This window comes from Pongo abelii, chromosome 11 (assembly GCF_028885655.2).
Source record: "Pongo abelii isolate AG06213 chromosome 11, NHGRI_mPonAbe1-v2.0_pri, whole genome shotgun sequence".
Taxonomy (NCBI): Eukaryota; Metazoa; Chordata; class Mammalia; order Primates; family Hominidae; genus Pongo; species Pongo abelii.
The window spans coordinates 66,456,066-66,528,154 of NC_071996.2; the positions used below are offsets into that span (position 1 = coordinate 66,456,066).

The 72,089-nt window shown below is 37.3% G+C and overlaps 1 long non-coding RNA gene across 1 annotated transcript; it reads left to right on the forward strand.

The window, feature by feature from the left end:
• Nucleotides 1-18,231: 18,231 nt before the first annotated feature.
• LOC129057878 (uncharacterized) lies at nucleotides 18,232-48,923 on the forward strand. Its single transcript, XR_008522657.2, has 3 exons — nucleotides 18,232-18,349; nucleotides 46,818-47,031; nucleotides 48,805-48,923. It is a non-coding gene; the product is annotated as an uncharacterized LOC129057878 (long non-coding RNA).
• Nucleotides 48,924-72,089: the final 23,166 nt, after the last annotated feature.

Below are 72,089 nucleotides of genomic sequence, written 5' to 3' on the forward strand. Positions count from 1 at the left end.
TGGTTTTAACTACTTTTGGTCTTTGATGATGGTGATGTACAGATGGGTTTTTGGTGTGGATGTCCTTTCTGTTAGTTTTCCTTCTAACAGACAGGACCCTCAGCTGCAGGTCTGTTGGAGTACCTGGCCGGCCGTGTGAGGTGTCAGTCTGCCCCTGCTGGGGGGTGCCTCCCAGTTAGGCTGCTCGGGGGTCAGGGGTCAGGGACCCACTTGAGGAGGCAGTCAGCCCGTTCTCAGATCTCCAGCTGCGTGCTGGGAGAACCACTGCCCTCCTCACAGCTGTCAGACAGGGACATTTAAGTCTGCAGAGGTTACTGCTGTCTTTTTGTTTGTCTGTGTCCTGCCCCCAGAGGTGGAGCCTACAGAGGCAGGCAGGCCTCCTTGAGCTGTGGTGGGCTCCACCCAGTTCAAGCTTCCAGGCTGCTTTGTTTACCTAAGCGAGCCTGGGCAATGGCGGGCGCCCCTCCCCCAGCCTCGCTGCCGACTTGCTGTTTGATCTCAGATTGCTGTGCTAGCAATCAGCGAGACTCCGTGGGCATAGGACCCTCTGAGCCAGGTGCGGGCTATACTCTCCTGGGGCACCGTTTCCTAAGCCCGTCGGAAAAGCACAGTATTCGGGTGGGAGTGGCCCGATTTTCCAGGTGCCGTCTGTCACCCCTGGAAGGGGAACTCCCTGACCCCTTGCGCTTCCCGAGTGAGGCAATGCCTCGCCCCTGCTTCGGCTGGCGCACAGTGCGCTCACCCACTGACCTGCGCCCACTGTCTGGCACTCCCTAGTGAGATGAACACGGTACCTCAGATGGAAATGCAGAAATCACCTGTCTTCTGCGTCGCTCGTGCTGGGAGCTGTAGACCGGAGCTGTTCCTATTCGGCCATCTTCGACTTGACATTATTAACTTATAATGGGTTTATCAGGATGTAACTCCGTCTTAAGTTAAAAAGCATCTCTATAATAACCCCAAACCACAATCAAAATAAACAACTGAATCTGTTTTGATATGCCTTGCTTGTAGGGACTCATTCTAGTTTCTTCAGAAAGTCCTTTCTGATCCTACTAATTCAATCTGTTCCCTCTGATTCTCTATGACATGTTATTTAAAACACTTCTATAGCTTTAGGCTCATTGGGGCTTATACTATAGATATTTATATACTTATCTAAACATCCCTACCATAATGAAAACCTTAAAAGGGCAAATAGCACATTTTAATCATCATGATGCCCATAAAATGATCTAACCCAGTTCTTATACAGAGCAGGCACTTTATAAATATTTATTGAAATGAATTGAATTAAAATCAAAATGAAATGAGCACCACATTGTATAGCTTTTAAGCTTTACATTTGAGTGCTAACTGAATTGTGAGAGGTGTTGTTATGAAATTAAGCATAAATTAGTTTTATAACATTTTTTCATGCACAAATAACATAAAACTTTTAGAATATTTTCTGGAAGTCATTGCAGTATATAATGTCTAATTTATTTCCACAAACATATGTTTGTTAAACATTCACAATTTGAATTACGGCTTTGTTTCTTTGCTTTTCGCTAAATTGCCTTTTAAGTTTTGACAATACTGATCAACAAAATAGCTGACAAACTTCTGAAATATTGGAACTGTCTTTTCTCTAATCTAGTTATGGTTTATAACTCAAAGGTGAGTACTGAGTATTTTAGTGTTTGTTTTGCATTAATTTCATCAACCAAATCAAAAATGTTTGTTGAACATCTCATATACACCATGAACTGTTCCAGGGATGGGGAATTTACTGAGAATGAGAATTAGTTGTTCTCCTAGTCAAGCTGTTCCTAGGGTTGTAGGGGTACAGATGCAAAAGCAATGGGACCATTGATTAACAGCAAAAAGGAAGAACACCTTAATGAGCCTGTGGATGTCAGGAAAATCTTTCTGAAGGAGATGACTTCTGAGTTATCCTAGATTTAGTAAGAGTTAGTCAGGCCAAGGTCATGTTGGAGAAAGGAGGAGAGCTTTTGGGCAGAGGGTACAAGAGCAGCAAATGCCTGGTTTATGGGTAGAATTAGATATTCGAAGTTGATGAATTATAAAATGTGTGGCAGAGAGTGCTTGGAAAAGTGGCTGGAGAAGTGGGGAGAAGCCACATTAAAATGGGATCTGTAGGTCAGCTGGAGGAGCTTTGATGCTTGTCACTGAAGTGTGTCAAGCAGAAGAGTGCCATATTTAAGTGTTCATTTTAGCTGGAGCATTCCCATGCCCAGAAAAGAGAAGATAACGGCCTGTGTTTGGGCAGCTGTACCAATGGTAGAGAGGAAGGCATAGATTGAGATAAAATAAATAGGGCTTGGTGGCTAATTGGCACAGAAGCACAAGGGTATGTAAAAGAATTAAGCTTCAAGCAGACTATAATTACTTCACTTGTAGATTTGTTAAAGGAATGAGTCATGGCTGGAACACTGGCTGGGACTCTCAGCATACAGGTGTAGATAAAACCAGAAACACAGAGAGCTCACCTAGGGAGAATATATAGAGTAAGATTAGCAGTGGGCCAAAAATGGCATCCTGATGAATATCATCAATTAGAGAACAGTATCAAAGAGAGAAGTCCTCCAAGGAGAGGGAAATTAATGCCAGAGATATAAAAGGAGCTTCATGATGATGTGGTATTATGAAAAACAAAGGGATAAGTGTTTCTAGAATGATTGAATAGTCAAGTGTTAGATATTTTTGGTATTGCAGGAGAATAAGAACCAAAACAACAGCTTGGGCAACATAGTGAGACCTCACCTCTACACAAAATAAAAACATTTGCTAGGTGTGGTGGCTTGTGCCTGTGGTCCTAATTACTTGGGAGGCTGAGGTGGGAAGATCGCTTAAGCCCAGGAGTTCGAGAATGCAGAGCTATGATTGTGCCACTGCCCTCCAGCCTGGGTCACACAGTGAGACTACGTCTTAAAAAAAAAAAATCAGAAGAAGAAAGACAAGGAGAAAGAAAAGAGGAAGAGGAAGAAAAGAGGGAAGAGAAGATAAGGAGAAATTCCAATTTGAGTTTTTTTTCTTTTTCTGTGCAAGACAATTCTGTCAAGTGCTTTAGATGCATCACCCCAAACAACCTTATGAAACAAGTACTTTTACGATAAAATTTCATGACACTTTAATTCGTATATTAATGAAGGGCAGTTGGCTTTCAGCCCCAGGAATTCCCAGCCAGTTGGCTGCTCTGCCTCACTAGTTGTTCCATAAACTTCATAATAACAAAACTCTAGGGTGCCTTGGTTGACTTTTTGGATGCCACTTACAGAGTTATGACAGCATTTGTTACATTACTCCCATTTTACAGATGAGAAAACTATAGAGAGATTAGATGATTTGTGTTGGTACAGTCATGAGAATATCAAAGGGGCATTATTTTGGCCAGAACCCACTACCTCCACTAATCAACCAACTCTAAATTAGCATATTAAAAGACACAGTGCTTCCTATTTAAATGTAGCTTCAAAAGCCCTTTTGCACAGATATTCTGAAATTGCCACTGGTCACAGGGACTGTGTTAATTAGCATATAACAGTATCATGAACTTGAGAATACTTTACATTCCATAAATACCGAATTAATTATTCTTTAAATATCCTACTTAATCTGATTCTCTTTCTAGTGCTGTGTATTCCCTAAATGCAAATGGGTAAGTTTTTCTTTTTGATTCCTCTTAGATTTTGTACTGAGAAATAGGAGAACTTCACAACATCAGCATTAGAATTCCCCAGAAACTCTGTATCAGTTCAGCTTTCCTCCTAGGCAGAAAAAGGTGACCTATTTGTTAAGTCTATTGTTCATTTTTATACATGTTACACTAATTAACATTGAAAAAGCCCCACCTCCCTCCTTATAACCCTGATAAGAACTAGATATTAAAATAACATAGGTCATCTATAGTCAATGAGCAGCTTCAGGAGAAAAATTATGCCATTGATATCCGAGATATTTCAAAAGGGAAGATATGCTGAAGTTTCTGTAAACTATCCACAATTTCAAATTAATAGTTCAATAGTACTATAATGCTACATTTTTGTAAGAAGCCTTATAAGCAAGCACATGAAAAGGAGATATTCATATACTCAACTGCCCTTCATGAGATCAGATGTCACGTCTTTTATACTAGACACACTTGAGTGGAAAATCCCTACATTGGAAGCCTGCGGAGGAGGGAACACTTCGCTATTTTTCATGAGACAATTTTATCTTCACTATGAACTGACAGGGTAGATAAACTGACTATGGGGTTTTCTAGAGCACGCTTCTTTGAGAATAGGACTGATTCCCTGGAAATAATACCAAAGGAAGGAATGTAAGAAATATTTTACAAAATTCCTATTTTTAAATTTTCAGTCTGTAGAAATTGTGCATGCAATATACTTAATAGTATGTCTATTAGAGAATGGAATAAGTGTGCTGCTTAGTTCCTCAAGTAAGGAAAAAAAGTTATAATTAGATGTCATCACTATCAATTTAATTAGTTTTTTTAAAAGGGGGTTGGTCCACCTCACCTGTTGGAAGCAGACATCAAGTCATGCCATGGAACTTGGCCATGCTGAACTTTTGATTGTGTATGTTCCTCCCAAGAAGGGGGATTTCAACTGTCTGATCTTTAGAAACAAAAGAAACTCCATCAGAAATCAGAGCAGTAATAACTGATTTGATATTATTTTCAGAGAAAAAAAATAAAATAGTCTTTGTTGAAAAGCCTACTGAATGATTTCTAGCATCTCTGAATTGTTCACTTTACATTTTTGTAAAGTGAGGTCTTTACATTCAGGTCTAGAATGCAAGAGGGACTATCATCTTTTCACTGATGAAGATTCCTAAAACACCATGATCGATGCTCAAACCAAGCTTTGCACAAAGTGGCTTCTCTAGATTTGTAAACAAAATTTCCTTTTATAATGAAAAAAATAAGAAATGTAATGATAGATGACCCCTAAAGTTTATTGATATGTGGTTCAAGAAATAGATACTCATGTTATCTAAATGTAGATTGAGACATAGCTTGGGAGAATCTGGAATTTTCTCCAATATGTCCAAGATTTCTTTCGGCATTTAAAGTAACAATAAAATGGCTTTTAATAGTTTTAAAAAATTTTAAATCTACATTTGTGAAGGTTTCTCCTTTTTTAAATGATCAGTTATATATTTTCTTAGTATTTAGAGCCTGCTATTTTCAATAAATTCAGACCTAAGTGTGTCGTCTTAATTTGGTTCACTTCAATTCAGCACCTGCCAGCTGACCATTGGCTATGATCTGGGATCTATGCTAGAAACAAGAGCATTGAGCCATTGGCCAGCCTTCCCCCTGTTTAGAACAGGAGAGAGAAAACTGTGCTTACCCCATAACACAAGTTCTATTTGAAATAAAGTGCTTTTGGAGCATAGGAGAAGAGACAAATGTCTCTGCTTGTGTTTGACCTGGGCTTAAAATGATGAATAAGATTTGTATCCAATCCTTTGGCCATTCTTCTCCCACCATGCCTTCCCCTGTTCATTCTCTTTGCAGCCAAATTCCATTTTATTAGTAAATGTCAGATTATGCTCTTTTTCTGCTTACATCCCTGATGATTTTCCTTTGCTCTTAGAATAAGATCCAGTGTTTTCTCCATGGCAGGCAAAGCCCTCCAGGATCTGGCTTTGGCCTTACCATCCTCATCTCCCCTTGCTTCTGACTCTGTTCTAACCAGACTGGTCTTTTTGTTCCTCATGGTTGAAGCCCAAATCCACAGACTCTGATATCTACTGTTTCCAGTGTATAGAAAGCCTTTTCTCCCATCTTTTAATAGCTCATGCTTTTTCTTCATTCAACTATCAATATAAATATCACCTTTCCAGAGAGGCCTTCCTGAACCTCATTACATAAAGCACTGTCTATAATATCACACTGTTTTATTTTCTTTTGTTTTCTACTATTATCTTGTTAAAAGAAAAACCTTAGACACATTAAATTTAACAGATGAATTGGGCAAGGAACAACAATTCGTGAATTGGGCAACCCCCAAACCAGAATAGATTGAAACAGACTCCACGCTGCTGCGTGGTTGAAAATTTGTGGGCAGAAAAAGGAAAGTGAAGTACAGAAAACAGAAGTGAGGTACAGAAGTGAAGTACAGAAACAGCCAGATTGGTTACAGCTTGACTTTTGACTTATTTGATCATGGTTTGAATAGTTGGCTGCTTGTGATTGGCTGAAACTCAGTGATGGAAACAAGGTAGTTTACAGTCTGTTTACACATCTGGTAAGGTTACAGTTCACTATGTAAAGAGAAACTGGGCCAAATTTAAAATATGTAAGGAGGCAGCTTTAGGCTAAATTTAATGTAACAATCTGAATATACTGTACTTCTTTAATGGTCTGGGTTAGAACAGCCACCCTGAATGTCCATGGATTGCACCTGGGTGAGTGAAGGCACCCTGTTTGTCCAGTTCACTATGGTACTGCCAGCTCAAGAACAGGGACTGGTACATCCTAGGAGCTCAGTAATCCTTGTCGAATGAGTGAGTAATGATCACTAGATTTTCAGATTCTTTGTCCAGGTTAAATAATAAATGAAGAATCTGGTTGAGTTTTATCTTTGTACAAGTGAATATGCCAATTTATATTTCGGTGTAGTTTTACCAACTTAATGATCTGTTTTTAAAAGAAGGCCAAACCTAATATAAGAAAAGAAAAGATGCAGGAAGTGTTCATGGCATCTATTCCTTGGAGTCCTTAGCCAATGCTGTTAGCCTTTCCTGGCACTGAATTCACAAATGTAAGAAAAATTAAAAATAAATTACCTCTTCCCCTTTTTATGGTTTCAACAGTACCACTGTCTTTGAGTGTTCCCCAAAGAGGGTACATGGGGTCAGTTTGCACATAACTAGCAAGGTTGAAACACTATTTCTGTTTTGTTGCAATCTTTCCTTTATGAGAAGGCTAACATTCCAATATTATTAAAAATGCAAACCAATAAGACATAAAATGGCTTGCTTATTGCTAACATTTATGCAAAACCACTTAAAATGTTAAAAATATTAATCTCCTACCCTATGTAGCAATTAATGCTGCACAGACAACGACAATTGTTTTTTTCCACTAGAAAATCACCAGCAATCCACATTCTCCTCTTCTACTTAATTAATACAACTATATATATCCTTCAAAGTCACAGGAAACTGGTGTAATTGCTTTTGTAAATTCAACTAGTCTCCAATGAAGAGCAGATTGCTAAATTAAATGCAAGCAATTTGAAGCTTAAAAAATCAGAAATATAGACATTCTTGCCTCTGTATAGTGTGAGGTGATATAGAGGTCAGCGAAAGAAAGGAGAAAGCAAGAGTTCCTGGATTTGCCTTTGATTCTCTGTTATTAGGAACATTTTAAAGACCACTTTTCAAGCAGAAATCATGTTATATAAAATAATTATAATCAGCCATAGCATTGATGACAACATAGATGTGTGCTGAATTGATTTGGAATCAAAAATTGTGTGTGTATATATGTGTAGAATAATCTTAGCAATTCTGAAAAGCAGAAGACAATAAGGATAGCAGAAACAAAGTAGAAAAGAAAATTCTTATTTTTTACTTATTTAATTTCCTCTAAAGAAGATAAAAGAGAAGAAAATGGGGAAGGGAGAAAGGAGAGAGGTGGAAAGACAGAGATCAAAGATGAGATGTACACAGAGGATCCTCATTATTTATGGATTCTGTATTTGAAAATTTGCCTATTCACTAATATTTATTTATATCCCTCAAATCAATACTTATGATGCATTCAAAGTCTTTGCAGATATGCACATGTGCAGAACAATGAAAAAGTTGAGTTGTCCGACATACGCATTCCCAGCTGAGGCCAAACAAAGTGATGCCCTGCCTTCTTGTTCCAGCTCTCATACTGTCACCAAGTGTCCTAGTCATTGTATATTTAGTGCTTCAGTTTTTGCACTTTTGTACTTTTTCTTGGTGATTTCTGTGTTTAAAATGACTCCCAAACATACTGATGAAGTGGTGTATTGTGTTCTTAAGTGCAAGAAAGCTGTGATGTGTCTTACGGAGGAAGTACATGTGCTAGCTAAGCTTCATTCAGGCATGACTTACAATAATGTTGGCTGTGAGTTAAACATTAGTAAATTGACAACATATGTTAAATAACATGGCTTTAAAGAGAAACACACATGAAACAAGGTTACACACTGATAGGATGATGAAAATGTAACCAGAGACTTGCAGGAACCTAACTCTATATGTCTCCTAAGAGCAATGATTCAGTATTTGTTAATTCCATTTTGCAGGGACTTTATAGAACATAAAGACTTTATACAATGGAATGTGTGGGGTGTGTGTGTATGTGTGTGTGTGTGTGTGTGTGTGACACAAGGCAGAAAGAAAAAGAGATAAAATGGGAAAGTTATCTCATGTCTTGATTAAGTGTGGATCACTTATCTAGAGGAAAGATTAAAGTGATCAAATAAGAAATAAAATGATTCGAAGAGCAAGTGGAAGTTAGTTTAGAGTGGAAAAAGGGTCACAGAAGACAAGGACTAAGAAGAAACTTCAAGAGCTTAACTTTCCTTTGTTATGCAGATGAGGGATGTGGGAATTGGCATAATAGTCAAAGCAAGGCTCTGGAGCCCAATTCAAATGGTTCTCACCTTCTTAACTTCCCTGGGTCTCATTTCATCATCTCTAAAATGGGAAAAATAATATGTCACACAAGACTGTAGGGAGAATTAAATAAAATAATAAATCAAAGATTATAGAGAGGTGTGCAGCATGTATTCAAGCACTAAATAAATAATTTGATTATGATTAAATGGATAACCGACTTACATTTGCTCAGAAACTTGCAGTACCCATGTCCCCTTATCCTCTGATTAGTGGGTTTTTGTTGTTGTTGTTGTTGTTGTTGCACCATTCTGGGGCCCTGAAGGTACCAGTTGGGTTGACTCACTTCTAGATGCCATCATGATAGTTGGCATGGGAAAGCTTATATTCCCAACATATGCCTTTGTACCATAGACTATGTAGTTGAAGAAAAATGCAAGCAGGTGGTTAAGAGAAAGATAGATAATTGCATCAGTTTTATTATAAAAGAAAATAGTTTCCAAAGAACAGAAGTAAGAAATCATGCTGTCTTGTATCCATCCACTACCCAATCATCTGGGTTCATAAAATAGAATTGACTTTGATTCCCACTATGAAAATAAAGCAAACTTGTGTAAGAAGGAGGAGGTTTTATTCATACACCCCTTTTTAATGAAAAGAAAGAGAAATAACTGCACCTTGAAGTCTCAGTTTCTTCATGTCTAAATAAGAATAATAATATCTACTTTTAAAAATAATGTTAAAATCCTAGAATTCATTTATCATAGAACATTCTACCAAATTTGGAAATAGAAGCCTAAAAGGTAAATTTTGTTAGGATTTAAGGTAATTTATTTGATCTCACTTTTCACTATTAAGAAAGCCATTGAATGAAATAAAATTACCGTGCATTACTGTGATAGTTAATTTTGGATCAACTTGAATGGGCCATGGAGTACCCAGATGTTTGGTTAAACATTATTCTGAGTGTAACTGTGAGAGTGTTTCTGGGTGAGAGTAACATTTGAACCAGCAGACTGAGTAAAGCACATTGCCCTCCCCAATGTGAGTGGGCTTCATCCAATCCACTGAAGCCCTGAATAGAAGAAAAGGACAGATTAAGGAGACTGTGCTTCCTTTCTGCCTGTCTTTGGGCTGAGACATTGGTCTTCTCTTGTTTTCAGATTTGGACTCGGATAAAAGCTTTACCATCAGCTCTCCTGCTTCTCAGGCCTTTGGACTTGATTTGGAACTGCACAATCAGCACTCCTGTGTCTCAGGCTTTCACGCTCAGACTGGAACTACATCATTTGATTGGCTGGGTCTCTTTCTTTCCAACCATAGATCTTGGGACTCCACAGCCTCCATAGCCACACAAGCTAGTTCATTACAACAAATCTCTCCCTCTCTCTGTCTCTTTCTCTCTGTATAGATAGATCTTCTATTGCATCTATTTCTCTGGAGAACCCTGACTGGGTAATACATTACCTTTTATATCACATCTTCACAGACGTACATAGAAATTCTGTGCAATGTGTTATGAATAATAATAATAATAATAAATAATTATAATAAATAATAATAAACTATTATTTCACATGTCATAGGAAACAATTCAGGATACAGCTGCTATTTTAATACATTTAGCTGATCCTTTTTTTTTATTAAGATGAGTGACTGGTACAGAGCTGGTAAATGAAATCTACAGATTGTATAACTTTGTAGTTCCAGATTAGAACAGATAATGTCGATGAACACTTCAAAGAATTTTGCTTTTTGTCCCACTTCTCTCAAAGGGATTCTGGCAAAAGTTCATATTTTCATCTAGAGAAGCACACCATTTTAAAAACATATTTATCTTAAACCCATTCAATTACCTGCCTACATTTGTATTAAGTACAAATTTTCATACAGTTCTTGCTGTGTCCTGTGATATAACTCCTCATAACAGATTCATTGAAAAATGTGACTTTAAATTAAAAATCAAATAATGGTACATTTTTAGCCATTTCTACTGTCTTTGATACAGGTATATTTTTATGAATAGGACTTATACTTATTTCTTCACAACTAAGAATAGTATTTGTTAGTGTCAATTTAAAAAAGTATTCCATCAAATAAAATAGTGTGGTTGCTGCTGTTTTTTCATTTTAAAGTTGTGCAAATTGGAACATATGATCATGAGAGGAGACAGGACTATACTTCAATTAATTGTCCCAAGTGCATACTATTTATTATATATTTGAAAGCTAATGAACTCTGAGCTGTAAAAATTCACCTCATTGAATTTCAAAAATATTACAAATAGGTAAGGAAACTAAATAAATCATCAGATTTACTCAATCTAAATATTTATTTTTATCCATTTCTAGAGTGAGATGAAAGCATTTCCCATCATCAGAGTGTAGGATTAATGTATGAGAAGACCATTAAACTCCCATCACTTAAACATAATAACTGCCTCATGTGTCTATATGATGTTTCAAAGCTATTTTTAAGCCATTTAAGCTTTTCAATTTATACTAAACATCCACCCAGAGATTTCCTGTGAAATTTAGTGCAATATTTTAAGTGATTGGTGCAACTTGATTTTAAATAAATTTTAGAGTAAAAGTAATTTCTAAAATACAACTTACATAATTTTCCTCAATGCATCACTGGCTCTGAATAGTGGCTTTCTAGTTTAAATCATTAAAAATCTTTTAGAGTCCCCATGCAGCTATACTTTGTATAGATCTACTGTAAATTTTAAGGAGTTAATTGGTACAAAAATGACAAAATAACATGTAGTATACTTCCATATTTCTGGTTACCCAAAATAATTTAGAAGAGCCAATATTTCACAAAATGTGTGGGAACAATAGGTAAAGAAACAGAAAAATTTCAAATAAGAATTAAAATGATTTTTGTTTCCTGATAAAATGTTTGATCTGTGAAGAGTACTATTGCCTAGAATATTATTTTGTGAATTAGTGTGTCCTGGGACCTGGAGGCCTGTGACAGGGAACTTTGGAATTTCACCTGGAAGGAGTGGATGACAATTGGGAATGATTGGCTGACTCATCAATGAAGACAGACAGCTGAGGTAGGATACAAAAGAGCTATTGATGGCTTTTGTCTATGTCAGACAGAAGCCTAAGGGAAGGGTGACTGCTCTCGCCTAGTGTCATGGATGTCACATGATAGAAAGTTTTATGTTTGTTTCTGACATTAGGCAAACAAAAACCTTTTGAGGGCTGAATTAGGCTTTTGTTTTGAGCCTGCAAGCTGCTACTCATTCCTATTGATGAGTACTGATCTGATTTCAGCCTTTTCATTTTTATGGCGTTAACTGTGTGGGGAATGTGTGTTGAAGGCCGGACACAGGACCACCGACCCCATCTCCCTTGAGTTCACATATCTTTTGGAATTTTCTTTTCTTTTCTTTTTTTGTTTCGTTTCAGGAGAGGGGGCTGTCTCAGGAGCTTCGCAATCTCTTTGCTTAAATGAACAATATGAGTTAGGCCTTCTGAAATCAGTTTAGCAAAAGACCCTTTTTTCTTTTCCCTGTGGAAAAGGATACAACACTATCAACACAATTCAGCTTTGCTTGTCGGGGTCTGTGCAAATTGTGAGGAAAAGAGTGCTTTGAGGGAGCCTTTCTGTTCCCTTTGGTCCCTATGATCTGTACTCACTGGAGGTTCTGAAGTTCAATATATGATGACTTGGCAGGAAAAGATAAATCCGTTTTTTAAAGGCATGGTAAGGATTGCATTCTTGTTGAGGGAGTCATATACTGGAAAAACTGAAGTCATTTTTAAAGCCCTTGATTATGGCAGACTTTTAAATATATACATTCACTTTGAATTAAAAGAATCCAGGGAAATGAGAATAATTTCTGCTTTCAGTGGCCAGACTTTGAAGTGGAGAAATGTGGAAGTAAAAGCAAATAGCATAACCTGTTTTAACCAAAAGGAGTCTAGCAAGAAACAATCAATTAAAGAACAGTCTGATTATCTGCGACATCAATGTATGAAAATCTGTTAGACGCCAGATTGTGTCTCAAGACACATATGATGAACTGAACAAAATGACCTGCTAATAGCTTTTACGGGTAATAAATGCATCATGTTATTGGTAATTCTGCAGATGGTAAATTAAGCTAATATCGAAGCTGAAACAAGCTACTTGTTAAATGTAGTTCAAAATGATTTTCTCTGTTATTCAAAAACTGTATTACGCTTAAAAGAAAGATGATTATGCCTTATATTTCTAAGCATCTTAAATGGATAACCATTCCCATTCTGCTATGAAATCATTTTAATTTTTAAATCCTTTGGAGAGAGCATGCCTGAAATAAATCTAAGCTGAGAAACGCTATGTTTATTTAGATTATGAGCAGGAACTAAAATGTAAAACCTGTGCTGAAATTGAAGTGTGACTCTACTGCATACAATGCACATTAGATAATATTTGCAGTCAGCATTTGGAACACTGACCTGGTGAATTTGAACATTTGAGCACAATGCACATTAACAAATGGTGAAGGGATGGATATGCCAATCATATTATTGACTCTCTTGGACAGTCTGATGTACCCAAAGAACATTTTAGCTTCAATTTTATTGTTACAAAATCAAAAGTAGATAGCAACACAATTCTAGGAAGGAAGGGGAAGTTGAAAAAGAGGAGTCAGGACAACAGCCCAAGAGAAAACTCCAATAGGAAATGAAAGGCTGTGACTACCCGTGATATACAAGGGGAAACTCAAGAATGAAAGGAAAAATTAACTCTGCCGATGGATAGGTCAGATCACTGCATCCCAAAATAAGCCCTTCTCATCTTCAAGGTGGCTATTGTTAACCTGACATTGTACATGTCATATAAGGAAGCCCATTAATTTGTATTAACCAGGAATAACATCAGTTATAAATGCATATTTTTTTTTTGAAGTGCAATTTCAGGTATGCGAATAGGAAATCTTCAATGATGGGTTTATTTTCAAATAAATGTAATTTAAGATGTATGCATGTTTTCAGATATATGTGTTTTCATATATATTTACACAAATGCATTCATGTATATAAATATGCAGACATATGTATACATATTGTAATTTTATGAACTGCTAATACTATTGCAATTCTAGGAAGCTGCAATAGCTTGTTTGGAGTAAAAGAAACATTTTTTCTTTCCTTTAAAAAAGATTATATATGTCCAGTGGAATCATATTTCTAGCTTAGAAAGTGTTCAGGATCTAGAGTCTTTAAAAATTGAATGTATTTTAATTCCAAATTTATCTATTACCTGAGACATCTTGAAGAAAATCAGTTTAAGGTCTTAAATTTCCAGTATTTTACTGATAAAAATTTAGCTATTCATTAACTCTATGTTATGACTTTAAAAACAGTGACAGTAATTCTATTTTTTAGCAGTAATAAAAGGGTAAAATATCACCTTGTTAGAACAACAGATGTTTATTATCCATTAACATCTACTAATTCACTGCAGAACCAGAAATTTATAATAGGACTAATTCTAGGCCAAATTATGAAGCTGGGAATCATTACAATCAGCAGTCCTTCAAATTCCCCTAAGAAATCTTTTTCACAAAGATTCATAACGTCTTCTCTAGCTCTTTTTAAGGCCCCTTGTCTTTACCTAGGGTCTCCCATTGCCATTCCTCACCTCTACCAACGTTTCCCGTTAACTCAACCCAAGCACTATGATAAAGGCACGAATAAGATATTTATTACCTCAGCAGTTTCTAGAATGTTTTCAGCTTAAAATACCAACAAATACAACTGAAAGTGGGCTAATTCATAAAGACATTTATTATTTTACATAGCAAAATGTCCAAAGGAGGACTGCTCCAGGTTTAGTTCAACACCAGCAACTGTTCCCCCGAACTCTGGCATCCTCAATATATTGACCTAACCTTTTAGGCTCCGTTTCCAAGATGGCAACCACAGTTCTTTGTATGACTTGAAGATGACAATATACGAAAGCCAAAAAAAAGAAAAAAAAAACAAGAAACTATCTCATGTACTTTTTTAAGAGTAAGGAAAAACTTTTGAGAAGTTACTCAGCTGATTTTGTCTTAGTTGTCATAGCAAAAAATGCACCACATACCCACGCCAAAACCCATCACTTCGTAATGGGAATCAAATCACCACTACTGGCTCCAACCAATCATGACCCATGCTGGAAACAGAGGAGCTAGAGTTTCACATCCATTTTTGTGATATTGGCTGGGGGATGGTGACAAGGGATGGCAAGGAAAATTCACAGAATATAAGAGAGAAGGAAAGCTGGTTAAACACAAATTAAGTTGGGAATTTCACTTGGCTGCTAGCAACAGTTACTTTAAAAAAGATAATTTACTTCTCTACCACATAAAAGAAGTGTAAAAAGTGAATAAAAAGGAGTGTAAAAGAAAGCATTCCAGGGCTAGAATAGTTACTCGGGGGCATCTTCAGGAACAGAGGCTCCTTCAATTTTCCTCAAATACTATCTTTATCATGTGACTTCCACCCTCAGAAATAACTCATGAGATCCAAAATGGCTGCCAGAACTACACTTATCTTATGTGCATTTTCAGCGGGAAATAGGATTGAGGATGGAAATGGAAAAAAAAAAAAGGCTTAAAATTTCTATTTATAACATTTTTGACCAGAACTTAATCTCATGAACTTACCTTATTGCAATGAAGGGTAGGAGATGTAGCATTTTAGCTGAGTTCATTGACTTTCCCGAATAAAATATAGAATTATTTTACAAGAACAGAAGGGAAGAATGGAAATTAGTTAATTCCCAATACAATAGGCCATAGGTTATTACAAAACATATGCTGTTCACCAAAACAGTTTCAATATTAACATCAATTATACAATATAGTTACATATATGTGTTTTATAGCTTGTTATAGAATTAAATCATGTTTTAATAGTGTGTCAAGATGTAATTCTTTCCTACTTTTTCTTTGCTAAGTGCTTCTCACTATCTGGAAATATTCTGAGAAGCTGGGAAGCATCAGATTTAATATATATTTGTGATTCCATGAGGCAAAATAGAAATTCTGTCAATTCTTACTGTGTTAAGACTGGGCAGGGGTGCTGATGGAGTTGATACATTGTAAGGTGGGAGGCAGCACCAAAAACTAGAGGAACTCTTTGACATTTCTCCCTACAAAACATGTCTAGTCAAGGCTTTTATGAGAGGATAACTCTGTAGTCAACTCTAACAAAAAAGAGAAAGCCAAGAAAATAGTGAAACTGTAGTCATGATTTGAGGTTTCTATTTCTTAGTAAGATCAGGCACACATAAGAATTTGGCAATTTTCATTAGAAAAATGTAGTGAACGTGCCATGTAGTGTATGTTGGACTCCTTACATGAGCAACCCTTTTTCCTGGATCATGGGGCATTATTAAATACTCCAGAGTAAACCAAACCTAGATTGCCCACTGAACTCTGTAAAGAAATGTAGACAAGCTCTGTCAATACATGTAGATATCCAACAAGTTTTATTTCTCTGATTGATAACATAATAGAAGTGTTTGTTTTTATTTGTGTTTCTGATAATCAACTCTTTGGTGTGTCAATTTACTTACATCATTGTATCTGCTCGTGGATATTAATTTTTCCAGTTAGCCACAAAAGAAAAGTTATGCATAAATTGATATTTTATTTTGAAAAATTATATCATTTGCTCAAAATACTTCTGTCAGGCACACTTGGAAGATAAAAAATTAGCTGCAAAACTTTAGTAAACTTTCAAGACAACAAATTAATGGGCTGAATCCATTCATAAACCATTGGAGCATGTAAGAAGTCAACATGTGGAGAAAAGGAATTATTACAAGGTGAGTAAAGAAAGCACACTTTGGTATAGATAATTCTATGAACATAATATCCTTCTAAGACTTCTGTAAAAGCTTAATGGCCCTGACCTAGATCAACACTATGGCTCTTTTTTCCTGTCCCTTTTTGAGATCTATGTACAATCCATGTTTATTCTATTTACATTTTTTAGTTTTGTGAGATGGAAAGGAATATAATCTGACAGCCAGAGAACTGTGTAGTTCACAGTAGACCTTGATTCTGCTTCTAGCTTCTCTATTCATACTGGAGATTCTATTCCAATTTTGATTCAGAATTCCCTTACAGATGCAATGGAGCTATAATGTTTTTCCATATAAATTCAAACACCACAATGCCATTCCTGTTTTCAGTGACAGTGCTAATAACTGTTCAGGTAATGGTACTATATTTAGTAGTATTTCCTTATAACACGGTTTGTTAAACATCAGAGTTCAGTCGGAGAAACATCCACTGCTTTACTTTTTTCCAGTAGGATTTCATTACTGACATTATTAGAGGCATCTCATTATACATTGGTTTCATTTATAAGACAGGTTGACGTAGAATCTAAAGGCTACATATGGTTATATAGGAGAAACCACGTTATTAGTAAATCATTTATCACTAAAGTGAAAGTAATTACAAGACATCTTACTAATCATTCTAATATTTATGAGATATTGCTTATAAATTATTAGCAATGAATATTGAATTAATGATCTTTTGACAAAAATGTAAAAAACTTTCTGACTTCTGTCTCTTTCTTCCAACATTTTGAGATTTCGCTGTCACTAACTGATGTGGAGGCAACCTATTTACACTGATTCAAACCTGTTGACATTTAAGTGTTAAAAAAGCACTATCTAAGCAGTAGAAAGAATATAGGAATGACATTCACAAATATTTCCAGCTGTCAACAAGTCAGGTTTCTTACTAACTGTGAGCTCTTGAAGTATTGTGTTCTTTCAACAGAGTGAGAAATACTGTTACCTCAGGTTCTTTTTTTTTGTAACCATATACTTGTCTCTATTAATTAGCAAAATATGTGAGTCTTTCCATTTCTCCCATCTTAGTGTGCATGATTCTCCCTTTAAACAATAGCAGAAAATAATTTTCCATGCGTTCAACAGATAGATGGAATAGGTGATCATTCACATGAAAACCAAGGATACCACCTCCCATAAGAAAGAATTTAATTAAAGATCTATTTTTAGTAAGTAGGTAAGTAGTAGCAAAAACTGTAAAATATTCCTACTCTAACAGTCATGGAAAAAAGATAAAACAGGAGTATCTCTTTCCTTTTATCTTCCTAAGGAAAATATAACCTCTCATTTGTGCATTGAATAAAGAGACCCTCACTGACATCTCAGTAGGACATCTAACCCTGTGAGTGTCCACTCTGTTGCTGAGATGAATAGGGCTGTCTCTTTCCATCTCCTGGCTTCTCCTTGTCTAAGAATATATAAAGGCAGAAAAGGCAGAAAATGCAGGGGAGTTAATACCACACCCTTTCTCCTTCTAAGAACTAACTTCACTGAGAAAGGAGTCCCTACCCACCTGTCATGCTGGGAAAGGATGTTAATACTTGCTAAAAATAAAATTGTGGGATATAGTAATAAAGCACAGTGAGCTAGCTAGCCTGACCTCTGGTCCTAGCTCCATCACTTACCAATGCATAAACTTAGCAAATTACTGGATTTCCTTGTGTCTCCATTTTCTCCTCTGTAGAATGAGGATTATGATAGCACCTACTCTACTGGTTACTGTGGGAATTAAAGAATTTAGCATTTAGAACAATGTGTGGCACATAGTAGTCACAACCTTGCTTCGCAGTCCTGCTCTTCCTTCTTTGTCCTAGTCTCATGCTTCTAATTTCTTCAGATGATTTCGACCATGGCAACCAAAATTTTGAAAAGTCATGTAAGTAGAATCACCCTGGAAGCTTGAAAGAGGTAGATTTAAGACCAGTGACATGACGTACTGTTTTGTGTAGGATTTAGCATTTTGGGTATGTAGAGGAAACTATTATGGTATGATAGGAGGGTTTTTGAGTAGCACCCCTACATTCCAAATCTCTCTTTTGCTATTCATCAAAGTATTAGTGTACTCTGTGAAATAAATTTCTCCAAAACTCAGTGACTTAAAACAACAAACTTTTTTTTTTTTTTTTAATCTTGCAAATTCTGTGGGCGTAGCTTAGATGGGTGTATCTGGCTCAAGTTGTCTGACGAAGTTATAATGTGTCACCTGGGACTGTGGTCTTACCTGAAGGTGTGATCGGGGAGGGATCTGCTTCCTAGCTCATGAACATGGCCAGCTACTATGTCATAAGGCAACCCTGGGGAGAGGTCCATTGCTGAGGCCCAAGGCTTTCTAATGACCACATTTAGTTTGTAGGTTGTCTTGCAGAATGTTGTTCTTCACTTTGTTAAATCAGACCTTTTATTATATGTCTATAAAATTAAACTCTCAGGGAATTCATGTGCTGTTAGACTTTGCTAATGTCTTGGGAGGGATGGATCCAAATTAACTTGGATTTCCTTGCTTTCAGTGATATAAACACTTCTCATTTATAATATATGAGTGGTTCTTTGGGCCACCCCACCCTAACTTTGGAATGTTAGACTTTTATGTTCTTCAGGCCACTCCACGACTGAAGTTTTTCCCATGCTAATTTACACTGACCTGCACTGATCAGAATTAGCTAGTTGGTCTCTCTCCATTCTCACTCTCATCTTTCCTCTTCATCTGCTTCCCTCTGAGGACCAAATTCATGCCACTATACACAGCAACTAAACAAACTCTAGTGGCTCTTTCTAATTTAAATTGGTGGATTTGTCATAACCAAATCTATTAGTATGCTCTGTAGAATCAGAAGATCTTCCATTTAATAGAACTTGTCCCCTTAAAAAACTGTTAGTGTTTTAAATCGCAATTATATTTCTTTTCATTATTCTCCAATTTACATAAGATTTTTCAGTTCTTGTTAATTTTTACCTTTGAGATTTCTGTGGTTCAAGAGTATGGAAAGTTAGGTATGGGCTGATCCAGTTTTTAACTGTTATAAATAATTTTAATTAAACTTCCTATTCCCTGCCTCTTTATAATTCTGGAGAGCTGCAAAGGTAAGTTTTTTTAAGTTTATTTATTTATTTATTTATTCATTTGATACAGAGTCTCACTCTTGCCCACGTTGGAGTGCAGTGGTGCAATCTCGGCTCTGCTTCCTGGGTTCAAGTGATTCTCCTGCTTCAGTCTCCCAAGTAGCTGGGATTACAGGCACCTGCCACCACACCTGGCTAATTTTTTTTTGTAATTTTGGTAGAGATGGGATTTCACAGCATTGGACAGGTTAGCCTCCAACTCCTGATCTCTAGTGAACCCACTAGAGCCTCCCAAAGTACTGGGATTACCAGTGTGAGCCAGCACGCCTGGCCTTAACTTTTGATTTTAAATCTTACAAATGTTTTCATCAGTTTCATGTCTCTGAAAACACACTGAAATGCAAACAATTGGGTTTATTTCAGATGCATGATTTATAATACAAGTAGCATGCACAAGATTTGAAGAGGCTGCCCTGATATTTTGTCAGATATTCTCAGGCCTCATTTAATTATATTTTTATAGGTATTACCAGTTTTTATTATGCTATTTAGTCTAACTTTTTGTTCTTTTTAGCTAAAGTTGTGGTTTATCAAGCCCTGTCTTCTAATATGCTGTCAGTTTGTCAAGTCTAAAATTCGCATGATCTCTTTCAATACTATAATCACAAATTGAAAATTACAATAACAAAGCTTAATTCTTTCTGCTCAGGATTTACAGCAACCTCACCCAAAATTAAATTAATGTTTCACAGGAAGTACATATTTATATTAAGAATTTTAAACTAAGATATTTAAAAAAACAAAAAGTTGAAAAAAAATTTAAACAATGATACACTTTAAGAAGAGAAGGGATTTTTTTAAAAATGTATGATTTACTAATAGAAAAGTTAATTCTGGCCAGACGCAGTGGCTCATGCCTGTAATCCCAGCACTTTGGGAGGCTGAGGTGGGTGGATCACTTGAGGTCAGGAGTTCGAGACCAGCCTGAGCAACATGGTGAAACCCTATCTCTACTAAAAATACAAAAATTAGCTGGGTGTGGTGGCAGGTGCCTATAATCCCAACTACTTGGGAAGCTGAGGTGGGAGGATCACTTGAACCTGGGAGGCGAAGATTGCATTGAGCTGAGATCATATCCACTATACTCCAGCCTGGGTAACAAAGCAAGAAAAAAAGAAAAGAAAGAAAGAAAGAAAAGAAAGGAAACAAAGAAAGAAAGAAAACAGAAAGAAAAGCCAATGCTAATTTGTGAGATAGAAATAAAACAATTTTTTTTTTTGAGACAAAGTCTAGCACTGTCACCTGGGCTGGAGTACAATGGAGCAATCTCAGCTCACTGCAACCTCCACCTCCCGGGTTCAGGAGATTCTCCTGCCTCAGCCTACCGAGTAGCTGGGGTTACAGGTGCACACCACCATACTCAGCTAGTTTTTTGTATTTTTGGTAAAGATGGGGTTTCACTACGTTGGCCAGACTGGTCTCGAACTTCTGACCTTGTGATCCGCCCACCTCAGCCTCCCAAAGTGCTGGAATTACAGGTATGAGCCACCATGCCTGGCCGAAATAAAACAATTTTTGAAACTTAAGCATATCACCAAGAAGGGGGCTATAAACTTTCAGATTCTTAATCATGTTTTACAACAAAACAAACCCTCAAATACCAGGTATTTAAAATATTATAAATTATTATACTACTTTCGTTACAGTCTCACCAATGCACCACAATGTAGCAGTCTCTTATGGCCCAAGGTATCACCCCAAAGTTCCTTGTCTCATGATCGAGAAAGTTATGGAGTGCAGACACCAATGGTAAGGTTGGAGCAAAAGTTTAACAGGCGCAAAAAGAAAGCTCTCTGCTGCGGAGAGGGGACCCAGAAGAGGGTTGCCATTTTTACAGTTGAATGCATAAACTTTTATAAGAAACCGACGAGGGCTGGGCATCTCATTTGCATAAGGCACAAATTTCTGCTAGCTCCACCCCATCCTCCTAGTGTGCTTGCAGACCCTTAGCTTGAGTAACTCCATATTGCTTTGTTCCCCTTACTGCGCATGTGGCAGGGGATGGAATTTTCCATCATAGACATGTCTGGGGAAGTCACCTGTGTAGGCTTTCTTATCTGTGTGGCTGTGGGAATGTCTTAGGCAAGCCTCCTTGTGTAAGTTCCCTTATCTATCTATACCTGTAGGCTGTTCTTTTGTTTGAAAGAATTCAATCTAAGACCCACCCTAACTGCCTGCCTGACTGGTTTCTTCCTTTCTCCTCTCTCACTTTTACAGTACTTCTCTGAGAATAAAGATTAATATAAATGTTTATTTTCAGCTTTTCTGGTTATCCATAACTACTCTATTATTCATAAAGTCAAATACGTTTTATAATTCTAACTTTTAAAAATAACCAAAGTGACCTGACTTCAACTACTCTTGTTGACATTATACTTAATTCAAATCAGCTAAAATATTTTTAAATTCAAAAGAAAAAGATAATAGCAAAGGGCAGGCTAATGTATGAAATTACCTGAAAGGAAAAACAGTATTTTTTGGAATTCATGTTCACACTAACCTTTTGATATTCAGGATGAACATGATGGCATTAGCTTTTTGCTATTCAGTGTTTTTTCCTTCAGAAAATGTTGGCAACTTTTCATTCTTAAAATAACTTTTTCCTTTGGCAATCACTGAGCTGTACACTTAGTAACCGCTCAGAAGCCATCAAGGAAATGAGAGAAGATTCAGGTTTAATAAGGAAAAAAAGGCTTATTATTGTCATCTTTCATTACATTTCAGCCCAAAACATGGAGTGGAATTTTTTTATCCCCATTCAGTGAGGGTCTTTCTCTACCCATTGATTTTTTTTTTTTCTACTTGAAACACCTACCTCAATGTTCCCATGTGTCTTTCCTAGACACTTTCTAGGAACTCTTGGGAGAGGTTGGATATCAATAAGGTAATGCTCATGGGAATGATACTTATATTACAGTTTTGTATTTCCTACTTGTAGCTATAGGAAAATTAGAACAAATATGCTGGCCAAGGTTAAACAAAAACAAAACAAAATGATAAAACCCCACCGAGTTTGTAAGTCTTAAAGTAACCTGCCAAAACTTACCTGGCCAGTAGTGGTGCAACTTTTATGTGACTTTGGTGGATCAAGCCAGTATCATGGATTGATTACATACGTATGCATAAACCTAGTTTTCTCTATCTTAACATAGAGGCAAAGAAAATTTTTCACTAGCACAAACTATATCACTAAATCTGTTAGGGTGGAAGCCCACAGAAATTTTAGCCAGGAGCAATGGGAATTCCTCTGGTCAATCTTTTTTTTTTATATGAGATAATCAAAAATAACTTTTATTGTGAGATAATCTTGCATTGATATAATACTTGAGAGTTTATTTTATCAAAATATTTTTACATATATTCACTTTTTTCTTAACATTAAAAGTGAAATTAATAATTATTATTTATCAATTGCTTTTTAAGTGACAGACATTATGCTAAGAACTTTATATCTTATCTACACAATGTGAAGTAGCAATTATTACTGACTATATTTTATTGATGTGGAAAAAGACTGAGAGAGATTAAGTTATGTATAAAGCATAGGAATTCAACTAATGTTAGCTTAAGTGAGAAAAGGAGAGTTACTGGCACACAACAGAATAGTTCACAGATTCCAGTAGGACCTTAGGGACTAGGATGGAGGCTCCAGCTCTGCTAGAACGCTAGAAACGCTCTCTTCATTGCTGAAGGCTGGAGTCTGAACTTCTAGGTGTGGACAGGATTGGTTCCTTTTAAAGGACGTGAGGAATAATCTGCTTCATTTGTCTCCTAGATGCCAATGGTTGCTGGCAATCCTTGGTGTTCTTTGGCTTGTAGACGCATCGCCACCATCTGTGCCTTCATCTTCACATGTCATTCTCCCTGTGTGTACGTCTGTGTCTCAATTTCCCCCTTTTATAGACATCAGTCATATAGGATCAGGGTCCATCCTACACCAGCGTGACCTCAACTAAATTAATTATAACTGTAACAAACTAATTTCCAAAAAGGTCACATTCTCAGGAACTAGGGATTAGAATTTTAACATATAAATTTTGGGAGACACAATTCAATTCATAAAAGTTCCTCTAATAAAGAGACTAAAAGAAATAGGTATAGCTTTTCTGCTAGGGAAGATTTATTTTCTTCAGCTGTTGTATCAAAGCTGAAGAGGGAGGGAGGCAGTAAACTCACCTTGAGGGGCAGTCTGGAGGAGAGTTAGGAAAACAGAGTGGGGAGACTGGAAGCACAAATAGTCAATTAGAGAGCTTGGGGAGTTGGAGTGTGGAAAAGGGGATGGGAGATAGCAAAAGCATATGGAGGTGTCCAGGATAGGTTTTTGAAAGGCTCTGAATTGCCTGGTTGGTGGCTGGTTCTCATCCAAGACGCCACTGAGATTATAGAAAGTGGGTAGTATAGTCAGAGCAACAAGCGCAAGAAGTCAACTTTGGCCTCATTATTGAAAATTAATCACTGAAAGGAGTGGTAAAAATACAAAGAGAAAGAGAAAAAGTGAAAGATCAAAGATTAGGATGCAGAGTCATTCTTGAATTTATCAAAAAGGTTAGCATCATTATGAATAACGTCTTTAGAACTACTTTTGTTCAAAAAACCACTTCTGAATATTTAAAATGTAATTAGTGATTTGGTTTTCTGATATACATTTCCTGGAAGCCAACTGGATCTAATCAGCCCTGGATCTAATCAGCTCTGCTAAAAACATTTTTTTTAGAATTTATAAATAATGATGATCCATATAAGCTGAAGCCTCATTATTAATGAAGTTCTTAACTGAGCTAATACATGTAACATGGTTAGAATAGTGCCTGGCATATAGAAAATATACGTGTCAGCTAGTATTACTAGGCAACTTTTGATCCCTTATACACCAAGTAAAATAGAACAAAGTATAAACAGACTAGAATGTGTTTGCTCTGGGCTCCTTCCACATTAATAAATTTATTTTCAGATCTCTGATAACCACTTCTGATTGTCACTGAGATAATAAAATGTTGCAAAAAAATCTCAATATTAATGTGTGAAAAATAAAAGCAATTTTTATGCTCCCCATTCATTTGTTCATTCATTCAACATAAAACTGATAAATTAAATGCTTACTCTTTCCAGCTTTTTAGAACCCTTTATTAATGAATCACTAAAAGTCACAGCAAAAAAAAAACAATCCAGTAGCATAAAATATTAGTTTGAAATAAATGTTTCAGAAAATGGCAAGTTAAAATATTGATAATTTTAATTGATATTAATTTTGAAGTGATAATTTTGCATCTTGGTCAAGTCATTACAATGAAATGTCGTAGCAAATAATTTTGTAATACCTAGGATTAAGCTGATATATTATTATATAATGCATATTATGTATATATCCTTAAGACTATACTGAAATTTGTAAGGGGTTACAAATGAGGTATAAGTTATTTCCTGTGGTTGCTATCAATCACTTTTTAAATCCTTGTGTAATGATTTTACTGGAAATTTTATAACAACTACCCACTTGTACAATGTTAGTATAATTCTGTTTTTATGTATTCTTTATCCATCTTGGGTACTCAATTAATATTGCTTAATATTTTTATTGTTGTTTTATATCGTTTTAGTCATCAGCTCTACAATTTAACCCTTTAGTATGTATTTTGAAAACCATGTTTAAAAGGCTGTTTAACGACATCCAACATTTATCAGCATAAAGACACACTCAAAGGAAATATTACTAAATCTATGTTAAATGTATTTGACCTCTTGTTACTTGATTTTTATGGGAACCTCTATAAGTGTCCAAAACTAATATTGAAGATGCTTTCATAATTTTCCATCTGTCTGCACATTAGAATCACCTAGGATGCTGAATTTTTTTCCCAGTACCCTGGGTCCATCCCAGACCAAATTAAATCAGGATCTCTGGAAAACAGCCTTGTGTATTAATATTGTTTAGAAATTTCTTGGGTGATTCTAATGTGCAGCTAGGTTGACAATCACGTGAGCTATATTCTGCTTTTAAGAGTAAGTAGGTTGGGAGCAGTGGCTCACAGATGTAATTCCAACACTTCGGGAGGCTGAGGGGGGTGGATCACAAGGTCAGGAGATCGAGACCATCCTGGCTAACACGGTGAAACCCCGTCTATAGTAAAAATACAAAAAATTAGCCAGGCGTGGTGGTGGGCGCCTGTAGTCTCAGCTACTCAGGAGGCTGAGGCAGGAGAATGGCATGAACCCGGGAGGCGGAGCTTGCAGTGAGCTGAGATCGCGCCACTGCACTCCAGCCTGGGCGACAGAGCGAGACTCTGTCTCAAAAAAAAAAAAAAAAGAGTAAATTGAGAAAATACTTATAATATGAAAAATTCAGTGGGCACTGAAAAAATAAAGTGACTTGCTGTGTGAGGGATAAATTTTGGTAAAGCATCTTACTTTCCACCTAGTCATATATAGAACAAAGCACTGTTCCTTGGTACAGTGGGGCATATAGGCACAGTCATAAAGCCAAGGAACCTGCAATCAAGTCAAGGAAAACTATATCAGCTATTACAGAAATGCAAATTATTAGGCCAATTTACTCCTCTACTCAATTATTATTTGATCTCTCTCTTTCTCTCTTTTTCTGTCTCTTATTTTCGACTCTGACTTTTGATATTGCAGAAAGAAAAAAAGAATCTGTTATTCTTTGTTGTCTTAAATTTTTAAAGCTAACCAGTAAGGGTAGTAGGAAGCAAGCATGAACGTGTTACTTCCCTGGCCCTGGAAGGAACTAAACTGAGAACAGATTAAATTAAGTGTATTACTGAATCATTTTTATATGCTTATTAAAATTTCCATAGGTTCGTATATTTGAATACATAGGTCTTAAAAGTTAGCTACAAAGAATTGTAAGAATTGTTCTAGTTTCTATTTTAAATGGCAGTTGAAAAATAGTCTGACTGGAATATCTTTTAAAGCTTTTGGTTGAGACCTTAAAAAAGCTAACACCTAAGCAAAAATCAGTTAAAGTTGCTTTGAAAAATCCCTTTAATTTTTTATGAGATACAGTGCACATGGCTTTGTGTGTATATATAATGGTTGGGTTTTTTGGATAATTTCTACAGAATATATGTGTATTTTAGCATTATTTTAATGCCTTCCAGAATGAGGAAAATGCAGGGACTACATACATTTTAAGAGTGATGTTAAATAAAACTTATTCATGAAACTTTTTAAAGACAGTAAGGAAAATTTTATTCAAGTGGGAGTACTGCAATGGGGGTTTTACAGTAATGAGAGAGACTGGGCTCAGCTCCAAATACAACAAGAAAAGGCGGGAATTTAAAGCCAAAGCACAGGAGCTGGTGTGTCAGTGGCTAGAAAATTACTATGATGAAACATAGGGGCTAGGAGATTCAGATATGACAAGACCCTTGCTAAAAGTAAGCCAGAGTGATAAGATAATGGAGCACGGGGATTGGGGGTTGGGATTTGATTACAAATCAAGGGTGATCAGATACCAAGTATAGGGGATTTTCCCTAAAGTAACTCAGCAGGGGTCTTGCAAAAACTGGATCAAACAGGCCAAGGACAGAACCCAAGGTTGAGGCTTAGTCAAAAAGTTGTCTTAGAGGAGTCTAACTCAAATTGGGTGAAGGAGAAAGTTTTCATCAGTGGAATAGTGTTCTAATTTCCTTAATTCCATTGTGTGGAACAGAAGTAAAGTGGACCAAAACTAGCCACCAAAATACTTTTACTGTAAAAAATTCTAGGAGTATGATCACAATTTTCTTGCTTTCATAAATTAGTACTTTTATGGTATCAACAAAATTAGTTTAATAGATTGTTAAATGGCCAACAAAGACAGTACTTAGTTCAATTTCTACATAATATTTTCATTCAATTATTTATTTTTTTCAAACATTTTGCAAACAAACTTTGCTCTGCTGCCAACATTCATCTGATTCTTAGTTAATGAACAGAAAATGTTCCTAATTGGATAAAGCTTGCAAAGACCATGTGGTGAAAATGCACAGGTCCCCTGTAATTCTAACTTAGAACTACACCATGCTGTGGTGTGGAAAGGAAGGACTCTATTAACTGTCTATTTTAATAGCCAAGGAGTGAATAAGTTTAATCTTTCTCATTCTTTGGAGCAGTTTCCCAAAAGAAATTTGACCTTCCATGTTGGTTCCCAGAAATAAAAAAGAACCCCAAAATTCTTCTCTCAAGTCTTTCATAATATTTGAAATTTAATAGTAGGCAAATAATTTACTTTTAAGAAAATACAAATAGTTTAAAATCTTACACTCTCAGGAAAGCTAACCTTTCATTGTAAGTTAATTGTCAGGATCAAATTTCTAGAGAAGAGTCATAAATTTCCATTTCCCTACTTACCTTGGTGAATTAGGTAGAAAATCTAGGGTAAGGCACTTATAAAAGACTTGGAGGATCTCTTTAGTACTTTTTGAGACTTTTTCTTCTTTCTTTTAAGTTCTGAATACTTGATGTCACTGAGACCTAGGCTGACTTTCTTCCCTTTCTTTTATTGAAAGTCCCAACCACGTTCAAGCATCCAGGGAAAACATTTTGGCTCTCTTTTTCTCAATCCAGGGAATAATATTTTTTTCCCTGCATTCAGGCCACTATTGCTAGGCATGTCCCCGATATCCACCATTTAAACAATCTTGCATTTCTATGGTGAGTCCATACTTTCTCTACTTATACTTCCTTTTACTGTGTTCAGTTTGCTTTGAAAGAAAATTCTTGGAAAGGATGGGGGTAGGAGTTGGTGAGCGTGCATGAGAAGAAAGATGTGCTGTGGAAACAGGCTGAGCTTTGGAATCAAACTGTCCTGGGTTTTAATAACTGCTCCTCAAACACTGTTTTGCTAGAAGAGTTTAGACAAATTACCCTCTGAGTGTCTCAATTCTCTTAGCAGTAAAATGGAAGTAATAATAATATAATTGCTTCTCCCAGAGAAGATGTCCTTTCCCCTGGCACTTTCCCCTTACCTTTCCCACAAATCTGACTTAAATTTTACACCTATCAAGTCTTAGCACAAGATCCTTTTCAACCTAGGCTCCTAGAATTTATTTTTTTCTTCTGGAGGGTAGACTCTAAGAATGAACTCTTCAAATACTGTCCTGGTTAGAGGGGCTTTAGGCTGTACTACAGAAAATTTCATAAAAGCATACATATATATACTTGCTAGATTTAACTCCAGAGTAGAAGTCTTAACAAGCTTTTCAAGACACGATATATAAAATCGGTTGAGTATTGCCTCTAAAGTTTGATTGATGAAATTGACCTAGATATGTAATTACTGTCTTCAGTTTCTGCATCTGTAAGATGGGAATTGCAATATTACCTAACACATAAATTCTTGCAAGACAAATATATATATATAAATACACACACACAAACACACACACACACACACACACACACACACAGCGGGAGAGAGAGAGCACCTATAGAGCCCATAGTGAATTAACCTTTACTATTTTTACTTGGTATAATGCAAAACGTGGTAGATTAAACTGAGTCAAGAATGAGAGATTTGGTTGACAACTTATAAATTTTCCCTATCAGCAAGGCTTGGTGGCTCACACCTGTAATCTCAGCACTTTGGGAGGCCAAGGCAGGCAGATCATGAGGTCGGGAGTTTGAGACTGGCCTGGCCAACACGGTGAAATTCCGTCTCTACTAAAAATACAAAAATCAGCCAGGCATGGTGGTGGGTGCCTGTAATCCCAGCTACTCAGGAGGCTGAGGCAGGAGAATCACTTGAAACTGGAAGGCAGAGGTTGCAATGAACCAAGATCATGCCACTGCACTCCAGCCTGGGTGACAAGAGCGAAACTCCATCTCAAATAAATAAATAAATAAAAATAAAAAAGAAAAGAAATTCTCCCTATCATAATTGTGCTCAGTTCAGTCAAAAATTCACAAATTATAATAGACTGGCTGGCTTACAACAACATAAATTTATTTCTCACAGTTCCGGAGGCTGGGAAGCCCAAGATCAAAGCACTGACAGATTTGGTGTGGGGTTAGGGCTCATTTCCTAGTTCATAGATGGCTTTCTGTTCACTGTGTCCTCACATAATAGAAAGGATGAGAAGTCTCTGGGGTCTCTTTGATTAGGGCACTAACTCCATTTATGATAACTCTGCCCTCATGACTTAATCACCTCCCAAAGAACCCATGTCCTACTACCATCACCCTGGAGCTTAGGGTTTCAACCTATGAATTTGTAGGCAGGGGGACAGAAATATTTAGACCATAGCATACTTCAAAAATAAATACACACACACAGACACATACACACCTACAAACACACACACACATATATATATAATTAATTGATCATCAATAAAGTTGTCTAGCCAATTACACAGGGAAATAAAAGTCTTTTCTACAAATGGTGCTGAAACAACTGGTTATCAGTGAGGAAAAACACACCAACCCTTTCCTTGCACCATACACAAAAAAATTTTTAAATGGGTCATAGACCTAAAAATAAAACCTAGAACCATAAAATCACCTGTAATAAAATATAAGGACTTTAAAGCCTTGGATTAGCCAAGGCTTTCTTGTTTAGAACACACACACACAAAATCAATAAATTGGATTCTATCAACATTAAATACTTTTGTTTCTACACAAAGAGAGCAGAAAGCAAGCCAAGACTTGATGAAAACATTTGAAAAAAAAATCAGAGAAAGGATTTACATCCCGAATGTACAAAATATTCTTACAACTCAATAATAAGACATACAACCTAATAAAATAAAATTTGATTAGGCTCTTCACCAAAGAAGACATATGAGTGGTGAATGAGTACAGAAAAGATGCTCAGCAGTATTATTCATTAGGTAATGATAATTAAAGCTGCACAATCAATTAACACATCCAAGGATGTCTAGAGTGAAAAAGACTGATTACGCCAAATATTGACAAGGATGTGGAGGAAGTGAAGTTCTTATACCCTGCTGATAGAAATGTGAAATGGTAAACTGGAAATGGTACATTTGACCAAATGGTTCATTGGAAACAGTTTGGCAGTTTTCTTAAAATTTTAGATATATACCGGTCATATGATTCAGCCATTTCACTCCTATTTATGCAAATAATTGATAACATATGCCTATGCAGAAATTTGTACGTGAATGTTCATAGCAGCTTTATATGCAATAGCCAAAAACTGGAAACAATCCAAATTTACAGCAATAGATGAATAAATAAACAAATGGGGTGCTGCAATACAAATGGAATACTATTTACCAATGAAAAGGCACACATTACTGATGCATGCAACACTATGGATGAACCTCAAGAATCATTGTGCTGAGTGTAAGAAGTTAGACACAAATGTACATACTGTTATTTACCACTAATATAGAATTCTAGAAAATGCAAACTAATCTAGAACAATAAAAGCAGATTAGTGATTGCCTGGAGACAGGGATATAGGAAGAGATGGAATGGGAAGGAAGCACAAGAAAACTTTAGGATGTTGTGGAAACATTCAGAATCTTGATTGTGGTTATAGTTTCATGGGCATATGCATATGTTATACTTCAATAGTTTTATTATGGGATTTTAATGTGTTGCTAAAAACTAAAAAGAATTCTAAAAAATGTAGTTTTAATTTATATATTTTCAATTCTTTGACTTATTTGGAATGGATACTGTAACAAACTTGGTAAAAATGAAACTCCCAAGGCAAAATATGAGAGGGGATGTAATGTTTTCTATATTGGAACATTGGTGTTTTTGTGTGTGTGTATGTGTGGGGAGCGTTTAAAAGATCATGAAGAGTATAAACTGAGCTACTAGTTGTAAAACATTTTCCATTTAATCCAAGGAAGTTCAAAGACACTGGGATAAATCCCTGCACATGAAAATGTGGGGGAGAGGAAAAGTTTTGCAGGCTTTCTCTTAAGAGAACATAGCCTTGGGGGCAGCGGTGCAGAATTTGGGATTTTAAATTTTTATTTATTTATTTTATTATTTTTGTTTATTTTGAATTTTTATTTTATTGGAAACTAAAACATTATAATTGTATGTATTTGTGGGGTAAAAAGTGATCTTATATGTATAAAATGTATACACTGTGAAATGTGAAATGTCAAGCTAATTAACATATCCTTCTCAAATTCTTATCTTTTCTGTTGTGAGAACAACTTCAAATTTATTCTCTTAGCAGTTTTTGAAATATACCACACATTGCTATTAACTATCGTGACAAACTGTCCAATAGATCACAAAAAACTTATTCCTACTGCATCCAGAATTTATTCCTTCTGGTGGGTTCTTGGTCTCACTGACTTCAAGAATGAAGCCATGGACCTACACGGTGAGTGTTACAGCTCTTAAAGATGGTGTGTTCGGAGTTTGTTCCTTCAGATGTTCAGATGTGTCCAGAGGTTCTTCATTCTGGTGAGTTCGTGGTCTCGCTGACTTCAGGAGTGAAGCTGCAGACCTTCACAGTGAGTGTTACAGCTCTTAAAGGTGGCTCATCCAGAGTTGTTTGTTCCTCCCTGTGGGTTCGTGGTCTTGCTGACTTCAGGAGTGAAGCCACAGACCCTCGTAATGAGTGTTACAGCTCATAAAGGTAGTGTGGACCCAAACAGTGAGCAGCAGCAAGATTTATTGTGAAGAGTGAAAGAACAAAGCTTCCACAGCATGGAAGGGGACCCGAGCAGGTTGCTGCTGCTGGCTCGGGTGGCCAGCTTTTGTTCCCTTATTTGGCCCCCTCAACGTCCTGCTGATTGATCCATTTTACAGAGTGCTGATTGGTCCATTTTACAGAGTGCTGATTGGTCTGTTTTTACAGAGTGCTGATTGGCGCATTTACAAACTTTTAGCTAGACACAGAGCACTGATTGGTGTGTTTTTACAGTGTGCCAATTGGTGCATTAACAAACCTTTAGCTAGACACAGCACTGGTTGGTGTGTTTTTAGAGTGCTGATTCATGCGTTTACAAACCTTTAGCTAGACACAGAGCAGTGATTGGTGTATTTTTACAGAGTGCTGATTGGTGTGTTTACAATTCTTTAGCTAGACACAGAACGCTGATTGGTGTGTTTTTACAGAGTGCTGATTGGTGCATTTACAATCCTCTAGCTAGAGAGAAAAATTCTCCAAGTCCCCACTCAACCCAGGAAGTCCAGCTGGCTTCACTTCTCAATCCCCCTTCTAAACAGGACACCCCAACTGCTATTGGGAATTGGGTGATGATTGCGCTAGCTACTTCCTGCTGGATAAGGGTGAAGAAGGGGGTCTGCAGTTGTAGTGTCCTCCAGAGGGGAACTCTTTAGGCCAGTGAAAGGGCCAGTGGGTCAGTCCAGGGGTCCTCGGTAGAAATTGTTAGTTGAGCTCATTTGGGGTTCCATTTGTAAGACCATCTGTAGCTTGATGGCCTCGATCCTAGAGGAAACAAATTTGACGAGGAGGTTAAAAATACAGGGCCTGAAGGCGAGTATTAGCAAGATGGCTGTCACAGGACCTAGAAAGGAGAGAAGCCATGTCACCCAACTCCAGAGGTTGGTATAAGATTTTGAAAGGTGTTGTCTGATTTCAGAAGCCTTTTCCTGTAAATGACGGGTGGCATCTCATACTATTCCTGACTGGTTAGTGTAAAAACAACACTCTTCCCCTAAGAAGGGGCAGAGCCCTCCTTTCTCAGCAGTGAGGAGGTCTAGGCCTCGGCGGTTTTGGAGAGTCACTACTGCCAAAGAGTCTATTTGGGATTGTAGAGTAAGGATAGATTTCGTTATTTCTTGCAAACTGTCTGAGAAATCCTTTAAGAGTGTGTGGTATTAGGATAATACATGTTACACTATTAACTTTCAGCAAATTTTACTTTTGTTGAAAACCTTCTAAGTTTGGGATTTTAATTTTTCTTTGCTATTAATATAACCTCATTCAGTCCATATTAACTTAGAATTGGTATAGAAGGCTCCTTCCTGATTCTGTAAGTACTTTAAGGTTTGTCTGAGTGCAAACAGCTCACATGTTTGAGCAGACCAATTATTAGGCAATTTTCCTAACTCTGCTACAAGAGTTTCCTTATCACTTACTGAATACCCATTGTGTCTTTTTTCCTTAATCACCTGGGAGGAACCATCTATCATCCTGTCCTGAAGGGAGTTCCTCCTAGGTCTGGTCAGACCTTTGTAGGGTAATTAAGATTTAGATCCCCTATTAGGAAACCTGCTGGGTTAAGGATTTTTGATAGGAAGGCTATGGGTTGTCAGTGGCCTCAGTGTTTTCTGGCTACACCCTTGTTTACACTGACAACAAGGTGGTATTGGAGTGTTATAGGGTTACAGAGAAGACCATGAATGATCAATTATAGGTTTTAAATTTACCCTGGCTTTTAAAGAAATAGGGCACACTTTTTTCTTTACTACATCCATCTCTCTTTATTTCTGTTTGACTTCTTTGTCTCTCTCTTTCTGGCTCCCTCTTTGTCTGTCTCTTCTTATCTCTCTTTGACTTTCTGTCTCTCTCTCTCTCTCTCTCTGACTCCCTCTTTGTCTGTCTCTTCTCTCTTTCCTCCTCTCTTTCTCCCTTTCCTTTCCGCTGGTCTTTCCCTGCCTCTGCCAGCTGCTTATGCTGCTGTTCTCCCCTCTTTCCCCTTTTTGGTGGCTTTGGCAGTGTAAGACTGCCACCTCCTTGGGTTTTTGCACTGCATCCAATAACTCAGTGACTTCCTTGTGCTTTTTAATGGGGGTTCCCCCAGAGGTTATGAATTCTCTTTTTTCCATATTGCAGCATGTATATGTAGGATTAGATAAGCATACTTACTATCTGTAGCAAAGTCTCCCAATTACAACTGAGGAGGCGGGAGAAATACCTGATTACAGGCTGAACCAGGATTCCTCGGATGGTAAGGGACCTTGAGGACAGCTGTCCAGGACAGGAGATTAACACTGAGAAAGCCACGCCAGTGTCCAGGAGGAAGTCAATTTCCTGGCCCTCAATGGTTAAATGTACCCAGGGCCCAGTGAGGGTGATGACATGAGCTGGCACTTGCCCTGGGCACCCTCAGTCCTGTTGTTGGACCATCTGGTTTTGGGCTTCTGGCCTAGAGGACCTTTACACTCTGGGGCAGTGCACCTTCCAGTGATTGCCTTGGCATAGTGGACATGGATGAGGGGGTGGCTTGTTTCTCGTTGGACAATCTTTTTTAAAGTGTCCTTGTAAACCACACTGATAACAAGCCCTACCAGGTGATTGGCCTGCTCCATTTTCTGCCCTCTCTGAACCACCAGGGTTTGTTTTTATGAGTGCCATGGCTAAGGCTGCGGCCTTTCTCTGATCTTGCTTTTCCTTTTGGGCCTATTCCTCTTGGTCCCTATTATAGAACACCGAGATTGCCAGGTTTAATAATGCCTCCAGATTTTGTTCAGGGCCCAGGGCTCGCTTTTGGAGCTTTCTCCTGATACTTGCACCTGATTGGGTAATAAACTTATCTTTTAGGATCAATTGATCCTCTAGTGAGTTGGGTGACAGGGAAGTGTATTTTCTTAAGGCCTCCTGTAGCCGCTTGAGGAAGGCAAAAGGATTTTCTTTCTTTCCCTGAGTTATTGCAGACATCATTAAATAATTCGTGGGCTTTTTCCTAATTCTCCTCAGTCCTTCTAGAACACAGGTCAACAGATGTTTGCGACTCCAGTCCCCATGATCTGAGTTGAGGGCCCAGTGGTGATCCATACTGGGGACGGCTTGCTGACTGGTAGGGAATTTGTCCCTTTCTAGGTATCTCCACACTCTCAGGCTATAGCTAAAGCTGCTTTCTTTTCATTAAAGGCCAGAGTTTGATCTAACAATAGCATGACATCTCTCCAAGTGAGATCAAGGGTTTGCCCTAGACCCTGTAGACATCTATGTACCTATCAGGATAATCTGAAAACTTCCCCAGGTCTGCCTTGATCTGCTTTAAATCACAGAAGGAGAAGGGGACATGTACCCAAGTTGGGCCAAATTCCCCTCCCCCTACAGCTTGAAGGGGACATAACCGATAGCCTGGGGGTTTTTGTGGTCCTTTGGAGGTTTCTTTGCTTATTTCCTTCTGGGCAGGGGAGATTAGGGGAGGCTTATCATTAATAGGAAGGGGAGCTATAGGGAGGCTAGAATATGGAGGTAAGCTGAGAGGTCCTCCTGTGGGATGTAAATTGCAAGCGTTGCATAGTTCTGGATTCTCCCTCAATGAAAAGAAAGCTTGGACATAAGGTATTTCACTCCATTTGCCTTCCCTCTTACAGCAAAGGTCAAGCTGCAGGATAGTATTGTAATTTATACTTCCCTCAGGTGGCCATTTTTCCCCATCAGAGAGAGAATATTGGGGCCAGGCCACAGTGCAGAAAAAAATGAGATGCCTCTTTTTCAGGGTTTGTGGGTCAAATTGGTCCCAATGGCTTAGGATGCATTTCAAGAGTGAGCCTGTTGATGCCTGAGTGTTTCCCATCTAAAAGACAAAACTGCCCACAGTTTTGGTTTGTTTGTTTCTCCCCCTGCCCAAGAACCTGCAATGGTCCCTGGACCCTGCTGATCGGAATAGTTGCACTCACCGATGCAGCAGCAGAAACACTAGTTTTCCTCCTAGACCACAAGGAGGACTGAGGAAAGTTGGATTTAGTGGCCCTTACCAACACATTCTCGAAAACCTGTTAGAGTCCTAAGCATTCTCCTGTTAGTATTGAGACCTTACCACTGTCCTATAAAGATGTCATGCCCCAAAAATGAACTGGAGGGCTGTACCCTGAGGGAGGGAAGGGATCTCCAGAGTTGGAAGAGTGATGCCTTTTGTCCTCACTTATATGAATAGGAAAGATACCATTTCTGAAGCTCCCCATATCCTAGCTTCAGGAATAGCTTTTGTTAGGCCTGCTTGTCTGAGGAGGGATCCTAAAATTCCAGATAGTCCCCGACCCCGACAGGGCTTTGGGCAAGAATTATGTTTTCCTGATTGGTGAGCCCGGGTGCCTAAAGAAGGGAATAGAGTCCTAGAGTTTATACTAGAAATCATTCTTACAGGAGAAATTAGAAAAGCACCAGAGACAGGGAGTGGTTTTTAGAAGCGGGACTAGCCTCAGAGAAGAGCGGCAAGAGGAAGTTTGTCTGGCAAGCATTAGGACCCAGGAGGCAAGGATCAGGATACATAGGATAGATGGGCGAGTCTTGCTTGGGTGACAAGACTTTGAGACTTCCACTCATGGCGGCAGGGTCAACCAAGTTGTTGTCAGGACCCCAGAGCTGAATGGCTTTCCTCTCTGTCGACCCTTGGCTCAGCCCAGAAGTACAGGAAAAGCGGAAGCTGGTTCCAGACAAACTGAGAGCCCTTTCCCAGAAAGCCTGACACCCGTGTCTTTAGGCCAGCGGCTGCGCTAGTCGCTTTTAACTGGCCGACAGGTGCTCTGTATTTAGCCCCTGAATTCTAAGGAAAAATAGGACAGAACAGCAAGTGAAAGGGGTCCAGTGGTATTCACCGCTTGGTGACCCATCTGGGTCGCCAAAATGTGTCCAGAATTTATTCCTTCCGGTGGGTTCTTGGTTTCGCTGACTTCAAGAATGAAGCCGCGGACGTTCAAGGTGAGTGTTACAGCTCTTAAAGATGGTGTGTCCGGAGTTTGTTCCTTCAGATGTTCAGATGTGTCCAGAGTTTCTTCCTTCTTGTGGGTTCGTGGTCTCGCTGACTTCAGGAGTGAAGCTGCGGACCTTCACAGTGAGTGTTACAGCTCTTAAAGGTGGTGCATCCGGAGTTGTTTGTTACTCCTGGTTGGTTAGTGGTCTCACTGACTTTAGGAGTGAAGCCACAGACCCTCACAGTGAGTGTTACAGCTCATAAAGGTAGTGCAGACCCAATGAGTGAGCAGCAGCAAGATTTATTGTGAAGAGCGAAAGAACAAAGCTTCCACAGCATGGAATGGGACCTGAGCAGGTTGCCACTGCTGGCTCAGGTGGCCAGCTTTTATTCTCTTATTTTGCCCTCCTCCATGTCCTGCTGATTGATCCATTTTACAGAGCGCTGATTGGTCCATTTTACAGAGTGCTGATTGGTGCATTTACAAACCTTTAGCTAGACACAGAGTGCTGATTGGTGCATTTTTACAGAGTGCTGATTGGTGCATTTACAATCATTTAGCTAGACACAAAGCACTGATTGGTGCGTTTTTACAGAGTGCTGACTGGTGCCTTTACAATCCTCTAGCTAGACAGAAAAGTTCTCCAAGTCCCCACTCGACCCAGGAAGTCCAGCTGGCTTCACCTCTCACTACTGTCTAAATGAAACTTCATACCATTTAACCCATACAAATGTAGATTTTTTTTCTAATTTTTTTTGGTATATTTAGAATTTGATATATTTAGGAGTAGATATTAAATCATACTACTAGCTTTTTAAGAAGGTCCAAATGCTTCTATGAAGACTTCTTTGTCAAAAATTAAAATACATGAGCACAAAGAAACCCATATAGACAGCAAATAAGTTTTAGAAGCACTCTCATCTTGATGAGAGTTGTACAAAGATGGAAATGAGGGATGATTCCAGGCGTTTTAGGGGGAAGACTGCAGATATCATTCTAACCCCCAAGATACTATGTTCTCAAGACCTCTTAGAACTAAGTGTTATCAGAAATAATTTGAGGAGGGCTTGGTCTTCAGAACAATCCTGGAGTCTTGACAGAAATCTAAAATCTCCAACAACTCCTACCCTTTAACCATACCCTAGGGGAAACTGATCTATGAATATTACATGTGTGATTATGAAATGTGAAGTTAAGTGAGAGGAGTTGGGGAATCTGGAAGACAGTGGGCTCTCACTCTAACACTGTAAGAAACATGATCTCAGTAGACCAATAATTTGTCTCTTCATACATCTGTAAATAAATGGAATGTTTTTAAGAATATTTTAAAAAATCAGAAAATGACAAAATCTGACTCTACCATTTCCCGTCAGGAGGGTTCTTGCTCATTACCTGGCCCGTTACGATACCCTGTATCCCAACTCTTCAGCCTGAGAAAATAGTTTCTTCCTGGTGAAGGACTATTATGACAGTTTCTCATCAACATCAATCTTCAGGTCTCTTTACATAGACCTTCTAATTCCAGGGCAGATAAGTTAGTTTATTCCTCCCCAGAGGTTCTTATTCACTGGTCTATGCCCTAGGATGATTTATATTGACTAACTTGGAACATCTTTCCTCATTTTCATGTTCTGTATTAATTTTATCTGACCAGCTAGAGTCTACCTTCTTCTTGAACCTCATGGCTATCCACAAACCTAAGCTGCTTCTCCCATAGTACACAAATTCTGCATCAGCTATGGCTTGTGCCAGTCCGTTCACATTTATTGCTGATTCCTTTGAATGATCAGTTATTTTAGTTTCCCTGGCTAGATTATACTTTCCTCGATAACAGGAAGCAACTCATGTAATTATCTGGATTCTTTTCAGCATTCATCCTAATATCTGACACATAATGCTCAATAAATATTATGGATTAATGTATAAGATGACATAATAGGAGTATAGTGAGGGTGCTGTATGTGAGTGAATTTTCAGAAATAGTAATAACACTTCCATGTATCTGTAGATAATGGCATTTGAGCTCATGAGTTTTGGCATCAGTTTAGTTGAAATCTCAGCTGTCACTACTAGGGCAAGTCATTTAATCTCTGAGTATCAATTTCCTCATATGTAAAACAGGAATAATACTTTCCTTATAAAATTATTGTAAAGATCAAAGGAAATGTTCTTTGAAGTCATTAACATAGTACCTGTCTCAAATTCTCAATAAATTGTAGCTCCATATAGCCTTTAAAATTTCAACATTGTTTCAGATGATTTTACTTAATAATCCCAATAAGCTTCAATAATATAGAGAGACTCAACAATCTCCAATTTATTAATGTAGAAATTGAGATTGGCAGACATAGTAATTTGTCTAATGTCACACAGTTTGTAAGTGAAAGAGATAAGACTGAAATTCAAATTTTCTGATTCTATTTGTCCTGAATTATCTGTTAATGAAGGGGCATTGTGGCAAGAGGCATGAGGTGATAATAAGTAATTCCAAATTTGTGATTATCATTGCATTTAAATTAATGAAACTGAAACTTAATATATCCTTGGATTTGGTGTTAATGGTGGCCCAGAACAGGTGCATTCTGATTCTTTAAACTAAGGTTAGTCATCACACAGGAGCACCAACCTAGTAAAAGGAGGACTAGGTAGCCAATGAGAAACAAGCAGAAGACAAAGAAGAGAAGAGTGTAGTTTACTCCCTAAAATCTATTTCATCTATTATGTCCCAGATTTTTATATTATATAATCATACTTATACTTATCAGTAACTGATTCTGAAGTGAGCATGTGATCCAGTTCTGGCCAACAGAGAATGAAAAGAATTTGGCAACAGGGGCTTCTGGGAAATTACATTTTGCTCCCAGGGACCTATAAAAGCTAATCTCTTTTCTTCTCCTGATTGTTGTCATGTATAGATGTGCCTCCTGAAATTGTTACAGCTATTTTATCACTAGTAAAAAGGAAGAGCTACCTCCAAAAATGGAAAAGCAAGATATAAGAATAATCTCTGTCTTTGATAATATCTTTGAGCATGTGACCTAACCTCTCTAGAATCCACTGGATTTCCAGTAAAATGAAAATATGAAAACATTATCATGTGATTTAAGCCAATTTTAATCAAAGTTTCTACAACTTGTAGCTGAGAGGATCTTCACTATTACAGTGGGTCTCAGAAAACTTTGGAAAATAAGAATAAGAGAGGAGAATGTTGTCCCTACACTGAAGATTGAAAAAATATCACAAAGATTGAACCTAGTAATAGCTTTTAATCCAAAGATCCATTAATCTGTGCAGACTGCATTTGGTAGCATCTCCAAATGTGACAAGCATTTCAAACCTTGCTTGTCAATGTGTTTAAAATGTGCATGACATTTTCAAGGAGAGGAAATCAAGTAATTGCCTGAGCCAATGGTCTTTTTGGTGTTATCTTAAACTAATGCTTCCCCCTTTAGTAGGTGAAAATAAAATGTGTGGGTGGAGCTGGGGAGAGGGACTTCAAAATGCTTTTTTAAAAAAAACCTCAAATGTTATCTGTGCCTTTGATGTAATAAACCATGGGAATTCCTAGGTAGGCACTTGATAAGCAGAAAATCAGATGAGAAACTTCATCAAATCGAAATTCCCAAAAGAATTTGGGCCTTGTCAGTTGGGAGGATTTACCACAGTGACATTTTCTAGCTAATGGTTTCATTTTGCCTAAATCACATAATCTCTATGTCTCACCTCTTTCTGGTCACAAAACAAAAATACTAAATACTGTCCAGCCTATCTCTCAGTGATAGTGAAATGATAATATTATTATTTATACATTTTCCCAGCACTTAAAAATGTCTTGCACATAGTAGAAGCTCAACAAATATTTGTAAAGTGGCATGAAGTACTTTGAATTTAAAGATTCTAAACAGGCCGGCCGGGTGGCTCACACCTGTAATCCCAGCACTTTGGGAGGCTGAGGTGGGCAGATCACGAGGTCAAGAGATTGAGACCATCCCGACCAACATGGTGAAACCTCGTCTCTACTAAAAATACAAAAAATTAGCTGAGCGTGGTGGCGCATGCCTGTAGTCCCAGCTACTCAGGAGGCTGAGGCTGAAGGATCATTTGAACCGAGGACGCGGAGGTTGCAGTGAGCCGAGATCACGCCACTGCACTCCAGCCTGGAGACAGAGCCTCAGGCTCAAAAAAACAAAACAAAACAGCAACAAAAAGAGTCTAAACAAAATGAGACAACTAGAACATTGATAGCCAAATTGAAATGAAATGGTGTTTTATTGTGTCTGACATCAATTATGATCTCAAATGCCTGGGAAACAATTTATTGGTCTGGTTTCTGAAAAATATCAGACTATCATTGTCACAAGTTCTTGATATTTAAGGCCTAAAATAGATCTATTTAGGCCGGGTGCGGTGGCTCACACCTGTAATCCCAGCACTTTGGGAGGCCGAGACGGGTGGATCACGAGGTCAGGAGATCGAGACAACTCCCGTCTGTACTAAAAATGCAAAAAAAATTAGCCGGGCGTGGTGGTGGGCATCTGTAGTCCCAGCTACTCGGGAGGCTGAGGCAGGAGAATGGTGTGAACCCAGGAGACGGAGCTTGCAGTGAGCTGAGACTGAGCCACTGCACTCCAGCCTGGGCGATAGAGACTCCGTCTCAAAAAAAAAAAAAAAAAATAGATCTATTTAGTTGGAAGTATTTCTTGTAAAACAAGATTTTATTTTTGTCATAGTGTTCTTAAAGTTATATTCATATTTTATAAAGAAATATTTAAACTTGCTTTATTCTATTGCTTGTCAGGAAGGTCTTTCAAATTCGAGGCTCTCCTTTAATGTCTGGTAATCCCTTCATGTTTTAGGATAAGGCACTAAGAGTTTATTAGGTGTCCAGTGTGAAGGAGCACCTTCACATGGCCTGGTATGGGTGATGTGGCTGGGTCATTTCTTTGGGAGCACCTTCAACGTTTTGCATCAGAAAATATTTTCTCTTGGGCTGTGAGCTTCAATATTCTTTGAATCAAATAACCTAAGAGGCTTTGAGATCATCCTGTCCAGTGAGCAAATTTCATTTAATACTATTGAAATCATTCCCCAACCCCTAAAATCTCCTAGAAACTCTCTCTAGAAATTAAACCTATCACTTGTTTCTGGAAGGTGGAAGAGATCCAGTGAACCAATAGCTATGTACATAAGTCTTCCAACAATTTTCCCATCTTCCTATTTTTAGTTCTGCTCATCAGCAGTACCTTGGTATTCCTGGGGTTCTTTGATGGACTTTAGCATGCTTTTGAGGTTCTCCAATCAATACAACAAATTCATTCAACAGATATTTATTATCATATGCCAAGCAGGGATTAGGCACTTGGTATATGATAGCAAACAAAAACAACATTCCTGTCTTCAAGGAACTTATGGAGTATAAGAAACAGTTGATAAAAGAGACTCATGGTAACTAAATAAAATACTTAATATTTTAGGGAGTGACTAGTATCATGAAGAAAATGTCAGAATGCGGTAATAGGATTATCATTGTAAGGAGATGAAGGGCAAGGGGCAGTTTTAAAAGAATCATTATGATAAGACTTATTAAAGCTGTGGACTGAGTAGAGCCTTGATGGAAGGGAAGGTGTTACTCAAGGGAATAGCTAAGTGACGGTATTGCAGACAGGGGGATCCACCTGTGCCAAGGCTCAGAGGTGAGACCTACCTTATGTGTTTGATGAACAGCAAGAAGGTCAGTGTGGCTGGAGTGGAAGGGGTGAAATGTAATGCAGCAGGTGATGAGAAAGGCAGAGAAGAGGTAAGGCTGGGTGGCAGAAGTCTACTCTGATTATGTAGGGCCTTATCTGCCATTGCGCAGATGTTGGCTTTTACTCTGAAGGAAATAGAATGCCAACGCAGGCTGTTAAGTATGAAAACGACATGACTGAATGTATATTTTAGGAAGATCACTAGTTCTGTGTTAAGAATAGATGAAAGGAGACACCAGGGTAGAAGGACAGTAATCAGTTAGGAATGACTTCATTAGTCTAGGCAAGAGATAATAGGATAATGTAGGTGTATTCATTTCCTAGGACTGCTCTAACAAATTACCATAAACTGAGTGATGTAAAACAACCAAAAATGTATTCTCTAATAGTCTGGAGGCTAGAAGTTTGAGATCAAGGTGTTAGCAGGGCCACTCTTCATCTGAAGGCTCTAGGAAAGAATCCTTTCTTGCCTCCTCCAGCTTCCAGAGTTTGTCAGCAAACCCCTGGTGTTCCTTGGCTTGTGGCAGCAAAACTGCAATCTCTGTTTTTGTCTTTACAGGGCCATCTTTCCCTCAGATTATGTCCATGTCTGAAAATTTCTCTCTCCTTATAAGCATGGCCTGTCCCTAATCCAGTATGACTTCATCTTAACTTGATTACATCTGCAAAGACACTATTTCTTAATAAGGTCTCATTTTTAAATACCAAAGGTAGGGCTTCAACATATTCCTTTTGGGGGGATACACTTCAACCCACAACAACAGGTAGAACTAATAAAGGTAGTAAACAGTGATGAGATTCTGGGTGTGTTTTGAAGGTAGAGCCAGCAGAATTATCTGAGGCGATGGATGTGGGATGTGAAAAAAAAAAGAAAAAAACAAAAAAGTCTCCAAGGTTGACTTAAGTTTTAACCTTCATTCATCTGCTAATTTAGTTACCACTCACACATCTGTTTTTTAGCTTTCTAAATCCTGTTGTTGTTGGATCCTTTTCTGTTATTTTCTCTTGGGAGTTTATGACTTTAAGAAAAATCACTAGTTAGGCATTTTAGTGAGGTTTGGAAAAGAATTGTAGCAAACACATAGGTATATAATCAGCCATGTTTACCCAGAAGTTATCTAAGTTATCTCCATGGGGACACCCAGGTTTTACGGAGGCTGAAGTTTGTTTATTTTCAGGATCTATTTTAAGAAAAACTAAACTATAAATAGAAAACTATTATATTAGGGTTGCCCTTAAACCTGGGCAAGAGGGGGTCCCTGTTATGGACAGAGACATACATGCATAAACATACATACAGTTTATTAAAGAACCCCAGCTCCTCTGTCACTTGGGATTTTGACACACAAAGCTAACTCAGAGCCACCTGTAAACCCAAACCTGTGCCTCCATGACTGACACCTTTTAGGCCACAGGGAAAGGCTTTTCCACATTTCATGTTCTATGGTCTCAAAACAAAAGGTGACCATGTCTATACATCAGGAAGATTTGGGGAGTTTGCTGCTGTCAACATCTGAGATGTACATCAAACTTAGAGGTGATTTGAGCAGCAAAAGTACTAGGTTAAGAGAAAAGACAAATTAATTATCTTGTTAATTCCTTCTGCTGAGCAAGCATCACTGCAAGAGAGTCTAGCTTCTTGAAGTTTCCCAGTACTGCCAAGGATTTATTCATGCATTAGTTCTCTTATTTGTTTATTTTCTTATGCTTCTATACATTTTTTTTGTATGAATTCAGAGGTGCTTCCACAATAAGCATGGTGCTCACAACGGTTGTAGTAATGGCAGCTGAAAAACACTTTTCAGGGGTAGACGATTCATATTATTCTTAAATTAGTATATACATAGCTCTAGATACAAGCGATTGAAGTGAATATACATTCTTTACCTCACTATGTGCATCTAGATATTGCCTTAAGAGAATATAAATTACAATATAAGTGACAGCTATAGGATCTTAATTTTATAGGATAAAATTAAAATGTTTGACAATACTTTTTGTAACAATAATACATCATGTATGAATTCTTATAATGTTTGAACATGATAATTTAAAACCAATGGTTCAAATCTCAATCTAAGTATCACTTTAATAAGTTTATTGATAATTCCAGTTTCTACTGTCTCAACAAAGTTCCTTCAAATTGAATTCATTTAAAAATTTATTAAATACTCAAAAAAAGTTGATAATATGGCATCATTATCAATAAAATACAAATTATCTAAAATCTTGAATATTACAATATACATAGTGCTCTTGCTGAAAAGTAAAAAAAGGAAAAAAAATCTTTAATTTATGAATTATGTACATTTTTGTTTTTGCCATACGAAAATCACCATCCCCTCAACAGAATACCTGGATCTATACAATAATTAATTTCAGTCATGACATTTGCCCAACTTTTAGTCATCTAAAAACAACCTTTTTAAAAAACATTTTTCTCAAATTTATCAATATGGAGGTATACTTGTGAAGATTGGAGATTATAATTTATTTATAATTGTTAGCATGTTTAAAATTTACACATTTAATCACATGGTATGGGTGCACCTCTGTTGTACTATTCCCTAGATCCTAAAAATGTCAAGGGAGAGTGGGCCTGTTCAAACACTTTTATTTAGAATGAGAAAAAATTCAGGCCAATGTACAAATTCCAAAAAATGGCCATATTCCTAATTCCAGACAAAAAAGACTAACTTTTTAAAGCTAATTCATTGCTTAACACAACCTCCATATTTTTCTAGTTTTTGGATGCATACTCTTTGATTGCATCTTCATATAATAAAAACTTATATTTTAATAGAGACACTAATATACTTCAGTAATTCTTAGCATGATCATTAGAAGTTTATCCATATTTTTAGCTTAGAAATATTTTTGCAGCTTCACAAATCATTATTGGTAATGTCCTAGAAACCTTAAGATTATTATCACATTTGGGACAATCTCTATGAAGTTTCTTTCATATGTGAATTGTTAGAACTAAACTTTCTACCGTCACTGCTATGCTTTGTGCCCTGAAATACACCGGAATTCTGATATATTCCATTTTTATTGGTTCCCCTGAAAAATAAATTAGGGTGAGCTATATAGATGGTGTGTTTGGAATTGCATATGCTACATTTTTAAGTATATTCCTGACAGAAGATACCTTTTATATTCATTGGGTGCTGATGAGGTTTTTGATGACAAATTTACAAGTGTGATGATTCTCACAGTTTTTCCCAGAGGACATGCTTCTGTTGTGATGGGCCCTCTGCCTCTGCCTTTCCTGTCACAATGCTAGGTATGCTGGCACAGGTTAAGAGAAGTGGGCTGCAGGAGCGCATCTGGCTGCTGTTCCTATAAAGGGATGGCTAGCAATGATTTCATGTCACACAGATATGCCTGAGAATCATATACATAGATGTCAGTAAGCCCAAACTAAGTGTATCCCTAATTCAACTCAACCCCTCTTAAGCCAGATTCCTCAAATGCCCATGGCTTCTCTAATGCCACCAGACACAAGGAGGAGTGTGTGGAGTGGAAAGTAACATGACTCTTTAAACAATTGTGGGTAAATGCCTTGGTTTTGCAAATATTACAGAAATCCATGACCATGTGAACACACTGCTTGGCCCTCTTTCAAGGTCTTGGAAACAGGCCTGTGTTAATGTGGGCTCTGCAGTTTAAGCTTCATCAGCTTCACAGCAGAGCCACTCTAATTCCTGTATAACGTTGCTTTGTTGTCGCCATTTATTGCTCTGAAAGCTTGGCTAACCAACAACTGGAGGTTCTTCACTTTTGAAGGTTTCCATTGCTTTATATAGGATAATAAGTACAGTGTAGATGATATAGATTTCACTTTTGTTTGCAAATTTCAGCCATAAAGCTTTTATAATAAGAATAACATCAGCTAGTGGGCAACCAATTTTTGTTTTTCAGAAGCTATAAAAAGCAAGTGTAGAATTGAGCTGGCACATGAGGCAGCACACGGAGAAGAAGAATGAACTTAAATGAAAGCACAATCTGGAAGAATAACTTCAAAACAATGCACACAGGACCAGAGCCCTGCTGCTACCGTTTATGATTCCCTCAAAGCCCAGTGCTCACATCCTTCGCCGTTAGCGCCATGGCACACTCTTGAGGCAATGAGCAGGTCAGGGGGGCGCGGGCTCTGGATTCTCACATGGTAACATGAAGAAAATCAATTTCAATCCTCCAAGGATGATACACTGCAACTGCAGGTCACTAAACACTATCAGTTCTCTAAGACCCTTGAGACTTGAGGGATTTCCAAAAATTACCACACCTCAAATTTTGGCCTAGCATATACTGTATTTTACATTTCCCCCATTTTCATCTATATGGATGGGAGAAAGAGGAAGAGGCATATAAAAGTATGGTTAACTACCTGAACTTCCTGGTTTAAAAATGTCTGTTTTTAATAATACATTCCAGGAGTTCTAATCCACCAATACAAAGATTGACTACTGTATTGATCCATATAAGGAAAATATTTGCATCTTTTTGGGAAAAAAATCACTTATTTTACCACTGGACACAGTCACTATTGTCTTGATAAATACCAGGACAAGGTTAAATATTTTAGTGAGATTTAGTATGAGCCGTCAAGGACTAGCAAAGTAAGAAGCATAAGACTGGCATGTGTCTCAGAGCACCACTCTCCACTTTGCTTGTATGTAGCCTAGCTTAATTCATCTAATTATTACAAACCTCAATTTAATCATCTATAAAAAGGAATAATAACTTCTATCCTATCAATGTTAAAGGACTGTTTTAAAGATAAAATAAGGAAACTACATATAAATGCTTTTTAGATTGTGAAATGTTATAACATTTATTATATTTATTTTATAACATATTATTATATTTATTTTTTAATAGCTGAAACTGATACCCTAAAGGAACAGGCTTTTTGACTGAGGTAGGGGTGAGATACAAAAAATAGAGGTGAGAATGGATATTTAGTGTATGGTACAAATTGAGGACAAAGTAAACCCAGATTGGCCAGTGGGAAGTCTGAGGCATCACAAGATCCCAGGAGGGCTTTTGAATAAGAGCATGGAACAGTCAAAGAAAGTAAGATCCAAGAATCACAAGAGGGAGTTTTAACTACTTTTAAGTCAAATTTTACAATTTCTAGGTAGAAAACATACAGGGATTTTACATGCCTAAACAATACAATCGATGCAGTATAATCTGGTTTAGAAATTCCCTTACAAGTTAAGCATAATTGGAAGACACATTTACTTTCTCAAATTGCGAATCTTCCAGAGTTGCATTACACAAGCTGGCAGATTAGTACTCCTCCAATGCATTTATTAAATGCTCATTTGTCCACAGTGTTAGTGTGTGACATATAATGTGCTAGGAAACCCATTTCAGTTTCCTGTATACTCCCAGCTCTTTATATACTAAAGGAAATTATGAAGGGGTGTTAAAATATTTATAGATACAATAAAGTCAGTGCTCAAAATCTGTCTAGTTGCTTCTGTCCTAAAGTCAGCATGTTTGGCAATGCAGTTTAAAGGAGAAAAAAAGCAGTTTGTCTACAGTGGAAAGCATTCATAAGTGTTCCAGTGAAACAAAATTTATCCAACTTTTTATTTTGCCCTTCTTAAAATGGCCATTCTGTTCACATATTGAAAAGCTGGATGTCAATCATTTTGATTTTAGGATTATTATGAGAGACTTTAACTCTGACTGAAAGCAAACGAGACAGAAATCCCTGAACAGGAGAGTGGTTTGTTCCTTACTCCCGTTCTAAAACATGCCAGATTAAGGTTTCTCACTGCTTTTGCTTTACTAAGGCCGGGATGTTTGGTGACATTATCACATTATTAAGAGGGCACTTCTTGCCTGCATCACTAGTTCATGTTTGCAAATTTCTGTTTCCCAAACGCAACAGACCTCTCCCCTTGGGTATGCTGTGCTGGGAGAACTTCACGGACCTGGCAGTCTACCATGTGAGCATCAGTGATGGGCAGTGGACAACAAGGGCAGCAATGAGCCACATCCCAGGAGCAGGTAAACCCTCAGGATTTCTGGCTGCGACAGTTATCACTCAATAGAAGCAAAATAACAGCAGAAAACTGGAGGAATTATCTGTGTCTAGCAGAGAGGAGAGTGCTGAGAGCTCTAGAATAGAGAAGGAATTGTAATAAGAGCTCTAGTTACACAGAATAAATGCCAGATAAAGGTAGGAAGCTAATATGAACCATCTGATGCGCAAGAACTCAGAATCCACCATCTAAGACTGGCTGTAGTGTTGTGGAATGAGGTATAAATCTAGCTGCTAGACCATTCTGCCTGCTGGATTCCCACTTTTTCAGGACTCAAGGCTCAGTTATGTATTTTGGGATTATTTAAGTCCCTGTTCTTCAAGGTTTATTATTTGATACTTGTCTGCAGCATTAATAAAAAGCCCATCTAACAAAGCCAGCTAGTAATAATCATAAAATAGTGACTAGTGGTATATATTAATTGTTGGATGTGTGGCATACAATGTTCTAAACAAAGTGCTTCATGTTATGGAATAGATGCAGTTATGTGTTTATAGAGTTATTCATCATAGTTATTAAGATATGTTTTGAAAACTCACTAATGGATATTGTGGTTTGCTTATTCAGTATTCAGAAGTAAGCCTTGATTCATTTTGTGTAGAATAATCCTGTTCTCTTACTCAGATCCTTGATTGGTTCAGGGCTTGACATGAAATACAAATCTGGGCCATGAAAATGAAGAGAAGTTTTCTGGCGACTTCTTTAAAAGTTCTGCTTGGGCACGGCATGGTGGCTTATGCCTGTAATCCCAGCACTTTGGGAGGCCAAGGTGGGTGGATCATGAGGTCAGGAGTTCCAGACCAGACTGACTAACGTGGTGAAACCCCGTCTTCACTAAAAATACAAAAATTAGCCAGGCATGGTGGTGCGCGCTTGTAGTCCCAGCTACTCCGGAGACTGAGGCAGGAGAATCGCTTGAACCTGGGAGGTGGAGGTTGCAATGAGCCAAGATCATGCCACTGCACTCCAGCCTGGGCGACAGAGAGAGACTGTGTCTCAAAAAAACAAAAACAAAACAAAACAAAACAAAACAAAAACGGTTGTGCTTCACTTTTCCATGAGAGCTTCCAGGAGTAATCACGTTACAGATGAGACAGACTGTGGGTGAGGAGATGATACTGTTTCATAGCTGTTGGACTACTGTAAAGCCCAGGCCATTTCCACTGGAACATTTAATTGCATTCTTATTTATGCCACCACATGTGTTAGAGAGAATAATTCGTCCCTCCCACCCAAAGATGTTCACATCCTAATCCCTGGAACATGTGACTATATTACCTTTTATGGCATACATGTTTCCTTACTTGCAAAAGCGACTAAATTTAGGATTTTGAGGTGGGAATATTGTTCTGGATTATCCATGTGGGCTCACATTAATCACAACGGTCTTCATAAGAGGGAGGAGCAGCATCAGAGTCAGAAGAGATGTGATGATGAAAATAGATTCCAAAGTGATGCAGCCATGAGTGAGCAACATCTAGAAGCCAGCAACGGCCAGGAATGTGTTCTTCCCTAGGACCTCTACAAAGAATTAAGCTCTGCTGCCATCTTGTTTTTAGCCATATAAGACCCATCTCAAATTTCTGACCTCCTGAACTCTAAAATAATAAATTTGATTGTTTTAAACCTTTACATTTGTGGTAATTTGTTATGACAGCAATAAGAAATAAATACACCACATAAACATAGTCATGTTTGTAAGTATCAAAAGCATGATCAAATTTTTAAAGAAGCATAAAGTAACTGTGAATTTTGAAATTTAACTAACCTACAATTTTGTTTGATCTGCCACAGTATAAACATCATTATTATTATTTTTTAATCAACAGAAAACAGAAACTTACCTCTACTATATTTAGGTAGTTTGACTTTCACACCATTTATGTTACTGATGCAACTCGTATGCCATCTGTATTATTTTTAGGTATTTATAACTATCTGCTTATCTTTATTTTGGCTGGAAATATTACGTGAAGTCCTGAATGATATCCTTTGCAGATATCAGAATAGATGCGCCACCATCATCAAAAGTGTTTATGTTGGAAGTTCTTGGTGGTTTACCTCTTAGGCTAGTTCAATCTACTTTGTTTTAAAGTGTAAATAGAAGTAAGAGTACTTCCTGAGGAATTTGAGTAATCCAGAAAATAACAAAATAAAGTCTCTGTTTCAAATGATAAGATAGCCATCCTCTTATCTTGGGTAAGCTCTGTACAGTGGATTTTGGAATTGTTTTCATGGAGATGGTTACTTAGAGTTGTGTCTAGGAACCTTGGATTGATTTAGATATTGAAAAGAACATATGTTTAATATGCATAATCTGCCAACATCAGCCAGTGTTCCATGGAATAGGAATAATCCAAAAGCCTGCATATATCATGGATATTGATTCTTACAGGACCACAAGAGAAGGAAAAATAATCTGCATTTTGGTGGGCTCGCTTCCCAACAGGCTCTCCTCCATAAACAGAGCTTGGAGGCAGCAACTGGCACTTACTTCCAACTCAAGAATAAGCACACGATATTATTTGACTGGCTAACGGTGCAGTGTGCACTATTAGCCCTCAATTGAGCTTATGAAATTTATTGTTAATAACTTTTAAAAAGTTGTTCTATCTTACAATAGGAGGATAACAAGCAATAGGATTAGCCAGATTTTTCACCTCCTATTTGTTACTTCATGATCTCTCATAGAAATCAGCCTTGGGTAAATAGTACAATAGAATAACGTCATTTCATTATAATGATGAGGATAAAAATCTATTCCCAGCTGGCTGGGTCCAGTGTGTAGAGTTTGCATGTTCTCCCCATGTCTGCTTGGGTTGCTCCAGGTACTCCAATTTCCTCCCACATCCTAGAGATGTGCCTGTTAGGTTTCCTGGTATGTCTACATGGTCCCATTCCTAGTGTGTGTCTGTGTGTGTGTGTGTGCACACACAAGTGCACGCACCCTGTGATGGGATGGCATCCTGTCCAGGGTGAGATCCTACCTTGTGTCCTGAGTTGCCAGGATGGAATCTAGCCACTCAATACCCTGAACTGGAATAACTGGGTTGGAAAATGAATGAATGCCAATGATTCTAAAATAAAAATTTGTGAAGTCTACAATAACCATACAAATGGCAATAAACGGTGCAGTAGGAAAGCGTCCACCCTGTTTGTGATTGTTTTTGAACTCTGTGGTGGGAGAAGTTACGCCTTAGAGTTTTCACTTTGCAAACATTTATTCCTTGTTGTAACCTACTAGGACTATGACCATCGCCATACACCAATTCACCAAAAATTGAGCAATTATCTTGTTTTTATTAGTCTTTCTTTAATGTATGAATAGCTCACACTTATTTCAATGTTTAATACTAAAAATGTTCTTGATTCTTATTTAGAAATTTGGTGTAGTTTTTGTAATCACAAAGATACCAGAGAAACTTAACTCTTGTTTAAAATCAGTCTATGGTAAAATAGGTTTCTTTTTTTGTTCTTGTTTTTCTGTGTGTGTGTTTGTTTTGAGACAGGGTCCTGTTCTGTCGCCCAGGCTGGACTGCAGTGGCACAGGTCACTGCAGCCTCTGCTTCTGGGCTCAAGTAATCCACCAACCTCAGCCTCCCAAGTAGCTGGAACCACATGTGCACTCCATCACATCCAACTAATTTTTGTATTTTCTGGTAGAGACAGGGTTTGGCTATATTGCCCAAGCTGGTCTTGAACTCCTGGACTCAAGCAATCCACTCCACTCGGCCTCCCAAATTGCTGGGATTACAGGCGTGATCCACTGTGCCTGGCCTAAAATAGGTTTCATTATATGTCATTTCACTTGTCTCAGTTTCCAAGAACCAATTGATGACATTAAGTGAGGACTTTACTGTCCTAGGTATTTCTCAAACTTCTCCCTGTAATGGTAGTAGTTAGGAAAGTATGGGATCTATTTAGGCATGAATATTTCTTCCCTTCCTACCTACCTGTGTAAATATAGTCAAAACAATTTTTTTTTTAATTTCAATTCCCTATTTTGACAAATGAGGATACTAGGAATATCTAACTCATGAAATTGAAGTCAGAATAAGATAATCTGTTTATAGAATCTAATATGTATTAAGTATTCAATAAACATTAGTGATTATTATTTTCTTTACCAAGATTTGGTTGAGAATTTACTGTCAAACAAAAATGTTCCCCGGTTATCTCATGCTCTGTGTTTACCATTTTATTACTATGCAGCAAGACGCAGTTCTTGTTAGATACTGTGGGACTGGATTAAGGTGACTGTCTATTAATCTAATTGACATCATGAGGCCCTTTCCATCATGTAATGCTGCCTTCCTCTTTTGAACTCATTTGAACCACAAGGTGAAAAATGCAGTAATTCTGCTGAGGCCACGAAACTGATGAAGTAGGAATACCTGTTAATTCTATACCTACTTGAAAAACTCATAACTCATAAACACCCTAACAGTGAGGTACCCTATTGTGCAGAAGAGTTTATGTTTATGTTAGCAACTTGAAGTACAGAATATGATATAAGCTGGGGGGCAGTGCTATCAGCATCTTAGACTGCTAATATTCATTTTGGCTTCCTTAGTATCCAATACAGAAACATGTATTTACAAACTGTAAGAAGTAAGTTATATCCAGTTCTGAAAGTGTTGCTTGTAACTGAGTTTTGTCCTGGTGTCAATTAGGCTTATGCCTGTTTACAATTGTCCAAATGCCATAGGTATACAGCAGAGTATCTTGATACAATTTATGCCCTTAAGGAGGCCAAAAGGAAAAGGAGACAATTCAAACATAAATATACCTACCTGGAAAAGGGCAGATAGATGATAAAATGCCAACAGAATACTATGCCTTCCTGAAGAATAAACTTGTGTTTTATGGTATATATTAATGACAGAGATAGAAGACAGCCTCAGAGGGCCATTGAAGGTAACTCCTTAGTAAAATGCAGATTTGAGCATCTTGGAAACACTGAGATATTATGTGTAGGAGAGTAGATAATTTTTTTTTTTTTGAGATGGAGTTTTGCTCTTGTTGCCCAGGCTGGAATGCAGTGGGAATCTCAGCTCACTGCAACCTCCACCTCTCGGGTTCAAGCGATTCTCCTGCCTCAGTCTGCCAAGTAGCTGGGATTACAGATGTGTGCCACCATTCCTGGCTAATTTTTATATTTTTAGTAGAGACGGGGTTTCACCGTGTTGGCCAGGCTGGTCTCGAACTCCTGACCTCAGGTGATCCGCCCGCCTCGGCCTCCCAAAGTGCTGGGATTACAGGCGTGAGCCACGACGCCTGGCCCAGTAGATCAATTTTAAATAAATAAAGATGGCATGACTTTGAAAACTGTTATAACCCCTAGAAACAATGAGAATCCCTTTCATTAGGATAGAATCTTCATTGTCAGGCAAGAATGATATAATTACATCTCTTTGGTATAGTTCTAAAGTGAGAAACAGCCTCTATTCTCAGAGAAGTTCTGGATCCAGGCTTGAAACAGCCTCTATTCCCAGAGAAGTTCTGGATCCAGGCTTGAGCCCTTGTGCCAGCTATGTCTGGGAACAGAAACAACTGTTAAGATCATGCTATGGTAAGAAAAAAGAAGATTCCCTGCCACCATGTTCTGAACCAAACTTCCAGACCGCAACCTACCAAGTAAGCTTCCAGAAATTCCCTCTGGGGTCCCCAGGGAGACCCTGGTCACTAAGTTAAAAACTTCATCCTGCTTCTGAGCTGTCAGTAAGTCTTGGTCCAGGCAGTGTTTTATCTGTCCACTAGTCCTCCCCTTAACGTTTCTGGAAGAAACCATGTACCTCCAGAACAGATTTGATAACAAGAGGCAATGTGCTGCCACAGTTTTTGGACTCTCATAAAACCAAGAGATCCTTGGAAAATATGGAAAAGGAATTGTTCCAGACTTTGCACTGTTCCTGGATATTGGGTGGAAGGCTTGAGTTAATTATCTGGTCATCAACATTTCAGCACGTCCTCTGTTCAGTGTTGTGGAGGGTGTTCAGGAGCAGAAAATGGCTCCAAATGATGTGTGGTCTAAGAGAGGAGGGAGACAAATCTGCAAGGAGAAATATCACAAATGATAGTAGTAGAAACATAGTTCTAACTGGATGTGAAAACAGTATGCTTTCTGTCTTAGCTGAGGTCTCACAGGCCAACTATCCAAAGGTGATAAATATCTCCTTATTCAGAGGTAGAATTACCATGAAGATAATGACACGTTAGCTTCAAGGTTCCTCAGGTACATAAGCCTCTTCCAAGGCCCTATATTTAAGGATGTTCTAAATTTTTGTATTATGTTTCTTCCAGAGGGCTCCTAGTATGGTTTAATTTCCAGGCACTGAATAATTTAGATCCTCTACTGGGAACCAGGGATTTTGACACAGGAGTAAGTGCGCTTCTGGGGTACCAGCACTTTCCAAGAGGTGTACAACATATATAGTTTTAAGAGTATCAGTCCCTATATCCACAATTTTTATATGTGTTTTTTTTAGTAAATTGATTTACCTAAGAATATACCTGTGATCCAAGTGTCATGTTGTTTTTTTCCCACATTTTCCCCATTACAATTCTCTTTTTCATACTTTATGAATGAAACTCATAACTTTCCCTTGTCCCACATCTTAATATGGTAACCCTTTTTCCTCCTGGGTGTAGAGATAGATTTCAAACAAAGAGATTTTATAAAAACGTTGTACGTAGAGAAGACTCTTCTAATCTAGATACCCTCTTACCTTAACTTTGTTTCTATTAAGGGTGACATGACATTAGAAGTAGAATATTTTTATCATGTTGGAAAGTTCTAGATTTAGACCATTATTTTCCTTTGGGGTCCTTGCCTCTTCCACTGACTATTGATGAAGAATAGGGAGACTATGAAGAGACCTCAGAGACTATGAAGAGACCAATGAAGGCAACATAAAGAAAGGATATAGAGGGCCTTATTGCAGCCGTGCAGCCAGGGCCTCCTTGATTTCTCTCTGTCTCAGAGGATTAGAATTTAAAAGACAGGTTGTTTTCATGGGAACATAAATTAGCACATTTATTTTAAATGAAAAATAAAGTCATATTTTTTCTTATAGGAAGTCATTTTGACAGATTTCAACATAAGGACTTGTTTTGCCATATAGGTTATATAACAAATATTTTCCATAAATAAAGCAAATCAACAGGTCCAACGTTTTGATAACAAGACATGACAATATAAAAAGCTTTTTTCTACCTAAAAGAATTATTTTGGAAAATAATTTTAAATAAGCCATGCTTTTTACCTTACCATTTCTGACCATGTAAATTTAAACTAGGTACTTCTCACTGAAAGAATAATGGGATTATTATCGTTTGATAAATTTTGGTTTACTTATGAGAAATCAGAAAATGAGTTACTCCAATGATAGAGAAATCCATTCATTTCAAAAATAGATGGTTTGCTGTTTTTTTAAAAAATAAAATTGATGCAGGAACTAATCAAGTCACGTGACCTGACCATGTGACTTTTGGCACATAATTTAGGATTTCTAAGAATTGAAAAATATAGCTATAACAAAATAATTCCTTACATTATCACTATATTATTTATGTGAGCTAACTTTCTTATGCCTGTATCTATAAAATATAGGAATAGATTTAATGTTAAATTATGTTATTTCAGCAATAAGTTATATTCATCCACGAATACATAAACTAATTGAAAATAAAAAGTTCATCCATCTCATTAAGGTACTTCTTTCCAATAAAATTATAACTTTATCTTTGAAAAGTATTTATCAACCCTTGTAATATATCCAGGTTGTTTTGATCAATTGTGTAGTAATAATAATTGTAATGACAACTGAATCCAGAATAATTTTTAAACTTTTAGAAAATTGTGGTCATAATAATTTCTAAATTACATTTTGATTTATATGCAGATTTTCATTCCAGAGAAGCATGACAAGGTGATCAGAAAAATAATTTCAAGCATAATAATATAAGGCATTAGGTAAAACTTCTGTAGAGGGAATTGAGAACGGGCTTTAAATTCAGGAAGTAAAAAGGATGATGTAAAATTTTCAACTATTAGAGACGATCTCATGCATGTATTTTAAAAGGATAATGGTAGGTATCAAATTGCTGTGATAGATTTCATTGGATACATTAAAAGAATAATGAAACAGCTTTTATTTTATCAATAATGATATCCTTTCATGCAATTATTTAAATATAGGATTAAAAAGTTTATTTATCAATCTCAAAATATACACAAGGATACCTAATTTAAAAATATAAGGTTACATGAAAGAAAACAAAAAACATTTTTTTAAGATTACCTAAATACATTCTGCCATGCTGAGAGACTGCAAAATCATTGCTCCCAATATTAGAGATCATCCACCTCCAGCCAGTGAAGGGAAGTTTCTCTGGAGACAACTGTATGTTAAGCTCCATCCCTGCCCCTAGTGGGGCTTTCTTCTATCTCAAGCAAAGTGAGAGTGGCTTCAACGAAAAACCTCTGAGAGTTGAATATGGGATCCAGGACCTAATGGCTGAATTCCTTGAGACAATATCTAAAAGTATAAAGCTACATCTGGAGCTGCCATTGTGGCAACTGAACCTAGTGAGAAGTCTGAGTTGAGGGTGAGCCACACTTCCAATGAGCAGTGAGAAGTTTTCTGGGTGATGTGAAGCTTAGGTTTAACCCTTTCCCACCACAGAGATAGATTGAAAAGGCCAGGACTTTGATGTTGTCGTTGTTCATTCTTATATCCTCAACACTTGGACCAGGACTTTGCATAAAGTGGTTGCTCAATACATATAATGAGTAAATTAATGAAATCTTAACCCTTTTCAAGCACCAGTGTACATGTTCAGCCCACTCTTTGAGGGCCAGTTCAACCTACAAATCTTCTCAGGCTGCTCTTGTTTGACATTTCTGGGTCTCTATGGGTGAAGTTTTCTCTGTGCAGGAATCATGGAGCTCTGATCTTCATCCATGGCCTCTTGGCCAAGAGTACCTCTGGCTTAGAAGCTGTCAAAACCCTGTGCTGACCCTGTCTACTGGAATTCTGGTACGGCTTGGGACCAAGCTCCCACTCTTAGGTGCTGTTCAGCTCTGGAGAGCAAGAGGTACTTGGTTTGAAATTAGAAGGGAGGGAAGCACCTCCCTACACCATCGCATTTTTTTTCTACAAATATTTGGATAACATAATGATTATGGTGATTTTACTACTTTTTAAAGAGACAGATGGAACTAAATTGTTTAAGGATAATAAATAAAAACATAGCATATAGCTGGTGGAGGCATGTGGTTAAAAAAATCTATGGTTGGAAAAAAAACGTAGCTTGAGAAAAGAAAATGAGGGGAGCAAAATTAGGTTCAGATATGTTAATAGTCTAACCAAAAAACACATACAAAGTATAGAAAGTTTCTGATAAACACCTCAGCATTTTGTTTCCTGCCTTTCTTTCTTTAATGTGTATCCACGAGTTCATTCAGTGCACATGGAGTGGGAGGAGTAGGGAGCTTTTGTTATGAGTGCAACTGGAGAGTCAGACACTACAGCACAACCCCTGTCTCTGCTGCCAGCTGGCTACATTACTTTGAGCAAGTTGCTTCAATTCTCTAGGCCTCAATTTTCCCATCTGTAAAATCAAGATAAAAATAGTATCTGCATGATGGGGCTATTGTGTAATTATACTATACTATATACTATCATAGTATAGTAATACTATTATACAATTATACAAGTATTATATAATACTTGTACTCAGAGTAGTGATGATTCATACTGATAGTTTAATTATTATGTTAATTGCATACACACTTCTTTTACTGTCATCAATAACTATATATCAACTTAAAGGTTCATATTTAGAGACTTAGAAATCTTGGGTGGCCTTCACAGCATGGTGGTTTCTTAAAAGTATAGCATTAATATTTCCCAAGAGATATTTTTTATTATAAACCTGATATGCTAATTCATAACATTTAGGTTTTTTTTTTTTTTTTTTTTTTTGAGATGGAGTCTTGCTCTGTCGCCCAGGCTGGAGTGCAGTGGCACAGTCTCGGCTCACTGCAAGCTCTGCTTCCCGGGTTCACGCCATTCTCCTGCCTCAGCCTCCCGAGTTAGCTGGGACTACAGGCGCCAGCCACCACTCCCGGCTAATTTTTTGTATTTTTAGTAGAGATGGGTTTTCATCGTGTTAGCCAGGATGGTCTTGATCAATGTTTAGGTTTTAAAATATGACTTAGATTGAATATGTTTGAGATTTAAAAATATACATTATACTTCTTATGCAAAGTAGTTAGTGGTTAAATCCAGAGGTTTAGGCCAAAAGGGCACTGCTTTAGTACATCCTAATTGGATAAAATAATAGAAAGTAATATGGCTTTATGATAAATATTATTAATGCTTACATTTGATTTTTTAATTTAATGAAGTAATTAAATATTATAGATTTTAATAAAGAATGGCTAATTTTGTCCAAGAAAGATCATCTTATTTTATTTACTTCCTTTTCTTAGACATAACCTTTTAGAACTTTAGTATGTTACTCAAAGCTATAAGAACAATGCATTGTGAAACTGAGACTTTTTCTGGAATAATGAATAGCCCTTCTGGTAGCTATTCATGTAGCAGTGGTGGAAATCCCATCGTTGGAGAAGTTTTAGGGCCCCAGGATATTATGTTCTGAGAGTTGATGGGTTTTGGGTAAAGGGAAGGATAGGGAGGAAGGAAGATGATAAAAAAAATCTGCCACAAAAGTGAGGCATCTATATCACAGATTCAGAGATCAAACATCTGAGCTGTCTGTCCAACTTTTCAGTTGGTTTTCTATGTCAAATCAATAGCTCCTCCTGTCTCTCAGTAAACACAGCTTCTGTACCCTCACTATACCCTTCTTGCGGCTTGCGGCTATTTGTCATTTTGGAGCCATTTCTCGACAAGACAGCCAATGCTGATGAATCTGCCTTAGTTTTCCTGGAAAATGCAAAAGAGTTATATGCTCCATGTATTAAGACTCAGAAACCTAACAGGTGCCTTACAATAGCAAGAAAGAGGCTTGGAGAGAAATGTAAAGGTGGCATTGCCATGACACATGGATATTGGACTGTTTGGTTGAATTTTATATTCTACCTGCTTTTTCAAAGCATTGCTTTCCCAAACCCCTAATCTTTCATTTGTTGGGAAGCTATCCAGAAGTTTTCATTTCATAATAGGGAAAAGTTTTTTTCTCTGCCTATTTTCGTGACAAATTTACTAAGCCCTTTCATCAGTCTTTACTGAGTTTTCTGGTGGCAATTTTCATTGTCTACAAAACAGGCAGCTTTTGGAAGCTGTTTCTTGCAGCAGATTCTGCACTTCCTCGTGTAGTTTCACAGAATCTCCTTTCTAAGAGGTCCTAAGGCTTTGCATCCAGGGGCAAATCAGCTCAGCTCAGCCCAACACAATGACACCCATCACGAAAAGGGCCAATCACAGCACTGATCAATACTCATCAAACTGGAAATTGAGTATGCTTTTTTAAAAAAATAAAGCATTTAGTTAACCCATCCCTCTCTCTTCCCTATTATACCACAGACACAACGCACATGGGTGCATGCAGACACACGCACACACACACACACACACACACACACACACACACAATGTATTTCTGCTTTTTTTACGACAGTTTAAAAGAAATGCTGTGTCAGTGTTTTGATGCATCCAGGGACTGAATGTAAACAACATGGTACAACTCTGAAAACTGCCATCATAAAATATTTTAAGAGCCAGAATAGAGTAAAATAAAATAAAAATGTCTTTTTATGTGATATCTCAGAGTAATTCAGGATTTATGGTACCTTAACCTTTAGAATCCAAAATATTAAGCTATGTTTCTTAGAGATAATAACTCGGTTGTCCCTCACTTATGTGTCTTAGATAAAAGCCTACTGCCACAGAATCCATGAATGCTCAAATACCCTTGCGGGCCTTTAGTAGTAAATCTTATGGAATAGCTTATGGCCAATGTAATGGCCCACAGTAGCCTGCGAATATCATGAATTCTAATAATACTTACATCAGTAGAAACATGAAGTAATGTCTCCATTGTAATTAAATGATGTATTTAGAGCAGTGGACTAAATGGTCCCCTAGTGTGTTGGTGATATATTCTAATAGTCTTCTCTTTACAGCCCCACACGGTAATATTCATGCTTTATTCTGGAGGGCTTTGCTTCTGACTGAACATTTGAATTGCAACATTAAGTGGTAAAGTGGATTACAGCGAGGCCCCATGAATATGGATCCTGATCAAGAAACTAAGTGCTTAAAAAAATAAAATGTTACTATTTAAATAGAGTGATTACAAAAACATTTTTATATGGAGGAATGTCGAGAGTCTTTGCCACACTTCTTATTCTATGTTCCCGAAGCAGAACATATTTGCCACAATTAAAAATTTAGTAGGGTGAAACATCAGACCTTAAATCACAGTAATTTCTCCTGCACTTATTGAATTTAATTTGGGCTGTTTGAGGTACAAATTAGTTGTGATAATAATTACATTATTCCATTTTTAAAACATGTTCATTCCAAAGATTATGGCCAACGATAGAGTATAAATGTAGAAAGGGATAGCCGTCGCCAGGGCCGAAATGAAATTATCCTGCAGTTCATTAGTTAAAAGTGTCACATTTTGAATTTTCATTCTTTATTTTTCTCTTGAATCAGTCACTAAAGCAGTAGCTTGAGGCATTAGGAGCCTACGGCAAAGCTGAGGGCACTTCAGTCTACTCAATCTAGTGGGTAAGGATAAGTCAAAGAAGAATGTGTCGTATTCAGTAATCAAATTAGACAGTGTGCCTATGTATAATGTAAAATTATAATAAAAAAGTCTATGTATTCATTTGATAAGATTTATAGTGTTGTGAGATGTTTTCTAGTATTTATTGAATATTACATTTCTAGGTGTTTTAAACACATTTTCTAAGGACAAGGAAAATTTTCCACTACGGTTAATAATTCTTACTGCACATTTGTTCAATAAATGTGGATGTCTAATGATGAAGTACTAAGTATATGTACAGCTGCCTTCTTTACTTCATCGAGTTAACATTGACATGTAGTTTGCATGCTGTATGTGTGTGTGTGTTCGTGTGTGGTATGTATGCCAGTGTACATTTGTCTACTGAACATACTGTGGCTTTAAATTCTGAGCACTTGCAAAAGCATCATGCATGTCACTAAAATTATGTAAAATAATGGCATTTGTTGCTCAGTTGTTTTACATTTAAAGGTGATTTGGCATGTCTTATTTTCTAAATTTGCCTTTGCTGTGTATTAGAAATTGGCACCTGTTTCACAAATCCAGAAGCTTAAAAAATATGCCCTTGCTTTCATCACAAAACTTTGCTCTTGTAGGAATAACTGGTCGTTTGGGGTAAGTTTACACTGGCTTTCTTTTCTTTTTTTTTTATTGCTTTAAAAATATAACATTTTTGTTATGCTCTCAAAATTTTGCAAAAATCAAGAGCTGCCCATTTAGGTTGTGGTAAAAAACCAACAAAAAGACATAAAAACACTTACTGCTCTAGAAGAAAAGAAAATCAAATGCACAGGAACATGGAGGCACTGGTCAAATATAGCACTCTAGCTAAATGAAGAGCTCTTTATTTGGCCAGTTTAGACGCGGCTTTGGTTGGCAAGCTAATTCTTTGAGTACCACCCTTGAAAATCATGCTAATGAGGCTCTTCACTTCATCAAGTAGGATTGTGGACCTTTTTGTCTGCATCATTAAGGCCCCAAATTGCCCCATTAGCAAGGCCTCAAATTGCCCCTCAGGGTCAATATTTAATGCAGGTGAGCTTAGGTTAACTACCTTCTGAACCCTCTGGACAACAAACACCGTGGAGTACCTGTTACAGGGAAATTCATTTTCTTCCTAAGTTTCCTTTGTAAAACACCAATTTCTGTATTGGAATTATGTTTAAATTCATTTGGGGAAAAAAAACACATTAGGTTTATTTTATGTTGCTCAATCCATAAGAGCAGATTTTGAAATGGAAGACAGAAATTCTTCCATCAGACACTCTATCAATGGCTCATAGGCTTTGATTTCTCCGTCTGTAAAATGGGGATAATTATGCTTTCTCTCAGATACCTTCTGAGGGTGTTTCTGCCTTTAAACAGAGAATGAAGAATCCACAGAAAATAGTAAGAGTGATAGCAACATTTAGCAAGTTCTTACAGAATATTTTTCCTCCAAGATTTTAGCAATTTAATGGCCATTCTTATTAATTACTGAGTTAAAAATTCATGAAAAGTTAGAATTATAGGTAGTAATTCAAATGTGTGCAAACTTAAAATTCAGAATAGGATTCTGTGCTACCAACATTGCGATAATACATAGGGCCAGAATGTCAAACACATTTAAACACATAAATATAAAAATTTTCTTACTCATTAAAATTTGAAGTGAGGGAAAGACAAAATGATTCTTCCTGTGTCTCTATTGTCCATTTGGCTTCCTGAAAACTGGTTAATACTCAATTGCTGCTAGTTATCTCTAGAGACTCCCAGTGTTTTGGGGGGAATAGCAATTATCTTCCTGAGCATGCTCAGCAGAACCCACTGGTGATGTCAGGACACGAAACCTTTCATATGTAGCAACTGAAAGATGAGAGCCATGGTTACAGTTTCCAGCAAGTATGTGAAACAGAAGCCTCGAGATTATATTCCACATCTAAGTACAGATAACGTTTATGTCTCCTGTGTTAAGGTTAATTTCCATGCATTTAGGACCCTGAAATCCTCATCACCTCTGTGGCTGGTACCTGCAAAGTCAGTTTTGCTACTGAATGGGGCCCCAATTAAGAAGTGCTTGCTGGTGTCCTTCCAGCAACATCTTGTGAGTTTGAACAATTTTAGTGAAATAAATGTAACAAGGAAAAATGAATTCTCTTTAGCCTCTATTCAGCCAAAATTAGCCTCCGTGGATTCTGGCTCACAAAAGCATCACGGGCCTCTGGCTGTGCTCTGTAGCTGTGAAATAGAATCAAGATTCCATTAGGCATCCCAAGCTGCCTCCTTCTCCAGGGCAGACAATAAAAATGACAACAGGGGATTGTCCCTCAGCTAGTCTAACAAGGGGGTGGGTTCTTTTCTAAGTGACTAGATGTCTGTTTAGCTGAGGGAAAAATTTAAAGAGGCCATGGGCCAAATTTTCTTCAATTCTTTGTCTCACATGTTTGTTTCTAAGGTCATCTTCAGAGAGACCTTGAATTCTACCTCTGTTGGCACTTAGAGGCCATGGCTTTTTTCCCCCTTTTAAGAATTTGTGTGCTGAGACAAAAATAAGACACCATACATAGTCCAGATAGTAGCATTATTCTGTTAAGAAATATCAGAAGTTTTAGCAATTGCACGTGGATTACTGGTTTTGTCATTTTTTTTTTTCTTAACTGAGGGATACAAACTTCTTAAGCTAGACAAATACTAGATTGGAGACAGAGTTTCTGTTTTCAGAATTTACTTATGAATAAGAATATGTAATAGATAATTCTATGCCAATAACCACATCATAAAGTGAATATGAAAGACATAGGGCTTTATAACCTTGGCTTTACAATACGCTTGCGTGCTCCTGTGGCCCTCATGTACATCTTGGCCATTCATTCTGTTGAGGGTCAAGTCTTCAGGTTGTCTACAGTGGAAGGGCCCATGATAAACTACGACCTTGGAAAAATTCCCTCGGCCATAAGCTCCCAATCAATTTCTCATTTTATTTCCTATATCAAAAGTGCAAATATCTAAGAATATTTTCTTCCCCTATCCAAGGATAAATGTAATATAACTTAGTCAGACCTCTCATAAATTTGATTGAACATTCTTTCTCTTTCTAATGGGCCCAGTAAATAGAGTTCTGTATGTCCCTTGACAGATGCCATAGAATGCAATTCAATACAGCTTGTCAATGAGTATCAGAAAGTTAAAGAGTTCATCAACCATTCATAGTAATTGTACAGTATTCACATAGAGTAATAAATGTATATTTCACAGCCACTTCTCCTTTGCTTCAGTCAAAATTACTGGCAGGAAGTAACATTATATAATCCATGGTGTCAATTACTAATGGTAGTGGAAAGTAAATCATAATGTTTTCATTATTGAATTGCTAATACTTGGAGGTTGTAATATTCCATATATAAAGTCTTTAATAAGCAATTATTTATGTGCTCACTTACTGGATGTTGCTGAACCAAGGCATTTCTTTAACACTAAATGGAAATTCTATTCAATAATTCTTTCTGTAAAGTCATTCGTTGGTATTAGAGTTCTATAGGGTTGCACAAAAGAATATGTTGCATATTTGTTATGGCATTTTAGCTAAAAAATAAAATAAACCAAATGGTATGGCAAATATTAAAATACAAATGGTGACTTATAAAATATAACTGACTCTAAGATAAAAGACACTAAATTTATCTTGGTTTTGAACACTGAAACTGCAATCTGAATCTAATGAATAAATAGTCAGAAGACCAGCGCTCTTAAATTGGCTTTTCCATTTATAACTTATTGTGTCGCCTCAGAGGATAATCCAAAAATCTTTGAGACTCCACTTTATTTGTGAAATGAATACATGTTACTACCAAAATATTTTTTCAATCATTTTGTGAATTAATATATTTTGTTAAATATTATTATTATACATTCAATAGACATAATTAGTCTATTAGATTTAATTAATCACAAGTTACTAACATCTGAGCTTCCATAGATGAGTTAGTTTCATAGATAAGTTAATTATTATTCTTCAAACAATTGTTAAGTATGGCATCTAAGCACATTCAACTGTAACCTTTCAGTATTGGGTCTGATTAGGTTCTTTTTTGTTTTCAGTGTGGCTGTCTTTTTGACCCCAAACAAATTTGCATGAGGGAGAACTGTGCATTGGAATTAAGAGAAACTAGGTAGTGTTTAAGCTCAAGTAAGGAAAAACAAACAAACAACAACAACAAAACTCTAGCAACAGGCTTATGTTTCATCTGCTTTCCAACACCTTGATGATGACTTTAAAATACCTCATCAGTGTTCAGATTAACTTGGAAAGGTTCTCAGAGGAGGTGGTTTGGGAGTCATTCTTTGAATGACATAGTAGCGGTAAAAAGGAATAAATATTTTAAATAAGTTAAAGAGACATATGTGAACACGGAACATAAAAGGAAATAGGTAGAACAATGAGAAATCATGGCTTAAATGAAAGCTCTAAAATGAAAAGACTAGACAATTGCATATGATATGATTTAGAGGATCATAAGGCCATCTAATGGTAGCTGGGAATTTTTAGATTACCTAGTACAGTGATTTTCAAAATTAACTTATCTACAGGGTTATCTACTCAAATAAAACTGTATAAGTAACTTAATATATAAAACAGGTCAGAGCCCAGCCACTCTGTATGAATGGGAACCCTGGCTAATGGACAGTTCTCCCTCATGCCTTAGCAGTAGCCTGCCGGATACCTTCATGGGAACTAGGGTTTAGGGTAGCACAATTAAAAAAAAAAAAATTTGATAGTTCTAGGGCTACCACTAGTTTGTATGACATCTTCTGTGAATTAGAAGAGGGCATTCCTATTACATAGATGTGGCCCTGTGGATGGCTTGGCAAGAGGGCAGCACCTTAAAGAATTAAAAAAAGATGCTCATGTTTCTAGGTGGAACCTGTCTAAATCCCGTAACTCCATAAGAGATAAACTTAGCTTTTATGTATAAACTCCATCTATGCTCCACAAATAGCAACCCTTTGGTCATTCCTAAACTTAGCTTTTATGTATAAACTCCATCTACGCTCCACTTACAGCAACCCTTTAGTCATTTATCTAGCTACAGGGTGCACTCACCCACAGCATGGTCTGCATTTTGGATGCTGGACCTGGGGAAACAGACAGCCCTGGAAGCAGTTGTAGATAAGTCTAGGTAGAGAATTCTGAGGTCCTGAGTACCTAGAATGCAGTCTAGAGGGACAGGTGGTCACATCATTTTGGCCATGAAGATTCATCTCACTGTGGGAAGAGGCCTCATCGGAGAAGAACCAGAGTGGGACTCCTGAAAGCATTAAGCTCAAGGCAGAAGCCCCTGTGTCTCCATCTAAGGATGACGCATGCACTGAATATCCCCATCTACAGACTGATGGGGCATGAAGAGTGAGCAGATAATGGAACCTAAAGACAAAGAACTGTTGGGATGAATTCCTTACAGGAGCTGGACCTCTTACAGGAGCCAGGTTATGGCAGGAATGAGCAGGGGATTAGTATGCTGAACTCCCTCTTCGCCTTCTCATTCCCTGTTGGTGTTTTCCATTGGCCAAATCCATCCAGAATTCAGAGGACAAGGGAGACTGTTGATGTCGCCTATACAGGTCAGCCTCTGGGGGAAAGAGCAGGGAATCTGGAGGGGAAACAGAGGAAAGACAACAAGCCTTCTCAATAGAAAAGGGATGCAATTTACAAAGTGCTTCTTCACCAGTGTTTAGGATGACTGAAGACTGGAGAGGCTGGAGCCTATGACAAACTAACGAAAAAAATTATTTATGTAACATAACTAGTTTGTCATTCCATATGTTATGTTATTGCTTCTTCTTCACAGTAACATAGCCTTGTGATGTAAGATAAGTACTGTAAGATCTTTTCTTTTTTTAATGAGAAAACCAGCAGTTACAGATTTAAATGACTTATCTAAGACAATACTGGCCTTTTTGATTCCCTGCTAGTTCCTCTGAGCAATGCCATAGTCAATCATTGGTGAGTATTGGTTGTGTGGAGTGTCTGAAAGTCTAAGAAGGAGTGCCCAAATAGGAGACTGCTAAACATTGTGATTCTTAGCCTTTTTTTTTTTTTTTTTTTTTTTTTTTTTTTTTTTTCTGTTCTGCAGGCCTGAGGGCTGGAAGAGGAGTGGTATGGTGTAAAGCTCTGTAAAAATATCCTTATCTACTTAAATTGTAGAAGTTTTTCAAGTCTTTTTTTTTTTTTCTTTTTCAGGAGAGACAAGAGTCTCACTCTATCTCCTAGGCTGGAATGCAGTGGCGCAATCTCGGCCCACTGCAACCTCTGCCTCCCGGGTTCAAGCGAATCTTGTGCCTCAGCCTCCTGAGTAGTTGGGACTACAGGCATGCGCCACCACACCCGACTAATTTTTTTTTATTTTTTATTTTTAGCAGAGATGGGGTTTTACTGTCTTGGCCAGGCTGATCGCAAACTCCTGACCTCAAGTGATCCACCTGCCTCAGCTTCCCAAAGTGCTGGGACTGCAGGCATGAGCCACCATGCCTGGACTCAAGTCTTAACTTTAAACATTCTATTATGCTACTCTGAAATTATAAATTAAAATTTAAAAAGTTATATGTTACATGAGATTTTTCAAAGATTTTCTTTTTAGATTTAATAAGATGATTTCCTTAAGGATAATACTTCATTGAAAATTTATTCCTACTGAAACATCAGAGGACTGTACAATACATGTGGACTGACAACCTCCAGGTCATCAATATATGGGAAGTAGTTACTAAATAGTATTACTGCTATGGAAGAGACTGATAAGTATGCAGGAGGAGGGGTAATTTTTAAAAGTTTTCTGTAAGTCAAATAGATTTGGAAGTATCACACGTTAGCCCATCAAAGGCTCTGAAAGGTCCTGCAGTGATGAGGCTGAGTCAGTTTGTTTAACCTGTAGAAGAGACTGACGATTGAACACTATCAAAATAGGGAAGGCAGGTAGAACTCAGCTCTCATCAAAACTCCTATTTGATATATATCCTTCTCCTCAGTATTTTGATGGCTTAATTTGGAGAAAGAGTGATTTATTTTGAAGTGTCCTCTGGAGGTCATAATGTCTTCTCAGTCCTGCTGATATAAAATGTTATGTTTGAGGAATATGATGCGGAAAGTCTTTAGTGAGTTAATTTTCTCAGAAGGGGTAATAGAAAGCTTTGTCTTCTAAAGTGTCAAAGCACCATAAACCCTTCAAGATCACACATTGATTTAATTGTTATTTTGAAAGTTTGTTCAAATTCAACAACTATATTTTATATTTTTCCTTCATCTAAAGTAATATCTAAGGCTGTGCAGTTCTCTCTAAAGGTATATAAGTGTTTCAATAACTCAAAGCATTTTCTCTTCCTATATTGTTTAGCTAAAAACACTCATTCAAATTATTACAGAAGTTAGTCGAACTTCTAAAACATTATTTGCTAATGAAAATATAACTTGTCCTCATACTAAATATCAAATATCAAAGCTACTAATTTTGTCTTTCCAGGATTCTTTTCCCTTCCACCATTCTGGTTTCAGATCCATACCACCACCCTCATGTCCCATCCCCAAACACACTTGACCCAGGATTGGCCCATGGAGTGCCCCAAGTCCAGCCATTTAAGAGCCTTTTCCAGGACAAAAAATATAACTGGATTTGAGCGAGAAAACAATCTTCTCAGCGATTGGTATGTGGGCCCCATGCTGCTGCTGACTGTGGTCCTTCCCCAAGATAGAAAAATCATGGCAGCGGGAGAGAATAATGTGCAAGAAGAGAGACGGCAGTAGTGAGAGTCAATGCATTTTTCTTTTGGCTCTTTAAGTTAGTTGTAGAGATTCTGTTGAGATTCTGTCACTTTGCAGCTGAAAGTTATCTGATGAGCACACTAAAGGATAGCAATTATTTGATTCTTTGATATTTATGTTGGGTGTTGAAACTTTTACCTAGTAACTCTCTATTTGGAGGTAATTCACTCCAGTGATGCTGATTGCAGTTAAAAAAATCTTCATTTGAATATACAAAAACAAAAATGAAACCACTTGCAATTTCTTATGAAGGAAAATTTGTTATATTTTTTCCTAATGATGGGAAGCAACTCTGCAAACCGCCTAGGAAAAGATATGTCTTCCAGATTCGGGGACTTATTTCATGGGTATAAAGGTTTTTGAAGAAATGTATAAATTAGAACTCCATAGCCCTTGGCCTCTTTATAGACACAGTAAATTATCTTAGAAAATAAGACTTGTAACAAAATCAAGTCTTGATTGTTAGAAATGGGTTAGTAGCAGTTGAGAATTCTGCATTTTAATATAACATTCATATATATATATGAATACGTTAAAATATATGCTTATATATGTATTTTTTTAGCAAAAGTAAACTATTTGTACTTGTCCAGTTATCTAACTTCTGCCAGTCAAAGAATAGGGTATGTTGACAACTCTTTGTTATTATCTTGATTTCAATCTTTCTGTTGGAGAAAGATATTGTGAGTTGTTAGCAACTATGTGATGAACAGCTACTGTGTGTAGAACATGTTGAATGATACTGGGGGTAAAAAATTACAAGGTCATGGAAAACTCCACTGATTGCTACTGATGATGATGTTTTGAAGTTCAGCTACTCTGAAACACTCTGGTCCCATACAGAAATGATATTAGAGTTGTCCACTTTTTACACTTCATTCCTTTATAAATAACAACTATGCTGCAGTTATGGATTACAAGTACTTTACATGTGCATAACAATTAATTCTTATAACATTATTGTGAAAAAGTTATTATTCTTATTTTGTAGATAACACAACTAATATTCATAGATTTTTATGACTTTTCAAAGCTTACTTGGCTAGCAAGTAGCAGAGACGCAATTGAAACACAGTGTTTTTCTTTCAAAATCCTAATTTTTCAAATATTGCCTTTCCAAACAGAACAACCATATATTCATTTTCCATTTAGATGATTTCATTTTATCTATCACATTAAAATAGTATAATAATTCCTATGTTATTAAAAGAAGTTAAATATCTTAAAAAAAATACACAAAAAACGACGTTGACATTTACATTTCAATACTCCATTGTTCACTTTCTTCCCCCAAACCTGGCAAAATGAAGCTGAGGCTATGGTAGGGGAGAGGTGGGGAGATCCATTTCACACTTTGTTTGCACTGCCTTTGGCATGTGGGGCCAGACAAACGAGAGGCAACCACAAATCCCCCCATTTGACCACTTGTCCAAAGGGGAGGTGAAAAGGTTTAGTGGGAAAAGTTTGACATTTTATCCCAAAACAAATATTAGAGATTATCTGTGGAATTAAATTATCCATATGTACACAGTCTAGGGAATTAACTCTATCTGAAATGGTGGATTATTGCAGAAATTGAAACTAAGCCCTTAAGGCACTCCTTTTACTTTGTTCTCCATATTTTTTACAATCAGCTTTTAGATTATTTTGGCTATTTTGACGGCTGCTTTTCAGTATATTCCTATTTGGTATGTATTTGTGCACTGCTTGAGCTGGTTTGAACAATTTTTAAGAAAGTATTCCCTTGATAGCCCTAGAAGCAGACAAGTGTTACTTGAAAGGAAAAAGGAGATTTCTATTATGTTTGAGAGTCACAAGTGAGCAGAAGAAATTTGAGAAGTATAAAATACTCCACAGACTGCAAATCCAAAACCGAAACATGACTAACAAGGTTTCGACAAAATAAAAAACCCACTGGTTTTTCTTATATATTTTTGTAAGTGATACTTTTAGTGAGTTATTCTTTCCTGAATATATGTATGTATATACGCACACAGACATATATATACACACACACATAAATATGTGTGTGTGTAATGTATATGCAATTTTTACTTAGCAAACTTTCAAAAGACCCCAGATCTGGGCAAGAATTGAGAAAATCAAATGAAATAAAAATAAATATGACATGGTCCTCACCATTTTATGAAAGCCCAAGAAATTATTTCAGTGATGGAAGTATGTTAAGGGATATATGAAAGCAGTAAGACCATCTCCCTCAGCTTATTCTTTCTTATAACTGCTTATTGGCATATGGCTAACAAATTTGGTAAAATCGCCTTCTCATCATGACTCTCTGAGTTTGGCAATATGTTCCCCCATGGGGAGGAACCCTGCAATAGGGTGGGTGAGTGAGGATGCACTAGGAGAATGACTCTCCTGCCCCATTCCTCAAGTTTTTGCCCAGCAGAAGTGGCACACATGAGCAGAAGCACGTTCAAGCTATTTATTACCTAGAAAATTTTACACATTTTAAATGTCACAGAAACTAAAAATAAATTGACTTCACTTTTAAACTACATCTTAGTTTTCCATTCTGAAGCATTTTCAACA